General features: G+C 35.2%; 1 protein-coding gene across 3 annotated transcripts; it reads right to left on the bottom strand.

The window, feature by feature from the left end:
• Window positions 1-25,440: 25,440 nt before the first annotated feature.
• Window positions 25,441-50,800, bottom strand: LOC138691445 (zinc finger protein ZFP2-like). 3 transcript variants are annotated; one of them, XM_069813372.1, is made up of 5 exons: window positions 50,646-50,800; window positions 37,113-37,210; window positions 33,987-34,100; window positions 31,364-31,446; window positions 25,441-28,518 (listed from the first exon to the last, which is right to left on the bottom strand). In XM_069813372.1, the coding sequence occupies exons 2-5, from the start codon at window positions 37,203-37,205 to the stop codon at window positions 27,276-27,278; spliced, it is 1,533 nt and encodes a 510-aa protein (XP_069669473.1). In that variant the 5' UTR covers window positions 37,206-37,210; window positions 50,646-50,800; the 3' UTR covers window positions 25,441-27,275. The 3 variants fall into 3 exon arrangements, with proteins under 3 accessions (XP_069669473.1, XP_069669474.1, XP_069669475.1); XM_069813373.1 differs by having other exon boundaries at window positions 33,987-34,097; window positions 50,646-50,799; XM_069813374.1 differs by lacking the exon at window positions 25,441-28,518 and adding an exon at window positions 29,941-30,517.
• Window positions 50,801-51,021: the final 221 nt, after the last annotated feature.

The raw sequence follows: 51,021 nt of genomic DNA, 5'->3' as shown, positions 1-51,021 counted from the left end.
AGCTTGACTGAGTCACTTATATTTCTGAATTCTTGTCTCTGATACAATACAGTGAGTTCCGTTTTTAGTTTGTCTTTATCGAACATTGGAAAAAGCTTTACACATACACTTAGGTCATTTTCAGGAAATGAGCTTTTGTAGCATTCAAATTTTTCTTGACACAGAAGAGAAGATAATATCAGATGATCTATGAACTGGAATCGGATGTTAGCTTGTGTGATAATGAGTTTACACACTTCCTTGGCTGCCGCAACCCTTGTCTGAATCCCTTCGACCTTACGACGCTTTTTAGGATTTTCATTTTCACAGATCTCGCTGCTCAACTGTGCACTATTCCTTGCTTGCCTCATTTATTGTGATGTTGTTAGATGTTTCAGATTCCATTATGGTTTGAAAACATTCTAGCAATGGCTCCTTCTTCTCATGAACAACATTTACTGTTCTTATTTTAAAACTCCATCTTGTTGCCCCAGCTGATGGAATTGTCTTTGAAACACATTAATCTAATACAGACTTTGAGAAGATTGAGAGAAGAAAGCAGGGATACTGGATAAATTAGCAAAAAATATGCGAGCTTTGTAGGCTGTTTTGTTTAGCGGCTCTTTCCATTATGAGATTCAACTGATGGGCACTTAATTTCACATTTCTCCTGAATTGTTAAGGTACTGCATTGAATAGACTATAAATATAGTACAGAATTAAACATTGTTGCACTTGTTATACTCACAACATTAAAGATAATGTATTTAAAACTGCGCGCTACTGACAAACTGCTGCAAATTTTGCAGCGCCTGGAAAGTCTGAATTCATGGCAAGGGGCAGCAGGGGGAGGGGTAAAACTAACGCGCAAAACATCCGAGACGAGACTGGCAGCTCCAGGGGAGGAAGTGGCTTCATCCTATAGTCTTTATCTCTTGTTTCGCTCTGTCAGCACCAGGGGAGGAAGTGACGTAACTAACGATTGCGTGCATGTCAATGAGAGCGAAATTTTATATTTAAAAAAAGCCGCTAAATAGAGACTGTATAATAAATGTATTTCACAACATAAAACGAGACAAGAGCCACAAATGTCTGGGGGTGCTGCAGCTCCGCAGCCCCCCTTCGAAAGCCGCCCCTGATAATGTCACATATTATTAAAAAAATAATAACGACAGACCTTCAACAATGAAATTACACGTACTACAGATGTCAATTAAAGCGGTATGAGCAGCTGTGAGGCCAACAATGACAGAAAATGTAAAAATATGTCGTGTTCGGATTAATTTGCACGCTACTGTAGGTAATCCGTTTATGATTCTATCTCTTTCAAAGAGATCTAGCAGGTCGGGAGTTCAAGGGAATGGACACATAGGTAATCCGTTTATGAGTCTACCTCTATTAGAGAGATCTAGCAGATCGGGAGTTCAAGGGAACGGACACATAGGTAATCCGTTTATGAGTCTACCTCTAGATCAAAAGTATCTAGTAAGTCGGGAGTTCAACGAAACTACCCCAGGTAACGGAGAAATAGACAATCCGTTTATATTTTATATTGGAGGAGATACATTTAAGGAGGGGTATGGTAAAGCATGGTAGATACAGGGTCACAAGTATCTCTACTCAGGAAACAGAGTTTGAAACTCAAGGTAAAAAGGATGAATGTAAATAAGGTTATGAGATCAGTCACTGGAAGTACATTTGAGGTTATATCACAAATTAAAGCTTGTATTGGAAACCATGAATGTAACTACTGGGAGATGGAATATCTTCCTCTTCAAGTCAATGTCTTGCTAGGACAGGATTGGTTAGAGAAACACGGTGGATATACTAACATTCCTAACTTCAATTCTTATAAATTGGCACTTCTGAGTGAGCAGATTGTCCATCTACACACAAGAGAAGTAGGAACGAGGTATTGTAAGAAACAGTTGTTACAACTGTTATTGTGCCGAAAGTGTTGTCGACTGTCGCGATAATAGTTTCGTTTATTTAATACCTAATATGAATGAGGATGAAATAAAATTAACCACTTTTCCTGTTTTAGAATCTACTTCATTGAAGGAAGCGAAATTTTTCCCTAGCTCTTCGAGAACTAATAAACTATTATAACATTACAACTTAGTCACATCAATGAAGGAGATAGAAAAGAACTGATTGAATTATGTGATGCATACAACGATATCTTTCGACTACCAGGTGATAAATTAACATTAACGAAATTAGAAGAGCACCATATTCCAACTGGTATCAATGATCATAGACCAATAACTCTTAAAAATCATAGAATTTCCGAAGCTCAACAAGCCGAAGTAAAGAAACAGATCAGAAAATTATAAGGCAAAGTCAAAGACCATGGAATTTTCCAATTTTAATGGTACCAAAAAAAATGGATGCATCTGGAACCAGAAAATGGAGAATGTGTATTGACTTTCGAAAGCTAAATGAAATTACGGTAGGTGATATAGTTACCATTAGGTACCAAATATACAGGAGGTATTGGATAAACTTGGACGAAGTCGTTATTTTTCAGCTTTAGATTGTGCAAGTGGGTACTGGCAAATTCCGGTTGCGCAGAAAGACAAACATAAAACCCCGTCCAGCAGAGAGCAAGAATTTGAAAGAATGCCCTTTGATTTAAAATCGGCATTTCAAAGGACTATGAATACTATTTTATCAGGTCTGATAGGTAGATGCTTTGTGTTGTGTATCTTGATGATCTTATCATATTTGGAGAAATATTAGAAGAACATAATGAAAAAGTTAAAAGATGTTTTTGACATGTTACGTGAATATCGGGTCCTGCTAGAACCAAAGACGTTATATACAGTAGTATACTAGACTCACACAGAGCGCTGATGTCCTGTCCAAAATCGAAACCAATCTGCGCATGTTTACGCCGCCATGATACTGGTAGAAACAGCGGTAAACACGGTAGTGGCCTGCTTGTGCTGTGTTTTGTCTCGGGTGTTTTTTGTGAACACTGAAAGTGACGTAAATTGTTGTGATAATAGTATGAAATTTTATGTACTGTAAATATTATTATAGTTGATATGCAGAGATATGCTTTGTAAATAGTGTAAAATGGTAGTTTCCTGTGCGGCGTACAACTGCAATAACACGTGGCATACAGGGTCAGAAATTTCTTTTCACAAGTAAGTACACAAGCTTTAAAATAATAAAATTGAATTTAGGAGGCTAAATTGAAACTGTAACGTATGTATATCTTAGATACCGTAGTTGAAAAAGTTTATAATTAGATTGTTATCTATCTTTACAGATTCCCTTTGACGAAGCCCGAGCTACTTGCTAAGTGGCTTGTTGCTATTAAAAGAGATAAATTTGTGCCTTCACCTTACGTAAAATTGTGTTCGGCTCTTGTAAAGACACAGATTTTTGGAAAAGTAATGGCACTAAAATTTTGAAAGATTATGCTGTACCATCCCTGTTTAATTTTCCAAGCCATTTGCATAAGGCCCGATATATTATCTCTGTTATTATACTAACAATATCATTAAAAATCAATCAGTAGTTTCTCATAATAAAGAATACTGTACTTAATTGTTAGTACAAGTATATCAGACTGTAGAGAAATCCCACTGATTGGACTTACACATCAGATATTAAACACAATTAGTGGAAAGATAACTGTTTGTTTTTATTATGTAAATTAATTTATCTGCAAGATAATAAACATCGATTCAAAATCTGTATGTGGATAAATAAATAAATAAATGGCTATAATAGCTAAGCCTACTTTGTGAACTTATGATTCAGGGTTCATGATCAATATGTATAGGCCTAACTAGACTAATAAATTAACCAGCCGTGGGTTTGATCTTGTTGGAGAACATGCTATGTTTTAGATGTAAGGAAATGAATATATAATTTCCTGTGGGAACTAAATATCACTAATGGGATTCTAGAAGGGGGGAGGGAGGAGAAAAGTTTATATTTTCTATTGAACTATCTTTTGGCGTTTAACAGCAAATAAACATTATCTACCTAATTAAGTGTATAAATATTTAAACATTTAATATTACATTGTGGCAGATTTTGTTACTTAATAGAAGTTGTTTTTTGTAGGTTGAGACACCACCCCGTAGGCCATTAAAAGGAAAGTGGAACACGATGTAATTACTAATGAAAATAAATATGATATTTAATGTACTGCTGCTGCTGCTGCTGCCACCACCACCATCACCACTACCATTACTACTTGTTGAATTGATTACGTTAAATCAGAGCACAATTATAATATTAGCCTCAGTCCTAGGAAACAAATGAAACTACTGAAAGACCAAGTAGAAAAGAAAAATAAAAAATAAAATCACTAAAGAAAGAACTTGTCAGAAAAAATGCGATAGGCAAAGTGCAACAATAAACACTTTAAAAGTTTTAGTTCATGAATTGAAAGAAAAAAATCAAATAAATGACCACATACAACTAGTATTGAAATATAATTTTCCAGATTTCTTTATTGACATGTTAAATAAGACTGGTAATCAACATTCAGAGAGCATTAAGAAGTTTCTTTGGCTTTACACTTCTACTCACCAGCTGCCTACAGTTATGTAAGACAATGTTTTAATATGCATTTGCCACATGTCAACACATTAAGAAAGTGGCGCAATATTGTAAGTGGAAACCCAGGTTTCACAGAAGAAGCCTTCCTGATTCTAGAACGGAAAGCATCAAGATCACCACACCCAATTTATGCTTCCTTAACTTTTGATGAAATGGCAATAAGAAAGGCTGTTGAATGGGATGGTCTCTCCTTTACAGGGTATGTCGATCTTGGTGAAGGAATTTATGTGGATGATTTAGAAGAAGCAAAGGAAGTCTTAGTATTCATGGTAGTTGGCATTAATGCGTCTTGGAAAATTCCAGTGGGTTATTTTTTTATCAATGGCTTATCAACTGATATAGGGCGAATTTAATAGAGAATGTATCATTCGCTTACAGGGCATTAATATTACCACTGTGTCAGTTACTTGTGATGGACTCAGCACCAATCTAGTAGCTGGAAATAAACTGGGCTGAAATTTTATTGTCGAGGAATTAAATTCAGCATTTAATGTAGGGGATAAGAACATTCAAATGATGCTTGATGCCTGCCACATGCAGAAGTTGGTGAGAAACTTATTTGCTGACTTGAAGATCTTGAAAAATCAAAATGATGAAGAAATGAATTGGAAATATATAGAGATGCTTGAGGATCTTCAAAGTAATGAGTTGTTGACTTTAGCAAATAAATTATGTAAACACCACATTCATTATAAACGCCAAAAATGAAAGTAAAATTGGCAGTGCAAGTACTAAGTGCCTCTGTGGGAAATGCACTCTTGTGTCATTGCAGTGATCTAAAATTAAAAGAATTTGAAGGTGTTGAGCCAACAGCTAGATTTTGTCTGTTTTTTTATTTGTTATTCAATATCCTAAATTCAAAGAGCATATTGTGTAAGAGATACAAAAGTGCACTGCCTGCAAGAAACAAAGCTATGACTCTCAGTTTCTTAGATTCTGCAGAGAGCTACTTGCTACGACTAAAAGACAAAGAAGGCAGACTTTTATATTGAACCCCAAGAAAAACCGCAATTATTGGTTTCCTATCTCTTTGTAGAGGTGTGAAGAGTATGTACACAGATTTAGTAGACACTTGTAAGTTAAATTACCTGCACAGCAATTTTTGTTCTTGCAGATATCCCTAGTGTATTATTTTTCACTGGGGGTAATAAATGCATATAGTTCACATACAAATAACCATTTTATATTTTTCCGGATATACAGAGTTAGTTAAAAGTCCCGCACCACCTAAATAACTTTTGAAGCATGTGGTTCAGTGACATGAAACTTGGTATGTGAGGATAACCATATACTAAGAACTCAATAATGGTATTACCACAGTCTACTATATACAGTCACGAAGCTTGAGTTTTGAGGATGCTAGAAACAATACACTGTGACGGTGCTATTTTGCATTGCCTGTAATGAGGCGATATTAGCGATCCTAGTGGTGAGCAACTATCTAATGTTTGCATATTTACTACATATTGAGCTTCGCGACTGTATATACTAACTGCGGTATTACCGAGTTTCTTTCTACTTCCGGTTTAACCGGAAGTAATTCTAACTCTTTTATTTTAAATGGAACACCCAATATGTTTTTTTTTTATTTTTTAATAGTGCTCATTAAGAGATTTTCAAGAAGTACCCACACTTGATACTTCTGTACAAATTCAGTGTTTGCTAAGTCAAGAAAACAGAAACGTTTATCGAATACTAAAATTATAAAATACACCTTCCTTAACAAAAACAAAACAAAGCTAGCTTACCTTCTAAATTCTGTGTTCAAACTGGTAGCCCTCAGCTGCTTGACAGTGTGTCAGACGATCATAAAAACCATTTAAGGAATGATTTAACCAGGCTTTAGGAATATCTTGCACCATTTCCATTATTCGATGCTCCAGATCTTCTACGTTGTTGGGTCTTTCTCGATATACTACTGACTTCAAATGGTCCAAAGGCGACAAATCTGGGGATCTAGCTGGCCACTCTATGTGACATATCCTACCAATTAATCGTTGTGAGAAACCTGATCTAAATGCTCACGAACATTGTCCATAGTGAGCTGGAGCTGCATCTTTTAGGAAATAGATGTCATCTCTGGGTACACGATGATTGGCTAGATGTGGAAATAAGTTTGCGATGGCCGGTACTACTTGATTTTGGAGCAAATCCAAGTATCTATTAGAATTTAGCGTTTCTCTAAAGCAGAAAGAACCAATAATATGGACACCAATCATACCAGCCCAAACATTAAGTTACTGCATGTGGTTCTCTGCCATTCATTGTGGATTTATGTCTGACCAATATCGGCAATATTGTGTCTGTTGACAAATCCATTCAGACAGAATGTGGCTTCATCTGAGAATACAATTTGTCTAAGAAAAGCCGGATTGTTGTTAATGCACCCCATCGTTAATAAAATTCATAAAACTGCATTCTTCTGTCCTCGTCCTCTGAAAGTTCCTGCAAAAGTTCATTTTATAAGGATGTTGCTTGGCGCTTGTAAGATTTTCATCTCGGAACTTTGGATTATATTAGATTCTAACGCCAGATTTGTAGTAGATACTTAGGGATTTTCTTGCATATGGAGAACGTCCAATGAAGTATTATCATCAGTTGCACATTTCGGGCGACCTGATCTTGGTAAGTCCTTTACACTTCCAGTTTCAGCGAATTTCCTTACGTTCGTTGTCACTGTTGTATGTGGAATTCGATTGCGATCCGGATGCATACCATTAAATAAAATCGCCGCCTCTCGATGAGATCGTTGTCTGTCTCCATAGCCAAAAATCATTAAAATTTGAATTGTTTCCCTGGATATAAACAATGCATAAAGAAATGACAGTAAACAAAAGAAGCGTTTCACCCATATTCCATGATTATAAACAAAGGATAGTCATATCACAGTAAACAAAAGAAGCATTTTACTCGTATTATTCGTTAGACCTACACTTCTATTTTTTTTTTTTTTTTTTTTTTATTTAGCAACATTGAATTTGTTGTAGAGAAGTATTAAGTGTGGGTACTTTTTGAAAAGCTCTTAATGAGCTTTATTCAAAAGTGAAAAAATATACTGGGTGTTTCATTTAAAACAAGAGAGTTGGAGTTACTTCCAGTTAAACCGGAAGTAGAAAAAAACTCGATAATACCATTATTGAGTTCTTAGTATATGGTTATCCCCACATACCAAATTTCATGTCACTGAACCACAGGCTTCAAAAGTTACTTAGGTGGTGCGGGACTTTTAACTAACCTTGTATATCATTAAAAAGCAAGGAATGTCATCTAATTGATATTACATATGTGCATAAAATTATGTACTATCACTCCGCAAGCAATGGTATATATATATATATATATATATATAATTTATTTGAAATAAAAATACACTATGTAAAGAAATCCACTCATAAAATGTATGTTTTTTTTTATTATTTTGCATAATGTGATTATGTTTAGTTTTTAGATTTACATGTTACCTATTATTTGCAATGTATTAGATACCAATAGGCTACTTTTTATAATTGATAGCATTCCCTTTATTAATTGAAGAATTACTTATAAATGCAATGTAATTTGGCTATCTTTGCGCATTATATTTTGCTTTGTTACTTATGTCTACTTATGTCCTGTTGTCTAAAAGTACTGGTAATATAATTTTCGATTCTCCAAAACTTAACAACAGGTCTATACTGATTATCATATATTTATTTCATTTAAGAATTTGATTATAATAAGAACTTGTGTAATGAAGGTGCATGTATTTATGTCTTGTGATTTAAGAGTAATGTATGTTAATATAATTTTCGATTCTCTGAAATCTAAAAATATGCTGATTAACGTAAAATTATACATTCTATAATGTGTAGTGTAGAACTATTAATGGATGTATGAGCATGTTTTCTATCAATTGCTGCGTACGTTTCCCCCCCCCCCTTTAATGCTCTGACGCATATCGATGAAACTTTGAATATATTTATATCGTCCTAATTTTACGTTAAACTCGAAAATGGTCATAATCTGTCATCACAGCTTTAAATTGTGTAATTTACATACTGCTATTATGCGTCTGCTCTCCATCATCATGATGGCAAGCGCAGCATTCAATTTGCTCTGGTTTCCTCGTTCCGCACAGCCGAGACTGTAGGGGCTTGGCTAGAACCAGACAAATGCGAGTTCTAGAAACAAGATTTAAAATTCCTCGGACATGTAAGAGGAAAAGACGGTGTGAAGCCGGACCCGAAGAAAGTGGAGGCCAGAGAAATTTCCAATGTTAAAGAAGCCACATGAAGAGAAATCATTCTTAGATTTAGCTGGATATTATCGAAAGTTTATACCAAAATTTAGTCAAATTGCAAAAAACCCTAAAGAAAGGAGTGAAGTTTGAATGGGGTTTGAATGAAGATACAGCATTCCAAAATCTCAAACAGAAATTGCAAGAGCAACCTGTTTTACAATTTCCAGAATTTACACAACCATTTAAATTGACAACAGACGCTAGTGGCTATGCAGTAGGAGCAGTTCTGAGTCAAGGAACGAAAGGACGAGAGAAACCTATCACGTATGCTAATAGAACTTCAGATGACCCAGAAGTTAATTATTCCTCAACTGAAGAAGAATTATTAGCAAATGTTTGGGCGTGTAAGCACTTTCGATCATACTTGTTAGGACGAGAGTTTCAAATTGTAACCGGTCATCAACTCTTGCGTTGGATATTTGGCATTGAAGACCCAAGTTCGAGGTTACTTAAATGGTGACTACTTCTAAAAGAATATAAATTTGACATAGTGTATAAACCAAGAAGACAAAATACGAACTCTGATACATTAATTAGATACCCGCCTAGGAGAAATGAAAAAGAAGTCGTTAGTAGTGGGTGCAATAGAAGAAATTAGTGAAAGTAGAAAACAAAAATTACTCAAAGAAATGCATAAATGCCCCATAGGTGGATATCAAGGAATACAGAGACCATGGGAACCTTTAAAATTGTATGCTTCTTGGCCGAATATGTTCGACGATGTACAGAAGTATATGCTTGTAAAATTTGTCAAGTACAAAAAGATACGAAACCAAAAGTTAAAGTACCCTTACAAGTTACCGATACAGCAAATTTGCCATGGGATAAAATTGTGTTAGACATTGTGGGACCTATACCATTTAGTCAGCAGAGAAACAAATATATTTTAACATGTCAAGATAATTTGAGTAAATAAGTAATAGCAATTCCTTTAGAGAATCAATCAGCAGAGACAGTAGCAACAACCTTAGTATATGAAATTATTTTAAAGTATAATATTCCAGGAGAAATATTAACTGATCAAGCATCTCAGTTTATGGGGGAAGTATTGCAGAATGTATGTAAATTACTTAAAATTAAGAAGACTAACACTGCAGCATATCGATCACAAAGTAACAGAGCATTGGAGCAAACACACAATACATCAGTTGAGTATTTGAGAAGTTTTGTGCAGAAGAATCCTAGGGAATGGGATAACTGGATAACTTTCGCCACATTCACATTTAACACAACTCCCCAACCGTGACGAAACATCCAATATGAGATATTATCTGGTAGAAAGGCTCAATTACCGGTAAGTTTAAAATAAAAACTACAACCACAGTATAATTATGACATAGTAGAAGAGATTAAGTGTAAATTTGCAAAAACGTGGGAACAAGCTAAGATTAATGAGATGGATAGAAAGGAAAAAATGTCCAGATAAAGTGACAACAGTGACTTAACCCAGATAAACCTACTGACCTATATGTAGGAAGGCATATATTTTCTCAATTTAAATCTATCTCTTTGACTTCTTACAAGTTGGCAGTCCTGTTGCTAATGTTACAGACATCTATTTAGTTGTTGATGAGACAGCCGATGTTGCAAGTGTTCATATCGTAGTATACTTGTGTTTGAAAGTTGTCTGTGTCTTACCATGACAAACACTTTGTAAGTGTAATTTATTTTATTTACTTTTAAGTGGAACTAGAACTTTGTAATTTTATTTGTACACTGATAAGACATGAATACAACGTGTTATTAAGTAAGATTGCAATTTACTATGATTACTTCGCGTTTATATGAGGCTAAACTGAAGCGACCTATATGTAGGACGGTAGGATGATCCGCGTACATTTCTGTTAAAGTAATCTTGTCTTTTTAATATATAAAATTCTGTAATCTAGCAATATGTATGTTACATAGTGAATGAAAGAGCAGATTTTCAAGAGCACCATGGCTGCAAACAATTTATCAAGAATAAACCCATCACCCTGATGCAGCCTATCACTTTTTCTTCGACAACTTTTTCACCAGTATTCCTCTATTTGTGGAGCTAGGAAAGCGAAAAATCAGAGCTACTGATACAATCGAGACAACAGGAAGTCAAACTGCCCTTTGGTGACTACTCTTGAGATGAAGAAAAGATAGAGAGGATCTTATGACTTCCAAACAGCTGAAGCAAAAGTTGTCATTTGCAAGAGGAACGATAACAGTGTCATTACTGTAGCATAAAATGCCGTGCCGTGCCTGTGAACCCACTGCAAAGTGTCTCTAGATATTCAAGATTTGAGAAAAAGAAAATTCAAATTTCTCAGCCCAGAAATATATCTATCTACAACAAACACATGGGTGGAGTTGATCATGCAAATCAGAATGTATCATTGTATAGAACTGTCATTCGTGGTAAAAAATGGTACTTCCCCATAATCATGCAGTGTATTGACATGGCTGAGCAAAATGCATGGCTTCTCCACAAATATAATGACGGAAAGCTGGATCATCTGGCATTCAGATGACAAATAAGTACTCAACAAAAAGAGACCCAAGCAAGGCATCGCGAATGGAACATGCAAATTCGAGATACAACAGGCTCGAACATTTGCTGATCTAACAGAACTGTCAAACCAGGTGTAGAGTGTGTCATCAGAAGACTTCCTGTAGGAAGGAAGTGTGGCATTGGCTTACATGTCAAGTGTTTTCTTGTATATCACACTAATGTGTAGTAAATATTCAGAACTTCGCATGTATGTGACAGTTTATTTATGTCATCACTGTGATTAGTTGATTTTCATTTTCAAGTACTGAGGTATGTCTTAGATCCTTTTTTTTTTATCCCGTTTGAGTGTTTTTGCATAAGTAATTACGTTGTTCGGATTAATTTGCACGCTACTGTACAATATTGCACAATTTACCGCTGAATTATATATGTGGATTTATTTTGTTGCAATTCACAGTAATGAACACTGAATGTTCACATTATTACTTTGCTCACTTCAGGAACATATAAGAGAAAACAATTTGTGTTTACAGTTTATAATATATTATCACAAGAATGAGTTAAAGTATTCAGTCTAAAATTACATTGTTGCATTATATTATTGTAGTTTTGATTTACATTGAGATCACAACTCGTTTTATCTGCACTCGCTCCTACATTTCGGACAACTAATGCATATTGCCCATATGTTCTCCCTATATCCTACCGACCTATATGTAGGACGCCACTTATTTCAAAAACAAATGCCATGATTACACAGTGGTTGTTAAAAAACTATATAAACGAATATTTTAAGTACATTTTATAAGGATATGATGAAATTCATAGTAAAAAAAGTTTCAGGCTTATCTGGGTTAAAAGATAGGTGATAAAGTACCTAGTGAAAACAGGAGTAAAATTAGAACCCTTATGGAAAGGTCCATATACGATTATGAAGATTGAAGGAATCGTTACACTTCAAATACGTAACAAGTTGACACAAGTGCATTCTAATAAAACGAAACCATGTTTCAGATGAACAATACGATTCAGGAATTTGGGTATTATTGCTTGTGTGGATACACTTGAAGGAAAATGATGTAGATGATGCACCAATGAATGAGGAAGTAACTTCATAATCAGATATATATTTTGATCACATAGGAACAGCATATTTCTTGTCCACTAAATGGACTGTTACAACCTATTTAAACCTGGAACCAAGTAAGCAATTATGGGAGCAAACCAAGGTTTTGGTTGATAAATTTATAGATGTGACTCATTAAGAAATGAAACTTGGTATGGGTATATTGATTGTCAAACTAGTAAAACTTACTTTTGCACGAAAGTAAATCAGATAGCTGAACTGAAGGAAATTATAGTTGATTTAATAGATCATACTGAGGAATCAAAAACGGTCCATAAAAAAAGGGCCGTATTATTAATTTTGTAGGAGAATGTCTAAAGTTGTTATTTGGAACTAGAGAAAAAGACACATTAGAAAGCTTGAGTCTGATCAAAGGGAATTTCTACAGATAGCTAAAGATCTGATGACAGTTGTGAGGTGAGTTTTGATAAATATGAATACTACATTGAGAAAAGTAGAGGCGAATGAGAAACTATTGAAAGCTGTTTTGCAGCATTCAATTAAAAGTTGGAAAACTAAAAATATGAATTTACATAAGAAACTTGAAACAGAAATGATTATAACATAATACATTAATTCTATTCAAAGGGGAATAGAAGAAGTCACTAGAATTTTCAATTTGCCAATTGATCTATTTCTGCATGCACAAGATGGTTTATTGCAAACCCAAATTCTAACTATTCAAACAATTAAGGAAGCATTGAAGCAAACTCAGTTACCAGGAGTCCACCTTTTATACAAATGAATTTCTAAAACTAATTACCCCTAATATTTATGTTACTGGACAATTCTTGGTATATTCTGTCCAGATTCCTTTAATAACAGATGAAAATCATATATATTATTTTATATATTATTTTAATGTACCGAAGTACATATGATATTTCCATGCAGATATTCTGCGTCATCATACGATGAAAGAGTAATGGAACGGAGAAAAATTCTCTCCGGCGCCGGGATTTGAACCCGGGTTTTCAGCTCTACGTGCTGATGCTTTATCGACTAAGCCACACCGGATACAACCTCGGCGCCGGATAGAATCGTCTCAGATTAAGCTCCAAATCTAGGGTTCCGTCTAGTGGCCGCCCTCTGCACTACGTCATAGATGTCTATGAACATAGGACCGAAGTCCACATATGTTCTGAGGTGCATTCATTATGAGTGACTAGTTGGCCGGGATCCGACGGAATAAGCGCCGTCTTAAATCACGAAGTGATTTACGCATATCATATATATTATTTTAATGTACCGAAGTACATATGATATTTCCATGCAGATATTCTGCGTCATCATACGATGAAAGAGTAATGGAACGGAGAAAAATTCTCTCCGGCGCCGGGATTTGAACCCAGATTTTCAGCTCTACGTGCTGATGCTTTATCCACTAAGCCACACCGGATACAACCCCGGCGTCGGATAGAATCGTCTCAGATTAAGCTCCAACTCTAGGGTTCCCTCTAGTGGTCGCCCTCCGCACTACGTTCCATTACTCTTTCATCGTATGATGACGCAGAATATCTGCATGGAAATATCATATGTACTTCGGTACATTAAAATAATATATATGATATGCGTAAATCACTTCGTGATTTAAGACGGCGCTTATTCCGTCGGATACCGGCCAACCAGTCACTCATAACGAGTGTACCTCAGCACATATGTGGACTTCAGTCCTATGTTCATAGACATGTATGACATAGTGCAGAGGGCGGCCACTAGAGGGAAGAGCTTAATCTGAGATGATTCTATCCGACGCCGGGGTTGTATCCGGTGTGGCTTAGTGGATAAAGCATCAGCACGTAGAGCTGAAAACCCGGGTTCAAATCCCGGTGCTGGAGAGAATTTTTCTCCATTCCATTACTCTTTCATCATATGATGACGCAGAATATCTGCATGGAAATATCATATGTACTTCGGTAAATTAAAATAATATATATGATATGCGTAAATCACTCCGTGATTTAAGATGGCGCTTATTCCGTCGGATCCCGGCCAACTAGTCACTCATAACGAGTGCACCTCAGCACATATGTGGACTTCGGTCCTACGTTCATAGACATCTATGACGTAGTGCAGAGGGCGGCCACTAGAGGGAACCCTAGAGTTGGAGCTTAATCTGAGACGATTCTATCCGACGCTGGGGTTGTATCCAGTGTGGCTTAGTGGATAAAGCATCTGGGTTCAAATCCCGGAGCCGGAGAGAATTTTTCTCCGTTCCATTACTCTTTCATTGTAAGATGAAAATCATGTTGTGTAAGAATTAATTCCTGTCGAAACCAACAATGCAAACCGCATTAGTGATTAGTAACCAATATGATTATATTATTATAGACTAGCTAAAAGCACCCGGCGTTGCACGGGTTTTCCTTTCTGCTTCTGTTTTTAATTAAACTGCTTATTACATTTTCGGAAATCTCGGAAACCTAACTATAGACAACCAAAACGAATTGCCTTTACTAAGCTAAGATTAATCTTTACTTAACGTCATTTACATGAATTGATGAACTTCTTAGCGAAATGCCTGCCAGTGTTAACTCAATTTAAAACAGTTGTAAATCAGGCACCGGAAAGAAAACATATCATGTGCCTGATGTTCAAGGTTTTTTTTTTTAAATTTATATATTTATTTGTTTTTATTTATTTATTCTGGTGTAGTTAAGGCCATTAGGCCTTCTCTTCCACACCACCAGAAACACAAATAAAATAATAGAAAAATCAAACTATGAACAAAGTAAAACCCAACGAAAATATCATTCCTTTTCCTCTTTCAAATCAGTTTCAGCATCGAATCATTATGTACATATATAATTTAATTTATATTGGAAGATTTTTTACCCCTTGACCGCTGTACACCCACTTATATCATACGCAGTTTTTTTTTTTTAAATATGACTTGGAAAACTATATCTCACAAATTCAGAACATATTATATTAATTCTTATTTTATACACAGAATACAGATACAATATAAACTTGCAATAAGTCATTCTTTTGACATAAAGACTAATATTCTGAGAGACTTATAGCCTTAACGGTATTTCAGAAATTAAGAGATTGTTATTTCCACAACGCATAACATACTACACTTGCAAAGTGATTATAAAGATAGAATTTCGCAGTAACATATTTTCGACGTGAACAACAATATTTTGAGAGACGTATATTTTAGAATTAATACAATGCTATTTTCAGTCAGCTTACGTACATTCACGTACTACATTAGCATCATGACAGAAATATCATGGTATTGCTTTTTGATATGTGTAATTTTTTTTTTTTTTTTTTTCCCCACTCCTTTGTATAAAATATAGTCGAGGATGTGAAAAACACGTAGTTTTTAAGTCAATGTCTGCAACTTTGAGGTACTGTCCTTGAGCTTCATTTTAATATGGTTATTACAAATCCTAGTCGCACTGAAATTGCAATTGCATTAAATAGAATGGGTATCATAGCTATACGTGAGATAAAAACATCTCCTTTCGTTTTTCCAGTTAATATTGCGACTTCTATTACGTTTCGCATGAGTTCTTCACACCAATTCATGTTGGTGCATAATTTTCGTGGATTAATATTTCGCAATAGTATTTCTGGTTATTTAATATTAAGTAAATTATGTGGTAGCAATCCTTGTAGTTTGAAAGAATTCTAGAATTCAGTTCGATAAAACACAGCCTGCTCACTATCTACAACTGCATCGAGAAATTCATAATACGGTCCTGGACTGCGTAAAGATATTTATTGTACGGATTATCTAGTTTTAGCCTTCATGATGTGTACCAACAATGTTATAATATCCATGGCCTCGTGAAAGTCGAAGTTGAATACAAAAGACAATAATAAAAAACAATTGACTATAGAAGACAGCATTTTAATATTACACAGTAATGTTTGATCGTATTTATTTATATTTTTTATTAATTTAACGTCGATTTGTACAATTTTAATATAGCCTATGTTTTTCTGCTGGTTATGGAGGTTAAATGTGCAAACTTTGGCACATATCGGTCAAAGCGTGTAGATTTGTATAGAGAAAATACATACCCACATTCACTTTTATATATAAAGATTTCAGTATAATTGTATGGTAACTTTGTTTGAGACAGTATAAATAAAATACTACGGATATATTATTTATGTAGTTAAACTCCCTTTATGGTGGATTAAAATAAAATAACGTATCTAAAATAATGTAAATAAATTATGAAAATAATAAAAAAAAAAACAGAACTTGAGTTCAGGTTCGAACTTGGGTTCCCATACATCAAAGTCAGTCATCTTACCACAACCCTACAGAGAGCTACATATTTAAGTGCTTGAATTTAAGTGTTATAAATGTTTCACATGTGCTGTCTATTATGTTTGATTTTGAATTTATAAAAACTAAACAAATATGTGTTTTATGTCATTTTATATTGTATATTATTGCCCATGACACATTCAATCAAGAAATTGTCCCTCATTTACGTAATATTAATTTAATGTTATTTTATTTCATATTTCAATAACAATATGACCGCTTTTACAACCGAAGAAGACATGATTGGATGACGTCAATAAAAGACAGTTGACTGTAGAATATGAGGCCATTTTAATATCATACAATATGCCTTATTTCTTTCTAATTTTTATTGTTTTCAATAATTTAACGTCCATCTGTCCAATTTTAATGTAGCCTATGTTCTTCTCCGGGTTATGAAGGTTAAATGTGCAAACTTTGGCAAATATCGGTGAAATCGTGTACATTTGTATCGAGTACATACATACAACATACATACATACATACATACATACATACATACATACATACATACATACAAACATAGCCACATTGACTTTTATATATAAGATAATATGAGATATAGATGTGTTAATGACTAACAATGATTTGAATTCATGTATACAAATTAACATTTTAACTTATGTTTATATGGAAACTAAACCAATGTACTCATACATGGAAGAAAAGGATTGTGAATCTATACTAATAATAAATCTGTAGCCGAAATTTTTCTGGTAATTTTCGATTTTCCAAAAATAATTGGTCCTAACATATATAATTAATCACCCTGAAACCGAAAATCGCATTTTTGAGATTTTTGTTTGTATGTCTGTCTGTATGTTTGTTACCTTTTCACGCGATAATGGCTGAACCGATTTATATGAAAATTGGAATATAACTTAAGTTCGTTGTAACTTAGATTTTAGGCTATATGACATTCAAAATACTTTATTTAAAAGGGAGGTTATAAGGGAATCTGAATTCAATAAATCGAAATATCTCGCTTATTATTGATTTTCGTGAAAAATGTTACATAACAAAAGTTTCTTTAAAAATGATTTCCGATAAGTTTTATTCTTTACAAAATTTTGATAGGACTGATATTTAATGAGATAAATGAGTTTTAAAATTAAAATAACGCCTTCTAAGACGGTGCAATGAAATAACAAATGACTTCGTCTATAAGGGGCCTTGGACAACAATCGAAAAAGGGGCCTTGGACAGCAACAAACGAAAAAGGGGCCTTGGACAGCAACAATCGAAAGCTATTAAACATAGCCTACAGACAATGTTTCTGTGTTTGTATGAAGTAAGCTAAATTAACTGATTTGTATAATTAATTATTATTTTACCATTGGAAAGTGTAGTTTCTCTAGATGGACATACTGCTATAATGTTATTACAGTAACTTCTTAGTAAATCGAGGACAGGTAAGATTAAAATAGCTTTCTATGCACAGAAAATTTGATAGGCTTTTTTGTACATTCGTTTTCTGTATTTCTTGTAATAATATTTATGTACACACTCATTTTAATCTCAGAGAATTAACGAACAACGAGAGTGTATTGATTTAGTATGCAGTAATAGTACGTTAGCTTAGCAATCCATTATTTTATAATTCAAATTTTAACTATGCTCAATCGAATCGTGTTAAAATACATAAAATAGACTATATACCGGTATGCAATAAATGCAATGCAAAAAAAAATTGGGTAATAAGCCAAGCAGATTATGTTGCGCTGTTGTAAAAGTTGTTGCTTCTTAGATTCAAGAGCCCCCACAACAAATTAAAAACTTTCTAATCGGAGTACATCCGTTATCAACGCACTTTTTATATAATATAATATAATGTAATATAATATAATATAATATAACATAATATAATATAATATAATATAATATAATATAATATAATATAATATATACTAATAATAAATATGTAGCCGAAAATTTTCTGGTAATTATCGCTTTTCCAAAAATAATTGGTGTTAACATGTATAATTATTCATCCTGAGACCGAAAATCGCTTTTTTGACATTTCTGTTTGTATGTCTGTCTGTCTGGATATTTGTTACCTTTTCACGCGATAATGGCTGAACGGATTTCGATGAAAATTGAAATATAAATTAAGTTCGTTGTAATTTAGATTTTAGGCTATATGGCATTCAAAATACTTCATTTAACGGGACCTGAATTAAATCGAAATATCTCGCTTATTATTGCTATTTTGTGAAAAATGTTACATAACAAAAGTTCCTTTAAAAATGATTTCCGATAAGTTTCATTCTATGCAAAATTTGGTAGGTCTGATAGATTTTTAAAATAACAATACAATACGTTTTCACCGCCGCCTCAGATTGTAGCGTTGTTGTTCCTGCAGTAATTCCCATGTGCAAAATATAAAATTTTTGAGTAGGAAGAAAAAACACATTTATTCATTCCATGGCAATGGTACATAGGAGATCGTGAATTCTTACATTTTCGAAAGAAAGAAATATAATTACATATCACTGTTTATGCTGTATCACTATTTAAGTTATTTGAAGGTTTCAGAACCATAGTGGGCCAAGCGCCATTTACTGAAGACTTAGAAAACAAGGGTTAAAATTAAGTTATTACCATAATTCAATGGAACCATATAGCAAGTAATATAAAGTTTACACATTAAAACTAAATGATATGTCAATCTTCATTAAACTATTGCGTGTAATAACAATAAGAAACATGTTAAAGGAATTGTCACTGTACCAAATGAGTGCTCTCTGGACCAAAATGATCGCAATTTAATTATTTAAATACAATTTCAATTAAGTAACATATTAAACGATTTATCCTTCTAACAAACACGAATGTCCCCTGGATCAAACGTCCTATTTTAATTATGTAATTACTTTATATTTATTTCTAACAGGTGCAGTGGAGCGCACGGGTACGGCTAGTCTACACTAATTCAATCAACCACCAAACAAATGCCTTCCATATGTGAAACCAAAGTAATCGTTATGATATTATATGGATCAAGCTTCGCTTAACTAATGAATGGCTTTATGTAGCACCTGAAGAAACTTTATTTACTACAATATGTAATAACCTCATAACAAAAACAAGTATTTTAAGTAAACAAGGAAAGTTATATCTATCATAATAATGTAAAGGTATGACTTCTCACAGTAACTTGTAGCCCATGTCACAAGTGCAGTTGAATAACTCTCATGTGGACATATTACGTTTATGTGGTATACATTTTGATTGCTGTGTATCCTTACCACATTCCGACACAATAAAGACTGTCATACCAGACATATGTCTATTCAATACGATCCTTTCAGCAAAAGATCTAAACCTTGCTAGTTACAAAATTGATAAAGTTAACAAATTAATTGACAAACAATATGCACAAATGCAATATGTTGGTATATTTACAATTATTATAATGATCGAGGCAGACCAAAAGGGGGAACATCAATACTAATGAAACCAAAATTATCATCTTTTAAAATTACTCATACATCCGATTTTGTCCTTATGGTAAAAAGCCAATCTCTGCAGAGCAATATATGTATATTTCCCTCCGGATATGAAACAAGAAGACATCATAGCCGAAATAGGGGCAGCACTAACGAAAGTACCAAACTCAGAATCGCTCATACAGGCAGGAGACCTAAACACACGCATTGATTCTCAATCAAACAAAACATCACCGGTACTAGACTACCTACAAGAAGAAGGACTATCCGTAGTAAACAAAGCAAGTGACAAAACATACTACTGCTACAATGGTAGTAGTACTATTGATCTACTCTTTGTGAACGACAGATTAAGTGCCATCTCTCAAAACATTTTGTATAATATCGTCATAAGGAAACATCTCCCAGTAGAGACAACTCTACTTCTGAAGAAGAACGGAAACACAAAACAAACCCATGAAACAAAGCTCACCAGGAAGCTGGACACAGAGAAGTTAGGAAGAGCACAACTGTGAAACACCTTACAGAGCATCCAGACAGGAAACATACAGTAGATTCAACACAGGAGGGCCTAGAAAGAATCATCATAGAGGCCATCCCCACATTGGAAACAAACAAAAGAATCGCCAAACCATGGTTCAACATGCTATGCTACGCCGAAACGAGGTTGGCCCTAAAAGCACTCCATATGACCAAAGAATTCCCAACAGATTCAAATCTACGCAATTACAGTGAGCTGAGGAAACAGTACAAGAAAACATTGAAGGCAGCCAAAGAAATTACGAAATTAAACAAGAAATGGCCATGATAGAAGAGGCAGAAAGAGACCTTTCAAAGCACTGAAACCAAGAAACCCAAAGTTCCCCAAGAACAACCCAATGCAAGTATGGATAGAGCACCTCAGTACCACAACATGTGGAAAAGAAACAAGGCCGCCTGCTATCTACTCAACATCAGAAAACTTCCAACCAATCACGAAACAACAGATTATGGAGGTAATAAGGACATCGAAATACCAAAAAGCACCAGGCCCAGATCAAATCTGTAATGAACATCTTAAAGCAGCAGCCCCAACAATGATCGAAGCTTGGGTCAACCTGGTTGGCGAGTTGGTATAGCGCTGGCCTTCTATGCCCAAGGTTACGGGTTCGATTCCGGGCCAGGTCGATGGCATTTAAGTGTGCTTAAATGCGACAGGCTTATGTCAGTAGATTTACTGGCATGTAAAAGAACTCCTGCGGGACAAAATTCCGGCACATCCGGCGATGCTGATATAACCTCTGCAGTTGTGAGCATCGTAAATAAACCATAACATTTCGAAGCTTGGACAGCCCTACTGAACGAATGTCTAAGACAAGGCCGTATCCCTACCAAATGGAGAACATCAAAAATCAAGATGTTGTATAAAGGAAAGGGAGACGCAGGCAACCCCAACTCGTACAGAGGCATTGCTTTAGAAAACACCCTACTTAAGGTACTCACCAAAATACTAACACAGAGACTAACGCAACTGGTAGACGCAATGATACCTGAGTTCCAGTTTGGATTCAGAACTGGAAGATCCACAATACAGGCGGTACAATGTCTAAAACAGGACATAACAGAAGCTCTAAGCCAGGATAAAGGGAAATTATATACAGTCTTCGTAGATTATACAAAGGCGTTTGATCTCCTGGACCGAAGAGTCATCATACACAAATTGGAAGAAATAATCGGCAGGGAACACTACATCACCAAGATAACAAGAGACATCCTACACAATAACAATATAACAATAGACGATGGTGTTTGCATATCAAAACATATCCAACAAACCATCGGGGTTCTCCAAGGAGACCCCTTAAGCCCCTTATTATTCAACCTAGCACCGCAGATATATCAGAGATCATCACAAAGGAAGCAGTAATAATCTATGTGTACGCAGATGACTTAGCAATATCCTCCACTTCCAGAGAAGAACTCCAAGAGACACTCGATCGGTTAGCAGTATGGGCAAGAGAAAGGGATCTCAAAATAAATCTGGAAAAAACAGTGTACCTTATATTTCGGAAGGTGGTAGGACAGCCACAGATGATACGTTAAAAATGGACGGAATACCACTACAAAAAGTAAATAAATTCAAATACCTAGGAACAACTTTTCAGACCCAGGGAACTGTCTTCAACACCCACAGAGACAGAGTAACATATGCCACAAGAGCAATGCAGGACATACATAATATCAACAAGCTCTCGCTCAACACAGCCATCAAGCTCTTCAAAACAAAAATCAACCCCATAATTACATACGGTCTGGAGATCATCTGGGAAGATCTAAATAGAAACAATCTTAATCAAGTAGAAAAAGTCAAGGCAACATACCTGAAAAGGATACTCTGCATCTTCAAATTTTCCCCATCGTGCCTAGCTTTTGAGCTCGCCAGAGAGACCTTCTACATAGAGGACCTGCACCACCAGCTGCTACTACCGGCAATAGAACAATATGTGACACTACGATCGGAGCTAAGAAGCAAGAAGAACCAGATCTGGGATGATTTCTACACCACACATGCGATGACATCACACGACTGGAGGAGGGCATCCTACAATCTCAGGCATGTGACCACATGCCTGGCAATACATGGCTTCCACTTCAAGCTATGCAAAACCAAAAGCTACCATGATCCAAACCCCATGAGTGTATGTGATCTTTGCAAGTGTTTCTGTGACAGATACCATGTACTTACGTGCAAACAATGGAAAGAATGACTGACACAATTCTGTAGTGAGTGAACGGCAAGACCAATGTGTCAGATTAAGTAATTTGTGCTACAGTCACATCTATGCATATTTGTGAGCAATTCTCTCTTTTTATAATGATTATTATAACTTGGATTACAAGTTGTTGTTTTGCAAATGTTGTAAGCAATGTTCAATGTTGGTGTTTTAAATTAATTAGATCTACTGAATGTTGGAAACAAACTTGTGGACAATTGTGTATTAAGAATAATCATAACATAATCAGCGAGTTTAGAACTAAATTCAACAGGATGGAACAAAAATAATCCCTTTTCTTCCGGGCTAAAAATTGTTTAATATTCTTCATTATACCCTTACCTATGTAATAAGATCTCTCTTAATGTGCATGGGCCTGCGAAAGTTAACTATCTTTTATGTTTTACGTTGCCAGGTATGAGTCAGATAGTGACGCGAATGGACATGTTTGAATCCCTTTTCAAAGGAAGTCTTCTTTCTCGAGCAAATACTATTGATGTAAAGAAGCAAATGGTGGACTTCATAACATCGAAAGTTCCTCGAATTAAGGAAGAGGAGATATGCAGTAAAATTTCCATCTTTTCTAACAAATTAAGTTGGTGGAGGGCAAGCAGCAGAAATAAGACGAGCTTTGTAAAACGTAATTTTGAGTGGCTTAAAGAAGAACTACATGTGAAAAGCCATCACCAACCACACACAGGAAGAAAGAGAACTATTAAAAACTTCCATGCATCGACTGAAAGAACGACGAGAAGACGAAGAACTTAGCTGATAAACACAGCTCTGAGGAAATTGCATTTGTCACTCAAACACGTTTCACAATAAAAGGGAAACGAAATCTTGCACATATAATTAAAAAGCTGCAGTTACAAGTCCTCGCTCATTAACAGCACTGAAAAGAATAAATCCATTGAAAATGAGTACGCGTCCATACACTGCGGAAGAGGCCCTGGCATTGATTGTGGACAATAAGTTAACTAAATCCCATTATATAAAATTGAGAATGGGGGCAAAAGATAGAAATTGTAACATATATCCGTCATACAATAAAATATTGAAAGCAAAAAAGGGATGTTATCCGAAAGAAATAAAAGTAACTGAAACTATTGGGAAGGTTAAATTGCAGAGTCTTATCGACCATACTGCTCAGAAGTTCAGCGTGAAGTTCAACACGTAGCAAGAGACCGGGAAATTTTAAATTTAGAAATTACGTATAAGTGGGGTTTCAATGGAAGCTCTGTTTATTCGAGAAAAGTTCATAGGAGAAAAGTTACAAATTTTGTCTAATTTGTATTTATTTTAGTTTGTTATTTAACGACGCTGTATCAACTACTATGTTATTTAGCGTTGATGAGATTGGTGATAGCGAGATGAAGCCGAGGATTCGCCATAGATTACCTTGCATTCACATTATGGTTAGGGAAAACCTCGGAAAAAACCAACCAGGTAATCAGCCCAAGCAGGGATGGAAACCGCGCCCATGTGCAACTTCAGACCAGCAGGCAAGCACCTTAACTGACTCAGCCACGCCAGTGGCTACAAATTCTAACTGCACCCTCCTGTAAGGGATAGTTCCCCTTACACTAACATAATCAGAGTTTGTAAACAAAACATAGGGCCTACATCCTAAATGTAACTGTGTAAAATTTCATAAAAATCTGTTAGATAGTAGAAAAGATAAACTAATTTTGTCTAATTGCACCCCCTATAATGGGTAGTTCCCTTATACCAACGTAATCAGAGCTTGTATACGAAACATATACGGTATCCTAAATGTAACTACTGTGTAAAATTTCATAAAATAGGTTAGATAGGAGTGAAGATAAGATACTAATTTTCTCTAATTGCAATCCCCTCTAATGGGTAGTTTCCGTCATACCAATGTAATCGGTGTTTGTACACATAACATAAACTTATAGTGAGTAAAATTTCATAAAGAACTGTTAGATAGGAGAAAAGTTGCTTTGTCTAATTGCACCCCCCATACCAACGTAATCAGAGTTTGTATACAAAACATGTATCCTAAATGTAACTACTGTGTAAAATTCATAAAAATCTGTTATGTAGGAGCAAAGATACTAATTTTGTCTAATTGCACCCCTATAAGGGGTAGTTCCCCTTACGCCAACGTAATCTGACTTTGTATACATAACATATATGCCACTTGTAAATACTATGTTAAATATCATAAAAATCCATTAGATAGGAGAAAAGTTACAAATTTTGTCCAATTGCACCCCCCTACAAGGGGTAGTTCCACTTATACCAACGTAATGAGAGTTTGTATACAAAACATGTATGCTACCTGTAACTACTGTGTAAAAGTTAGTAAAAATCTGTTAGGTAGTTGAAAAGTTATTAGTTTGTCCCGCTAAATTTGTGTTTTGAACCAGTGTGCGTCGTAGTAACTTGTGAGGTTCAGACCTGTCTTTGGACAGTTGACTAAACAATATATATATATATATATATATATATATATATATATATATATATATAAATTCTATTAAATTTCAGTCCCAGTTAAGAATACTACCGGTACTAATTATTATTCACATCCACAATGACATTCAGCATTCAAACGTTTTTGAATGACGATATTTGAAACATGGGAAAAAAGCATACTACTCACATTACTCTCTGGTAACAAGATGCTTCTGCTTGACATTCTTCAAGAATACTGTAGTTATACAATATTTCACTGAATAAAACTCATATAATATTTACCATATTTCATGTGGTCGCAAAACTCAGACCAGCAGAGATTTGAGTTCACATTCAAGATCACTGTTATCACTTACAACTGAAATCTTCCTAGGGACAATATATTATTTTCTGTGATATGATTTAAGAACTCTTCCTAATGCAACAGAACTACTAGAAAAACACATGGCAAATTCTGCTGTAAATTGAAACGTTTTCTAATGGACACATTGTTACCATGCATTTCAGAAAATAACCACTTACCATGAATTATTATTATTATTATTATTATTATTATTATTGGGTTATTTTGCGACGCTGTATCAACATCTCTGGTTATTTAGCGTCTGAATTATATGAAAATGATAATGCAGGTGAAATGAGTCCAGAGTCCAGCACCGATAGATAGTTACTCAGCATTTGCTCATTATGGGTTGAGGGAAAACTCTGGAAAAAACCTCAACTTGCCCCGATCGGGATTAGAACCCAGGCTACCTGCTTTCGCGGGCAGACGCGCTAAACATTACTCCACAAATGTGGACACTTATTATGAACACTGTTATTTTACTTCACATATTTGTTTATTCTGTGAACACAGTATTCATTACTCTCTTATCAACAAATAGTTTACCAGTTATAATGTACCAATTCAGGCTTTGCAGATGAATGTCTATAGGATTGGTGCTCAGTCAGTATCGTGATGAATTTGAGAAATAATGATAGGTATCGAAATCCGAATTCGGACACCTACTGCAGCGAATGGGACCATAATGCTGACCATACGTAACCACAATATGGCGAAGGTTACTTATGTCCCAGGAATAGAGAAAATTGATCAAATACCTTGAAAATGGGTAGGACTGGAGAATGGAGTAGTGGAAGTTGGATGTGATTACTGGGAGAGCTATATGCCCACCCAACCCGCCAGAAATAGGGACTTTACATATATACAAATTCGTCGTGCGCGAATGAAAAAGATGGCCATATTGCCTGATAGTGATGGTGTATTCAGTGTCGCCAACGCCTCTGACATAATACTACACACCTAATCAAACTTAACATAACCTATAACATAATAATACACACCAAATCTAAGCTAACCTAACCTGTCACATAATACTATACCCCTGCAGTAACATTCCCCAAGTTTGGTATCATTTCGTTTGCAAATGTTGCCTCTCTTCGTGTACATGTCGACAACCATCTAGTAGAAGAAGTGGAACGTGATGGCGAACGTCTTTTGTCTCTATTCTTCATAATTACATTTAGCTGATTAAGCTTGTTTTTTGTGAATGAATCAATGTGTTAATGCAATGATAATTCCATATATACAGTGCAGCAAAAGTTGAAATTTGTCGAGGTTGTGAAGAGTGCAATATTCGTTCTGTGACCAGTGGATTATTTACCTTGATCCACAACACTAGTTTGATGATAGTTCACCTCTGCTCAGGCCTATGTAGATATAAAATCTGCAATTCGTTATTCAAAATAGGCCATTTATGAGCTCTTGAGTCATGAATTTGCATTATATACAGGGAATTTCAACAGAAGTTTTACCTGCTTATACATAGAGATGAAATGACTGTACAAAACATCTACGACAATAATGTTACATTTGAAGGGCTTCTAGGACGAGAATATACATGCGTGCACTGTGAGTTGATCTAAGCTTACAAAACATTTCCCACAAACATCGCACTTGAATGGTTCCTTCGCAGCATGAATACGACGATGCCTTATGAGGCGACTCGAGCATACAAAACATTTCCCACAAGTATCACATTTGAATGGTTTCTCTCCAGAATGCGTACGTGAATGTAATGTCAGCTCGCACGAACTTACAAAACATTTTCCACAAACGTCGCATTTGTAAGGCCTCTCGCCAGTATGCGTGCGTAAATGTACAGTCAGATAACCGGATTGTGTGAAGCATTTTCCACAAATATCGCACTTGAATGGCTTTTCGCCAGAATGCGTACGTGAATGCACAGTAAGTTCACAAGAACTTATGAAACATTTTTGACAAACGTCACATTTGTAAGGTTTCTCGCCAGAATGTATACGTGCATGAACTCTCAACGTAGCTGCATCTGCAAAACATTTCCCACAAACTTCGCAACTGAATGATTTTTTGGAAACGTGAGTGCGACCGTGTCTTGTGAGACGAATCGAGCATACAAAACATTTCCCACAAATTTCACATTTGAACGGTTTCTGACCAGTGTGTGCACGTAAATGCAATGACAAGTCACCTGAGCTTACAAAACATTTGCTACAAATGTCGCATTTATAAGGTTTCTCGCCAGAATGCGTACGAGCATGGACTGTGAGGTAACCCGAATGTGCAAAACATTTTCCACAAACATTGCATTTGAATGGCTTTTCTCCAGAATGAGTACGTGAATGTACTCTAAGTTGACCAGAGCTTACAAAACATTTCCCACAAACGTCACATTTGTAAGGTTTCTCGCCAGAATGTGTGCGTCCATGAACTCTGAAAGCAGAAGAATCTACAAAACATTTCCCACATATATCGCATTTAAATGGCCTTTCGCCAGAATGTGTCCGTAAGTGGGTTTTGAGATGTCCATATTGTATAAAACATTTTCCACAGGTATCGCATGTGAATCCCTTTTCAGATCTGTGGATGCGCAAATGCATTCTGTGACTTTGAAGATCCTGTAGAAACAGGCCACAAATAATACACTTAAAGGAAGTTTCGTTCGTGTGAATGTCGGGCTGTGTTTCCAAATTGTTCATACTTCTATTGTAAAAATGAGATACAATTCTACTTCCTCCAACAGAATTCTGAGAGAGAAAATTTCCAGGTCTTGTCCACGCCACCTGTAGCATATCATTCCCACCAGTGCTGTAATGAAAACATCCCATTTGTGAAAGTTACGAACATCGTAAAAAGGGCATAGTTGTAAAATGCTGAAATATATTAGTTTTGCATGGGTTACTTGACATATCGGTCATGTTTGTTATTAGACATAAGATTTGCAGAGTAAAGTAAAATTCGGACACTGGGAAGTAATTAGAGAGGCTGTATTAAGAAGATAATTTTCTGAACATCAAAATGTCAAGTAGGCATTGTAAATTACATTTATTACTGTAAACAAAATGCAGATGAAAACCGTGGATTAGTAAATGCTCTTTGTTAAAATCATGGTGCTCAGTTAGCCGAAGGCCTAGAACAAAGGTTTGCACACTGCTAAACTCTGGTAGAATCCTGCTGGCTCCACGTTGCATTTGGGGTAGAGAAAGACTTGTAATAGATGGAAAGTTTCCCCACGAAATACGTGTTATCATATCGGCATCACAATCATGTGGTGTAAAGTATTTCCTATGGTACACCAAGAATGTCATTCTGCGAAATAATAGAATACACGTCAAGTATTTTCCTTCTAGATGGCGACACTGAATAAATGACGCAATATTTTGAAAAACCAGTCAATGGGTGAAAAAATGTACTCCTCTCGGTTGTCATCTAAATTATATTGTCAATGCCGAACATATTGTTGAGCCTCAATTTCCAGACATCATTTATTACGGACTTTCTTGTTTTAAATAAATAACCTCAACTGATACGTACTTCCATGAAATTCATAGAGACGAAACATGGCATAACAAATATTCATATTCAAGTAGAGACATAATAATAATAATAATAATAATAATAATAATAATAATAATAATAATAATTATTATTATTATTATTATTATTTATTTATTTATACTGCCAGAGTTAATGCCACCGGACCTTCTCCTACACTCTACCAGGTCACAAAGTATACAAGTAGTGAAAATTTAACAAAAAGTTAAAGAAAACAATACTAACATATTAAAAAACAATAGCATAACAAAATCGACACTAACAACATGAAAATAATACAATAATAGAAAAAAGAAAGTAAACTACAGGTCTAAAGATTGGAATATAATAAAAGCAACTCAGTTAGTACTAATAATTAATAAGGAAAGCATATGGAAGAATACAGCAAATGCAATGTAATAAAATAAAAAAAAGAAGAAAAAAATACGAGAAATAAATAAAATTCACAATAAAGAGGGTACGATAATAAATTCATCCAGTGATCAAGAGAATAAAAAGGGGGAAAGGAAGGAAAAGAAATATATATATATATATATATATATATATACATACCTATACATATATATATATATTACAAAACTATCGCAGGGAAAAGGCCTTATAATTTAAAGAATCTGAATTGTTTAATTTTTAAACTAGACAACGTCCGATAGTCACTGACATGTTGTGGTAGAGTTCAAGAGATGAGCTGCAGAGACCATGAAACCACGATGTAAAATTCATTGCTTCAACTTAGGGTACCAGTCAATGCAGTGATAATGGAAATGTTCAGGAACATTCAGATGTAAGAAAAATATTAACTGCTACACAACTAATCCGACTCCAGTAGTATATGGTTAGGTGATTTATGATTAGGGGGCGGATGTTGATGACCTAAAAATTTACTTAAAATAATGAATAAAATGCTCTTAAAATAATGAAAAAATGACAAAACTGAAAGAAAACTGCATTTAAATATTATTCACCCTACTCGCATCACAACTTTTTAAAAATAGTTACCTTTTTTCAATAACTGCCCTGCAAATGTCGGAGAGAGAAGGCAACTTCCTGGAATTTTACTAAGATAAAGGAAAAGGGCATGCAACAAAATTAAAGTTTTAAGGGAAAACTATAAATTTGAATAAGGCTTTATAACGTGTTTCAATCAGGGGTGGTCCATGTCAGTGCCTTCATTCTCTGTCTCCTTCCGGTTTTCACTTTTGTTACCTGACCTTCCAGATGGGGTGTGTAAATGATAACATACACTTGCTTCCTAGAAAAAGACAAAGCCAACTCCTAATATTTTATTCGCCAACTGCAGAACGCAGTTGCAAAGTTTATTGGTTTCAAGTGTTATGTACTTCTAGAGTTGCCAACTATTTTTGAAGAAAATACAAGAGACTAAGGCATCGACAAAATTTCACATAGAAAATAGAGAAATTATTCGGCTCAGTTACTAAAAAACTTTATTCAATATTTCGGCAGCTAGGTTTAAAAATTAAGAGTAATTTGAGATAGATTTTTGTCTTGCGTAATAGTTGAAGTCGACTGCAGTTTTCAGCTCTTATTTGATTGAATTTGACGTGCTCATGTTTCGAACATCTGTCCAATTATTGTTCATGAGATGAAAGACTCTCTTTGTATGGGCATTACTACTTAATATGCTTAGAACAAAACTAGTCGGTATTTCCAAATTTATAACATTAACACGGTTTGATTTTAGACAGGTGAGCATTAAAACACATTTCCGGCAAGCATTTCATTCTACTGTATAAAGACTGAAAATTTCAATGCATCTCTTGAACAACATAATTCATCATATATAAACAATCATCATTCACGGCAAAATCAAATGTTTAGAATAAAAATTTTTACATTATGTAAAGGCAGAAAAGTGCTCAAGGAAAAGAATAATATGGTAGCTGGAAGACTGTTAAAAATTAGGGGCAAATACGGGAGGGTTGGCAACCCTATGTACTCCACAATACAGTAATTAGTTCTTTATATCTTTCTTCCATCACAAACATTAGCACAGCTATCCGTGCGACTGTGTTTAACAACTGCAAAAGAGAACACATATTTCTTCTTTATGACTTATGGACATGCTCAGCACACTCACCTATCAGGTAAGATTTCAGATTCATCTGTCACTACTTCCAGCTTATTCTCCTGTTTTACTCTAACCATGCCAAATGCCTCTTCCTGAAAATTAAAAAATATATATATATATATATATATATATATATATACATATAATAGAGAAGAACAATGGCAGCAGAGTCTAGAGCTCAGAGCCATTCAAATTAATGTTCACTGTTTTAAACTAACGAATTTTAATATCTAGCAGAACTTACATAATGCCAATAACTAAGTATATGGTTAATTGTGCAAAGAATATGAATTACAATTTTATTCTCTTTTATTTTTTTTAAAACACGTACATGAAGCTCACATACTGGCACTGTCTTTCAGAGCAGACTGAAGCTGATATTGGAATTAAAGAGAATGAATTAAATAGATCTCTGTAGATATTGCCTACTTCAAACGAGACAAAAATGTCAAGTAACTTAATTACTATGAAGAAATAAAAAATCACCCATTTTTTTAAATTAGTAGCACAGTATGACGCAAGCACAATCAGAGTAGGTCTATTGCACCAGAACATAAGATTCAAATGGACCACAGAATTAAAAAAAAAGTTAGTCACTAATTTTGAATGTTGTAAATAGATGGTAAATATTTATTACTATTGAATTATGCTATTCTTTATTATTGTTAATATAACCTACAGAAAAATTCCTTTTATGCCATCCTAGCGTTATAAACAGGTTGTTGCTAAGTACATCTAATCAGCTTATGCGTGCAAATAATAGGAATGACATATTCGCTATAATGTAATACTGGAACGGTTGGGTGGGGATGCATGCAATTCATCTATCTTGCTTACCGCTTCTATGCGGCAAGTAACAATAAATGAAATGCAGGACTCAAGGTAATATATAATTTCTTTTCAATCTTTAACAATTTTGTATCACTTTTTTAATATCACATAAAACAGTTGATGGTTCAGAGAAACTAAGAGTTTGTAATACTCACAAGGTTATCCATTTCTCTTTATTCAATGCCAATGCTAGGTGCAACTAATTGATATGATCAGTACGAACATATCAACACTTATGTCAGCTATGTATGCCGAATTATTTCATAATTTATTTCCAACACTTTATAATGCCAAGATGGCATAAAGTCACCTTTAAATCGAGAAAAGTTCGTTCCGACACCGGGAATCGAACCCGGGACCTCTCAGCTCTGCGCACTGAGGGCTCTTTCCAACTGAGCTTTGCCAGGACACGATCCACGGTGCCGGTTGAACTCTTCTCATGAATGTGATGCCATAAAGTGTTGTATCCAACTCGTGGATAATCTTATTATGACACTAGTGAAAATTCACTCATTCCATAATCATCAAGATTATCCACTTGTTGCTTAAATAACTATTACAGTACAATTTCCCTTTTGCCCTCTATAGTTTTTTCTAGTATCAATGAAGAAGTCCTCAATGCAAAAATAACCATCTTATAGTAATATAATTAATCAAGTAAAAAAATATATATATATATACATATCGAGTTATGACTGTACGTATTCACATTGTTCAGTGTTCAAAAGTTGTTTTATCCCATTGTCCACATTTTTCCTAACATGTGTTCCATATTCGTACACTGTCACTCATTGAATTTGGTATCCCTTGTTCCACTTCTTTAAGGAATATATATGATACACCATTATCATTTTAAAAATGCTAGAAGATCATCTCACCTACAAAAGTCACCTACAGCAAAAATTCCACAAGATGATAAAAGAAGTTGTAAAAAAAGAAAATGAAAGGAAACTGTAAATTTTGTTCATCCTGCTCAAATAAATTTCAGCTTTAAAAAACTGCTAGAATTTTACATGTATCAGATTATTTTATTTATTTATTTTTTTTTTCGACAGGACAGAATAAATGTGAGGAAATGATAGACTACTTAGTTCAATACAATTGTTATGGGAGCATGTTCTTTATTAGTAATTACACTTCGGGAAATATAATTTGCGAATTCATTGTAGTAAAATTTCGGAAAGTGTGCTCTTCTTGCAAAACGATGCACCCACTCGCAAGTCCCTGATGAGTATATTACACAAGATCGATGAAATTGGCTATGAATTGATTGACAATGCCCAATATTCGCAAGATTATTCCCCGAGGACAATCTAATATTTCCGAAACAATAATTGAAAAGAAAGAAGCTCTCATCAATGAAGCACTGTTGAACAGTGGCTCGTGGAACAAGAAAATTTTATCTTTTAAATGCTTAGAATTATTTTTAATAGCTGACCTAGTATGTATAGGCTAGATGAAAGAATTTTATGATGAATAAATTTAAATCCGTTTTAAGATATAGCAACTTTTTTCTATATAAGGTTAAGAACTATCAATACTGCCTCAAATAATCAGAGTAAATAACAATACATCAACAACCACTTCATCTAAAGTGTTGGTAATTGACGAAAATTCTCTAGAACAGAAAGTCAATATATTGCTGCATCATATCAAAATGAGAAACAAATACTGTTAATAATCTTGAAGGCTCAATCCTGTTATTCACCATTAAGCTTTATAAGGATGTTAGGAATAAAAGGGAATATGAGCTTAATGTCGAGAAAGTTAAAAACAGAACAACTAAAAAAATATCACTCACCTCTGGTTCACACTTTATGCCAGAAAGGGTATTTGGAAGTGCACTTTCCTCAATTTTGACTTCCCATTTGAAGGAAGAGCTGGAGTCCTTGCTCTCCTTTGTTGTCCCTGCCTGCTGAATACACAGATAAAAATAATTATAATTTGTTATATTTTATTGGAAGATTTAATATCTTGCAGCTGTTAGCATTGTGTCTACTAGCTGAAAATTGCCTGCTATTCTTTTTGACAATGAGTAACAGAAATTACGTATGATTCAATCAGTCTACAGCAGAATACCAGCAAAAGCAGTTGCATGTGCATAACACTCTAATATAATAAAGTATAGATATCATTGAAAGGAAAGAAGACATAAATAGGAAGAAAGACAGAGGTCTATAAATAAGGCTGAGAGGCCACAACCAGTGATAGCTAAAAATCTTAAAATTAAAATTTTAAAGATATTAAATGCAATTGGAAAATGTGGGGATGTGATCAAGAAGTGTACCTAAGTGGAACTGAAAAAAGATCGAAAAGTGATTACTTACATTATAAGGGGGAGATGAAGAGAATAATCAAATGAGAAGAAAAGAAGGAAAAGTAGTTACAGTGAGTGAGAAATAGTGAAATAGGAATATTGAGTGTTTGTGATAGTGGGAGAAAGATTTGGGTAAGTGGAGTAGTGAGAAAGTGAAAGTGAGAACAAATAGGAATAGAGAACCACAAGAGCAATAGAGCAAAAGTGTTAAGTGAATTGAATAAGTGATAGCAAGGAAATATTACAAACATTTGAACATTGGAACAGTAAATGAACATAAGAGAAAAAAAATGTATGGGAAAAACTGAGTAAATAATAAAATATGGTAATGTACAGTATATGTAAAAGTGTAATTTAGATATTACTGAATGTTACAAGGGATAAAAAGAAGTTTGAAAGTGGTATAGAATATTAGATATGGCAATTAAAAAGAGCTAATATTGGAATTAATGAACAAAAAGCTTGCACCTTAAACCACAAATTTAAAGCAGCAAAATATGCACTTATTTATAAATAATTCCAAATCATTGCGAAACCTTGAATAATTTTGAGGAAAAATTGTTCCTGGGCCGGGAATCGAACCCGGGACCTATGGTTAAACGTACTAACGCTCTACCAACTGAGCTACCCGGGAACTCTACCAGACACCGATCCAATTTTTCCCTCTATATCCACAGACCTCAAAGTAGGCTGACAACCGTCAAGCAACCAACATAGAGTGCACACTAACCCTGTGTGACTTAAATTGTGGTTTTCTGTTGACGAACAGTGACGTATATTATGCAAATCAAGCTTTCAGGTATGCACTAATTTATAAATAATTCCAAATCATTGCGAAACCTTGAATAATTTTGAGGAAAAATTGTTCCTGGGCCGGGAATCGAACCCGGGACCTATGGTTAAACGTACTAACGCTCTACCAACTGAGCTACCCGGGAACTCTACCAGACAGCGATCCAATTTTTCCCTCTATATCCACAGATCTCAAAGTGGGCTGACAACCGTCAAGTAACCAACACTGAGTGCACACTAACCCTGTGTGACTTAAATTGTGGTTTACTGTTGACGAACAGTGACGTTGAAGTGTGAAGTTGATTTGAATAATTTCGAGGAAAAATTGTTCCGGGGCCGAGCGTTGAACCCGGGACCTTGTTAAACGTACCAATGCTCTACCAACTGAGCTACTCGGGAACTCTACCAGACACCGATCCAATTTAAGTAACACAGAGTTAGGGTGCACCCAATGTTGGTTGCTTGACGGTTGTCAAGCCCACTTTGTATCTCTATCTTTATATAAAACTGTACCTAGTATCTCATATTCATTATTTTAAAATTTATACTATATTCTACAGTATAATATGCAATGTTTCAAGTACGTACAATCACATCAACCCCGAATAACTTGGTATGTGAAAGTATATATTACGAGGCTTGAATAGGAACATGTTTGTCTCTTAGCTCTATTTATATCACAATTCGGCAATTATTGTAAGGTTTAAGTAGATAAACATACCCGACCAATACCTGATGATGTTAGGAATAATCCAGAGTGCATAAAATCGTTAAATAATGTCCCAGTAATCAGGTTACGTCTGGTTTTCTGTATCTGTGCATAGCTTGGAGCAATATCCTAAATATTTACTCTGTAAACACATCTCCCATACTGAGCACGAGGAGATTAAAGCTACCAAATATTGTAGCAGAGTGAGTTTATATATTCCCATAGCAATTAATAATATACACAGATGTGAAGATATAGAGAAATAATAAATGTTTATACATCTTGATTACACAACTTTTAACACTTTATCACTTCGGAATATGTATTATATGTCTTTCTCGTGTTAAATATTACTGTATCTGGTTAACAGGTTTCGGTCTGTTATTGACCTTTTTCAGAACTGGTTGTTGCTGGTCTTGGCACCTTTTGTTTTGTTTCCTGTGGGGGTGTGTTTGTGTAGTGAAATGTGGAATCAAAGAGTGTGTGTGTTCTGAACTTTAGTTTTGTATTGAGAATTTCATTTGGATGTGTTATTGTGTGCCTCTATATTTCTTATTGTTCTAGTGTGTTTAGTTTCTGGCTTTTTGGTTAGATGTGTAGAAAACACTTCCACATATGCGGAACACATCACAAATGCTAACCACACCTACAGAGAAATCAACACAGACATGGAAATTCTACACATCCAACCAAAAAGCCAGAAACTAAACACACTAGAATACGAAATAAAGGGACACATAAAAACACATCCAAATGAAATTCTCAACACAAAACTCAATTTCAGAACACACACACACTCTTTGACTCCACATTACACTACACAAACACACCCCCACAGGAAACAAAACAATAGGCGCCAAGACCAGCAACAACCAGTTCTGAAGAAGATCAATAACAGACCGAAACATGTTAACCAGGCACAGTAATATTTAACACGAGAAAGACATAGCCTATAATAGATATTCCGAAATGAATGTTTAGTCAGATGAATAACAAAACTTCACTGCGGTCACTCAACATTGTAACGAACGCAACAAAATTAATACTGGTAATAAAAAAAAATTATATATGAATGAGGCAGTAGAAGAGGATAAAAGAAAAAGTCTCACATCTGGTGAAGGATTTTCCTCTTCTTTAACAACGTCATCATATGGCTGTATTGCCAGAGGATCGACCTCGGCTTCCATCTTGATAATATCCATTATAACTGAAAAAGCGTCAGAAAATAATCAGTTTGCTGCACATGTGACCTCTTTACCTTCAATATTAGTCATGTGTAATACAGAAGAGTTCATTATTAGACTATACATAAATTAAGTGTGACTTGTAATCGTAATTGTAAAATGCAATAATAGACTACAAATTTTGTCTATTTCTACCCTTATCGTTATTTCCATAAAAAAAAAAGATGCATAACATTGTATAAGTGAAGTCCACATAGAAATGAGTGAATCATTCGGAAAGAGACAAAATCTGATGGTATCATTTCCTTTCGCCCTTGTATTACACAAACATTGTAATACACATGTACAGAAATTAGTCACAATATTGGCATGTCTTGGCTTGCGTAACAGTGACAGTAATAGAAGATAACTCTGATATTACCACAACAGTGATTTCACTATGAGCTACTACGAAGCCCAAACATTGTTACTTATGATTATTAGAGGAGAAAAATTCGCTCCGACGCCGGGGTTCGACCCCTAGTCCTTGGTTCTACGTACCAAGTGCTCTAATCACTGAGCTACGCCGAAGTTCAATCCACAGCATCGGATCGAATCCCTTTCCTCTAGTGTTTTTTCCCTTTGTGGCCTAACTCCAAGTTCACATATATGTTGACATTTAAGTCAACTGCCATTATACAAGGAGCACTCAACTGAGTGACTTGGTGGCCGGGATTCCACAGTAAGTAACTTGGATCAGGCCACAAAGGGAAAAACACTACAGGAGAGGGATTCGATCTGATGCTGTGGATTGAACTTCGGCGTAGCTCAGTGGTTAGAGCACTTGGTACGTAGAACCAAGGACCAGGTTTCGATTCCCGGCGTCGGAGCGAATTTTTCTCCTCTAATAATCATTGTTACCATAACAGATGTATTCTGTAGGACAACAATTAATCTTTACGTAAATTGCTACTTATGTTTCACACAACAGATATACCGTACCTAGGGTACACTTAAAAGCTATATTTTATAAAATCATGGTCGTTAGTCCAAATTGTTTTTATTACGACGCTAATGTTGTATAAATATATAATATTATTGGCTACTAGACTACATCTAAAACCAAACTGCATATTATCTCAAATTTTTGTCTCATGCAGTGGTAGGCCTATATTCAAAATGTATAAACACGCCTGGTTCCGTTCATCGGGTTGATGCACCTACAGTTAATGTACCTGGGCATATGAGTTCAAATGTAGTACATACATACATACATACATACATACATACATACTTACTGTACATAATGTTCTGCCCAAGGGTAGGTCTTTCACTGCAAACCTAGCGTTCTCCAGTCTTTCTTATTTTCTACCTTCCTCTTAGTCTCTGCATATGATCCATATACGAGTATCTTAATGTCGTCTATCAAATGATCTGATATCTTCTTCTGCCCCGAACTCTTCTCCCATTTACCATTCCTTCCAGTGCATCTTTCAGTAAGCAGTTTCTTCCAAGCCAGTAGCCCAACCAATTTCTTTTTCTCTTCCTGATCAGTTTCAGCATCATTCTTTCTTCACCCACTCTTTGCAACACAGCTTCATTTCTTATTCTAACTGTCCATTTGACATACTCTATTCTTCCGGACTTCACCGAAATTCACCACAAGGGTTAAATATCAGTTCTAACAGGGTTTGTGATCCGATCAGAGACTGGAATCTCTCAATTAGTTTTTGCCCCACAACAGTATATGATTAAAAATATAATCTTATAAATTTGGAGTTTATCTGACCTTATGAATATATTGAGGCCCGGTTGCAGAAACGCAAATCAAATCAGTCCCTGATCGCCAATCAGTTGATGTCTGATTTATTTGATTGTTCTTTGCGTTGCACAAACGTGAATCTCCAATCAACTTGTCTCAATTTACTAATTGCTGATTTGAGAAAGAAATACATTTGACAACAGCGCTATTTAGCAACCACAGCCAATTTGATGCTCTTTAAAAGTAGGGAAACGAATGCATCAAGTGGGCGGTGACTAGGAAAACAAGTGAATGTTCAAGTGAATGTTTTGCTGTTTTGTTGCTTTTTGTAGAAAGGAAACAGGCGGATTCTATTTGTATATAGACTACAATATAGTGAAAAAAAATGAAACCCAAAAAAAAAAAAAAAAAAAAACGTGAGGGGGCTTCTGTTGTGGGATTTGCTAGGAGAGTCGACAAGAAATTGGAATATGCATAACCTCCATAACCCAAAATAATTCCATTTCCCATCTCTCTGTTTACAAATGGAGCTCGTAACCCACTCATTAAAAATACAGTATTGTGTTGTCATGTGTAGAACCCTGCCAACGGGCTACAACATTCCAGAATTGCAGTGATGGTGTAGACTACATATTGCCTGTATATTCACAGAAAATAAACCTTTTCTACTTCGATAAAGTTCGGCATCATTTCAATCAGGTGATTGGACGGGGATGTGAGCAGTCTATACAACCAATATTAGGCTACTCTTGAAAATCCTGACATGGCTGAAAATTCTCTCTGGATTTCAAATCGTTCCCTGTTTGAAGTTTGGGGATTTATGAGACCCTGCCATAACAAAGCAATTTCATACGTAACATTCCTAACTACTCGGCAAATAGTTGATTTGTGGACCCTAACAGGATAACCCAAGACCGCCTGAAAAATTACAACAGCATAAAATCTCAGCATTATTAGAACTTGGTTCATTGGAGAAAGTGGAAGGTTTCGATTTGTCTGTCTGCATATATTTGTTTCAATTTTTGAAAATAACAAAACACACGAATCCTTACTTAACCTAAATCAATTCATGTCTATCACGAAAACGCCTTCTTCTTAATAATATTTTTTTCATTCTAAAATTTCTTCATCAGAAGAATCCATTATGTCGAAAACAATATTGTTACGATGTAACTATTTACTATATACATTACAGTAACTGCATTATGAACAGAACAACATAAATAGCCTACTTGATCGATGATCAGTGACTTAACCAGCAAAAATCTGTTGATCAAATCTGATGGAAGACTGATCTCCGATCAAACACTGATTGTTCTTTCTGCAACAGAAATAGAACTGATGGTCAATCAAACCCTCCTTGATTGCCAATCATATTTTGATCGGTGTTTCTGAGACTTATTGGTAAGAAACAACAATTATACGGTACCTACTGAAAATATTATCGCTTCTATGAAGACATCTTTAATGAAAAAATTGAATTTGGCAAGCTTAAGTACAATGTAACATGTGAAAATCTCCCTTATATGTCTTCGAGAAAATAATAATTACGTAGAAAGAGAAAGTTATTTATGAACAGAAATATTTGTTCCTACAACTATATGGACAGAATTGAGATAAGGGATTTTTAGAGTAACTAAAAAGAGATGTAATAATATAACAAATTTGTTCCTTTGTGATGAAAATTTCGCAATTTTTAATCAACTTTCAATCGATAATTTCTTTAAAAATCATGTAACTGAACTAAATAAAAGTTCCCCTTTATTCCGCAGTAAAACTTTTACGAAAATTTCTACGAACTAGTTTTTTTTTTTTTTTTTCAATGAATATTTCCATTGCCTGATTAGTTATTCCTGATTTATGACTGCATATAATATTTTGCCCTCTTCTTAAGAATCTAATGTATTATTTATTTTAAGCAGTGGTTTATTTACTTTGTCTCTAACATACTTAAATGTTGCCTTATAGAACATTCCTTTCCAACTGAAAGCATTTTGCAGGTATATCGAAAATTTCACAATAGTTGGTTGGAATGTGAAAGACAAGGAGGTATCGCTAAACTAAAGATTAGGTGTGGAAACTTTTAGCTGTGCTGTTGTGATGCTAACCAAGTACACAACGTCGCCAACATATGGGCATGATATTTACCTGGTCATAGCCTACATACCAGGAAGAATTTGGTTTCTTTCTCTTTCCTTCCCACTTCCTCCTCAACCTTACTCAATAGGATTAGGTGGAGTTAGATGAGATAAGTTTCAGATCAACTTAAACAATTTAAAATTTCCGATCCAATGATTGATGCCATAGGATCTCATGTGTTAAAATCATCTTTAGCTATAATTAGCAATCATTTGTATCCAAGAAGCTTTTATTGTAAATGATTTCCTATGTTTTCTCATCATTTATCTTAATGCTTATTTTTCTTTCAAATTGCCACATACATAATTGTTGTTAATCATTGTTCACTGTAAATGGATTAGTAGGCCGATCTATGAACCCTTATTTAGGGCAGCTTTTGTTGATACAAATTTATTATCATTATTATTATTATTATTATTATTATTATTATTATTATTATTATTATTATTATACGCACTGTCAGTGATATGGTTAGAAAGGTTTGATGAGGACATAGATTAGTTACAAGAACACTGGCTGTCAATGTTTGAGATAGAGTTTAATAAGGACATAGATCAATGACGGACGCTTTGTGTAAAAAATGAAAAGTGAATATCCCTCTCTTGTAAGATTTTTTATTTCCCAAACTTGTTTCTACCGATCAACACGATATTCCCTCCATTACACTATACTTCTCCTTCATTTCGTTGTGATAACATGTTACTTCTTTCAAGGCGTGTATTTACTTTCAGTGCAATTAAAAACTTGCCATAATACTAGTTAAACTTTGCACTTGACTACCGCAGTCAACTCTTAAAAATATAGTCACGAATTTTATTTGCGACATATCGCTGGTCTTTTGTTTCACATGGCTCGGTATGGTATGGTCACTAATTGTGAGCATAGTCAGTCTTGCTGTTCCGAGAGTATTATTTCTATATGCAGTTCGTAGTGAAAAGTATAAAAAGACAGTCGTAACTACAACTAACGGTAAATGTTTTGAAAAAAATATATATCGTTCTGAAACTCATCAATTTTTCGTGTGTTAGAAACTATGGAAACATTTACTTCTCGTGCAAACGACAGTAGCAAAATTTTACACTTGTGCCACTCTTGCTCTCACTATTTTCACAAAACGTCTAAGAACTTATCCTCGACTTCATGCATAAAATGTGAATTTAATAACTTTATTTATGCGTTTTGCGTGGAGGTAGTGAGAACAAGACTGACACAAGTCCTAACCTTTTATACGGTCGTTTGTAAAAAAAAATTCCTTTGCAGGACGAAAAATTACATTTTGTTCGCATCAAATTTCTGCACATTTAAAGGACAAAACTAAAATTCTTTCAATCATTTATCACCAGAGTACACTGCTCTCTTAAAATAATTGATAATATTCAGGAAAATCAATGGCTTTCCCAAAACACGCTATGAAATGTTTCATATAAAACAATTTGTTTCTCGAAAAGGAAGCAAATTTGCATTAAAGTTTTTTGTTTAAAATATTTCAAGGAATAACCCCCTGAAATGTCCCGCGCCGTGGCATCGCGGTCTAAGACATCTCACGTAGGCCTCGCGTTACGGAATGCGCGCTGGTTCCAGTCCTCATGGGGGAAGAAATTTTCTCATAAAATTTCGGCCAGTGTATGAGACCTGTGCCCACCCAGCATCGTGATGCACTTGGGGAGCTACGATAGGTAGCGAAAATCCGGTTTCGCAAACCAGCTATAATGGCTGTGGGGATCATCGCGCTAACCACACAATACCTCCATCCTGGTTGGATGATCGTCCACCTCTGTTTCGGCATGTGGACGTGAGGCCAGCAGCTGGCTGGTCGGTCTTGGCCCTTCAGGGCTGTAGCGCCATGGATTTTAACCCCCTGAAATTGACATTACTTACGATTCACCATGTATTCAAAGCATATCAAAGCCTGAATAAACCAAACCTGTCACTATTTCCCGGCCTTGGAAAAACTTGCTGGAGCACTCCCAGGCATTTTTGGCTCATTGTCTGGTTTTATGTTGTGAAATATATTTATTAAACAGTCTCTATTTTGCTGCTCGAATTTTTTAAAAAATTTGCTCTCATCGACATGCACGCAATTGTTAGTGAAGTCACTTCCTCCCCTGGTGCTGCTAGAGCAAAGCCAGAGCCAAGGACTGTGTGTGAAGCCAGTTTCTTCCCTGCAGCTGCCAGTCTCGTCTCGGATTCTTTGAGCGTTTTGTCAGTAATGTGCAGTTTAAAAATACATTTTCTTTAATGTTGTTAGTATAACAAGTGCAAAAATGTTTAATTCTGTATAATATTTACAGTCTATTCAGTTCAGTACCGGTATCTTAACAATTCAGGAGAAATATGAAATTAAGTGCCGTGGAAGATCTACACCTGTGCTAGATAAAACAGTGTTCGACAAGCCAACAAAATAATACACGAGGAGATTTAATTGTGATGTGTATAAGAAGTTTGTGTGGTTGACAGGATATTAAAAATGCGTTAATCTGTTTTACATGTCTTTTGTTAGGTGGCGATTCTAGCTGAACTCAGAAAGGCATAACCGATCTTAGGAAACTAAATGAAAAGATTAATAATCATGCAAATTCGGTATATAACTAACACCTTGAACTTGGCTGTGTTGGAAAGAGTGAATATTCAAGAGAATTTAAGTTCTGCTCATAAACGAGCCGTTGAACACCATAACAACAGCATGAGAAAAAACAGAAGTGTTGTCTAGAATTATTGACTGCATCAAGTTTTGTGGAACCAACAAGTTAGCATTACGAGGCATAATGAAAAGATGGAGTCTGACAATCAAGGAATATTACTCAATATGGTAAATTATACAATTGAAAGAGATTCGATGTTCAAGTCCCATTTGGAAAGCTCTTCGCCATTTAAAGGCCTATCAAAAAGTATTCAAAATGAGCTACTGGAATGTATATTGGACTTATTCAGACAGGAAATTTTAGCAGAGATTGAGGAAGCCGAATTTGTCTCTGTTCTTGCTGATGAGACCACAGACATATCTGAAAAACTTCAGCTTGTGTGATTGTAGTTCGGTATTGTAACAAAGAAGGAAAAACTGTGGAGAGGTTCTGGGATTTCTTTAACCCAACTGGACAAGACGCAAATGCAATGTCAGAGTGCATACTTTCACAGATAGAAACAATTTAAAACTAAATAAAGCTAAGCTTATTGGACAGAACTACGATGGAGCAGCTGTGATGAGTGGGTATTAAATGTGGTACAAGCAAAAGTTAGAGACTGTTACAAATATACATATTTCGTGCATTGTTATGCCCATTAGTTGATTCTCATAATGGAAAGAGCCGCTAAACAAAATACAAAGGTTCTCATATTTTTTGCTAATTTATCCAGTATCCTTGCTTTCTTCTCTCAATCTCCACATAGACAGTCTGTATTAGATTCATGTGTTTCAAAGAGAATTCCATCAGTTGGGACAACAAGATGGAATTTTAAAATAAGAACAGTGAATGTTGTTCATGAGAAGAAGGAGCCATTGTTAGAATGTTTTGAAAACATAATGGAATCTGAAACATCTAACAATATCACAATATATGAGGCAAGCGTCCTGGTGTGTACTCTTGAAGGTCCTGAATTTAATTTATGGCACAGTTTTCTTTCTTTTATTGATGCCTCATGTAGATATACTACACAACCAATTACAACATCGCCAGTTCGTTGTTTCTACAGTTCAAATCAGCACATCAAGCTTTGTTAATGCCATACACACAATACGGAACAGTGTACAGTTGAGCTGCAAGAACTGTGAAAATGAAAACCCTAGCAAACATCGTAAAGTCGAAGTGATTCAGACAAAGGTTGCGGCAGCCAAGGAAGTATGTGACCTCATTATCACACAAGCTAACACCCGATTCCAGTTCATAGATCATCTGATATCTTCTCTTCTGTATCAAGAAAAATTTGAATGCTGTGAAGCTTATTTCCTGAAAATGACCTAAATGTATGTGTGAAGCTTTTTCAGATGTTTGATAAAGACAAACTCAAAACGGAACTCACTGTGTTGTATCAGAGACAAGAATTCAGAAATATCAGTGGCGCAGTCAAGCTCTTGGAGTTTCTTCTAGCCTATCTGAGAAAATCCTGTCTTAGAAATATAATGAGAGAAGAGAGAGTAACCGCATCAGCTATGTTGTCCATTGAAACGACTATGTTAAATGACATATCTGATTTTAATATGGTAATTAAAAAGTCTGCAACCTACAAGGAACTAATCTTTAAATAAGGTAAGTTGCATAGTTTATAATATATTTTTGTATGCAGCCCCTATGAATTCAATACCTACAAGCCGCTATTGGTTATAGTATATCTGTTTCATTTCATCATGAAATAACGCAAAACAAATCCGACGTCAATCCCATAGGTGCTGCAGAGCAATATCGAAATTTCAACATATTTCTTTTTATGCTTACCTTTTAATTATGCAGCAGTGGATACAACACACTGGTTATCTTGAGAAAATGGTTCAGAGAATCTCATACTCAGAATAGCAGCAGTTCTATTGCTAAATAAACACATGGACGCAAAATCTAGATCATTCTACGGCCAAAGCAAAAATATCCACTAGAAGTTTCAAAAAGATCCGAACAATTTCTTCCATTGCCTCTACTAATAGTCAAAACATAAAAAAAATAAAAATAAGTAGTTTTAACACAAGATGGAATGCAGAAGTAGGGCATTTTCTTATACCAGTTACATTTTTTCCACACTCTTAACACTGTCCCCAGTTTCTATCCTCTATTAATGCCTATAGCCAAAATAAACATAATCATTTTAAAATAAAAAAACAGTTCAGTTTAATGTTTCTATGGTCTATTCATGAATTTCGTACCTATTCATTCTTTTAAATTACAACTCAAGTGATCCTCTAATTTGTTTCATTTTTTACTTGTGGAGTTTTCGCCAGAAAGATATACTACTTATGACTGCAAACAGTTTGTTACTCACTCAAATTAGTCTTAAGGTTCATCTACATGATTCAACTTTTGTTTCAACTTTATACGTTCAAGCGATGCATGCAAGATCGATATTTAATATTAATTAATATGTATACAATACGTAGTGAAGAGGACGTACAAAACGGCGCACCATGTAGACACAAAATCTTCATGCATCTTAATTCACCGTGCGTTTTAAACTTGATTGTTCCAATATTCTTCCCAGATTGCATGCATATGCGCATGGAAAATTTAACCATGTAGATGCATCTTCATTCATTCTTCTTAATCCACAAATAGATATTTCATTCCCGACTTTAGATTTCATTTTACACCTCTCATCTCTAAAGTAAAAACAAAATGATCGGGCTTCTTAGGGACTAGACTTACTGATTTTCAAACAAAGTGTAGTTAATCAAATAGGGCAGTATGATGGAGGGGTGGAACGGAGAAAAATTCTCTCCGGCACAAGGATTTGAACATGGGTTTTCAGCTCTACATGCTGACGCTCTATCCACTAAGCCACACTGGAATCCCATTCCAATGCCTGATTGAATCCTCTCAGTTTAAATTCCACCTCTTAGGTTCCCTCTAATGGCCAACCCTCATGCACTGCGTCACAGATGTGTGACAGTGGCACAATGTCCAACACATCAATGTGCAGAGGTGCACTCATTATGAATGACGAAGTGGCTGGATCTGACGGAATAAGCACCATCTTAAATCACTAAGTGATTATTTTCGCATATACTATATTATGATGTACCGAAGTACATATGATATTTCCATGCAGAAATTCTGCGTTTTCATATGATGGATTGGTGGAACGGAGAAAAATTATCTCCGGCACCGGGATTCGAATTCGAGTTTTCAGCTCTATGTGCTGACGCTCTATCCACTAAGTCACGCCAAATTCCATTCCGATGCAGGATTGAATCCTCTCAGTTTAAGTTCCACCTCTTAGGTTCCCTGTAGTAGCCAACCCTCATGCACTGCGTCACAGATGTGTGACAGTGCCACAGTGTCCAGCCAGAGCCTTCTTTAGTTACAAGCCGGGGCCATACGTCGGCAACACTGTAATTAACTGTCACCCGGAGGCTGACCGTACAGTACACGTGTTTGTGCTAATGCCGATTTCCAATGTAAATTAATGTTCAATATAAGTGTGTGTCGACGGAATTATGTTTACGGTCGTACCAAACGTTAATTGTTGATGTATTATAAACTAAAGGAAGGTCCGGGGTTCGATCCCAGGTGGTGACAGGATTTTTTCTCGTTACCAAACTTTCAGAACGGCCCCGAGGTTCACTCAGCCTCCTATAAAATTGAGTACCGGGTCTTTCCCGGGGGTAAAAGGCGGTCAGAGCGTGGTGCCGACCACACCACCTCATTCTAGTGCCGAGGTCATGGAAAGCATGGGGCTCTACCTCCATGCCCCCCAAGTGCCTTCATGGCATGTTACGGGGATACCTTTACCTTTTTTTTTTTTATTATAAACTAAATGCGTGTTGGTGATAAAAAACAAGACAATAAATGAAAATAAAATGGTTGCAGTCTTTGGGAATTTTTACGGTTATGGATGACAAAGTAATTGACTATTCTATTAAATATTGTATAACCACATTTTTATATTCTTATTTGTGGTTTGTGTGTATCAGAATTCTAGCCAAATTGTTGGGTCTCGCCTGCTATATCAATAAAGTTACGCCGTTCATTTTCAAGTTCATTGTAAACAGCTGTTTTGTGATCCCATAAATGTTGCAGTTTTGTTGAAGATTCGGAATGCCTGCTATACGTCAAAACTATCTATAATTTGTAGATGCATACAATCACTTTGTTGGTTTGGTCAATGTTACTTATGCCCCGCCCACTATAGAGACATAGGCCAATTTTACACATATTTAGTATAACTTGTTGCTTCTTTGACAGGTTAGGTTTGGTTAGTTTAGGTTTTTGTTATAGCCTACCTTGCATATACAATTATAGCGCAACATTGGCAGTGATAAAAGTGAAATATTCGTTCAGTGGGCGTTGGATATTCTACATTCACCGCGTTTTGTTACGTATTATGTTGAAGGGATGTGTTTTCATTTTTTCATAGATTGTTTTACTTGGCTTAACTGTATTTACATCCTCATACTTTTATTATAATAGGAATGTCAATAGTTTCTTCTGTTTACATTTTATTTTAGGCCTATTTGCATAATTCCATTCTTAGCTTGTTTTCTGTAGTTATATTTATTTAAAATTATATTTTAAAAAGTTTATAACAAATAATTTAGGATAACAGTATTGTTATGGTGACTGGCCAGGTTCAAACTAGAACTGGCTTCCTGGACATCTGAAATATTTATAGAAAAGCACGACATAATCACATGAAATTAAAATGCACCTTTCATGTCAGAGGTGAAACAACATTAAGCGGCAAAACATTGTCAATTTACTAGCCACATAATGGTTAATTGATTGGAATAGGGTATTGCGAAAGTACGTCATTATTTTATTTATTTTTGGTACAAGTAACATTTCTTTAAGTATTTATTTATTTTCCATTGTATCATCAATAAAAAAACAAGTATGTTTTTATTTTTTATTTTTTTAATTATAAGTGTAGTTGCTACGACACATAGGCACACAGCACTTTCTAGGCATCTGAAATATTTGTAGAAAAACACGATAGATAATCACATAAGATAATATTAAAATATATCCTAAACCTTTCACAGATGAAACACCATTAAGTCGCAAAACATTGTCAATTTGCTAGCCACAAATTTGTTAACTGAATGGAACTTAAGAATACTGCGTAGGAACTTACGTCTTTATTGCATTATTGATTTTATTATTTTCGGTGCAAGGAATATCTTTTTTATTTATTTATTTACCTTCGTACTATCAATAAAAACATGTTTTTTTTTTAATTATTTTAAGTGGCAGCCTTCGTATGTAAGTAGTCTACTTACGCTGTATTCTGAAGTATAGCTAATTGATTGCAATAAAACACTATTTTCGAACCCGTAATAATTTACATCTTGCCTTTGTGCATGAAGTAATATTGAAAAAATGCGCGTTACGTATAACGAAAGCAATGAGCAAACACAATATCACTCTAAAATCTCCCGCCTCCACTCTGCGTTGCCAAACCTACCCATGCCCCGGCTTGTAACTAAAGAAAGCTCTGGTCCAGCACATCAATGTGCAGAGGTGCACTCATTACAAGTGACTAAGCGGTCTGATCAGACGGAATAGGCGTCGTCTTAAATCACTAAGTGATGGGAATCCAGTGTGGCTTAGTGGATAGAGTGTCAGCATATAGAGCTAAAAACCCGGGTTCAAATCCCAGTGCCAGAAAGAATTTTTCTCCGTTCCGCCCATTCTTCATCATATGATGACGCAGAATTTCTGCATGGAAATATCTTATGTACTTCGGTACATCGTAATATATAAAATAGGAAAGTGTCTACTAATTGTGGACAATTTAAAAGCAGCTTTCAATTGTTATGAGAGCACATGTAAATTTCGACATAGAAAAACTAAGCAATCTTTGGGTATTTTGTCTTATTGAAAAGAATCTGAGAGGAAACTAAAGTTGAAGTAGGTAGTTCAAGTGAATTGGGAACTGCAAATAGTCTAATTTGTAAGGGATTCTTTGCAGAGATGGATTTGAAAAGTTACGGGGAAATATTTGAAGAAAAGGAAACTGTTCGAAAATGTAGTAAATTACTTGCGAAATGAAAGGTGCGAAGTAATGCGAGTGTAAACGATGCGGTGTCTAGTAAAGGAAAGGAATATAGGGATATAAAACGATAAGATGAAATGTGAAGAACGCAAAACTTGAATGGATTCAATAATCACTGAAAAATAGTGAAGCACAACATATAATAATTAAACACATAGCTTCATAGTAACTTCGTTTCCACGTCCACCATTACAGTAGTCAGTACTGATATTATTAAACAAAAATTTCAAGGCTTTAAAAATCTTGCACATATTGTATATGCAAGGCATAACAAAAGCCAGCTAAACCTCATCTCAACTTACCTAACCTGTCACAGATTCGCCTATGCGAGGCATAGCTTGAATGTAGCCTAAACTAGCGTGAAACATTCGTAATGTTACAAGTTATGTTGGTATGACTGGTAAGACAGTTGAAGGGACCTACCTCAGCGCTAGTTTAACCCATTTCTGCAAGTAACGTTAAGTAGTATAAGATATAACCTACAAATAACAGCCTACATCCACCTCATACAATATCATGCATTGTAAAACAAAACTGAAGAGTCGGGGGGGGGGGGAGGAAGTCGTATCTTCACCTTTAGACATTTTTTAGTTAAGTAGTACACTGTTGTTCTTCAGAGGTACTACGAGCCTGTCGAGTCACGGCCCCTACGCGCTAATAATCACGTAGTCCTTGTAAAACAGATTTCAAGATGTGTACTGTGGGGAAGGAACAGTCAATGTCAACGCGTTAAAACGTCATTTTCTCGGAACAGCTTATTATGGACATCGACATTTCTTTTCCCTAACCCTTCAATTGTGAATAACTCGAACCATAATTTCGTAACCTTCCCACAAGAACTACACCGAAGGCAAAACTGACAATATTAATAGACAAAGACTTACCTCTATGACGTACTAATATGAAAATGAACCAGACTTTATACAATTTCTCTTTAGTCTTCTCCGTTCAGAATGACAGAACATACGATGGCAATACTCGTTGAACAGCTTTCACTACGATCAAGTGACCCGTGATCACGGTAACCGAACGAAAAGTATACCAAAATCAACGAATTAGTATCTAACTCGTTGACCAAAACGTAACCAGATCGATTATGATGATGATAATAATAATAATAATAATAATAATAATAATAATAATAATAATATAACATTATTATTATTATTATTATTATTATTATTATTATTATTATTATTATTAAATGAAAGGGGATTTATAAAATCTCTAATACTAAGATGGACATGCTTTTGTTTATTT

This window comes from Periplaneta americana, chromosome 16 (genome assembly GCF_040183065.1).
Source record: "Periplaneta americana isolate PAMFEO1 chromosome 16, P.americana_PAMFEO1_priV1, whole genome shotgun sequence".
Taxonomy (NCBI): domain Eukaryota; kingdom Metazoa; phylum Arthropoda; class Insecta; order Blattodea; family Blattidae; genus Periplaneta; species Periplaneta americana.
The sequence above is the reverse complement of the archived record's forward strand: the minus strand, read 5'-3'. Positions and strand labels throughout refer to the sequence as shown.

Bases quoted from the DNA above. Each gene is read 5' to 3' on its own strand.
- LOC138691445 (XM_069813372.1), bottom strand. From the start codon at position 37,205: ATGGATATTATCAAGATGGAAGCCGAGGTCGATCCTCTGGCAATACAG. The intron at 34,101-37,112 runs GTGAGACTTTTT...CTGTGTATTCAG, and splicing joins AGGAAAATCCTTCACCAGAT to CAGGCAGGGACAACAAAGGA. The intron at 31,447-33,986 runs GTGAGTGATATT...TTTAATTTTCAG, and splicing joins GCATAAAGTGTGAACCAGAG to GAAGAGGCATTTGGCATGGT.